Below are 72,089 nucleotides of genomic sequence, written 5' to 3' on the forward strand. Positions count from 1 at the left end.
CTGCAGTCTTGGAGTACTGAATAACTGGTTAAGCTGTGTGCAGAACCTTCATTGCATTGAATTTCACTAGACTCGTCACTTCTTACTTTGCTTGGTGGTGTTCTGCAAAGATCTGAGGACTTTAACCAACTTTTCAGTTACTTCTGGGATAAAGAAAATAAGTTATGTTCTATAGAATTAAAGGGAAAGAGGAATCAAGTTTTCTTTTCAACCTGTTCGGTAGTGCCAGGGTAGTTCAACGCTGATCAAGCCAGAGAGAACATGCAATGAATTCAGCTGAAAGGCTAAGATGCCCTTCAAGGTAAGGAGTTGTAGTCTCCATCCTCTTCTTCAGCACTGTGAATTTTAGTCAATGTTTTTGTAAAATAGAGAAATAAACATGAAAGTACCTGCTCTTCTTTTCAGATGAATGTAAGAATGGGAAAAAAGAAAAGTTAGTTAGTTTTAGCTCTATGGACTGGGATTGTTTTAAGGGAGTTTCTAAAACCTCACCTTTTTCAATGCAAAGAGGAGCTGTGCTTCTGTCTTTGGAAGTTCTTTTTTTTTTTTCTTTTTTATTTTTCTTTTATTTGAGCACTGTAGCAAGTCTTCTGTGATTTCAGTGTCAAAGATGATGATTTTGGAGGCAGGAGTAACATCCGTGAGATCTGCCTGTTGTTTGATGGTGACATTTTATTCAGAGGTTCCCAGAAGCCTTCTAAGGACTGTACTGAATTTGGACCAGTTTTCTGTTTGTGTGCATCTGCCTCATTAGTTTGCCAACGTGTCCTGAAATTCTTGAGAGGAAATTCATCACCAATATAAACTGATTTACAGTAGCAGTTCCAGCAGGAGTAGATTTGGTCTCCTGACAACCACCTGTTTGATTATAACATGTAGAATCTGAAACTCTCACCAAAAGCTTGGTTTGACCCAATTATTTAAGTTTTGCCCAACTAGGATATTTGTTTTGTCTTATTTGTATCTTATTCGTAAGTTATTGCTCAATGTATAGAGAGTCTGTAATGCTGAGATAGCTGCAGATATATTTAGATATAAACTGTGGTACAACTTCCTGTACAGCCAGGGAGGGACTTGTGCCCAAGGCAGGGTGCCACCAGCAGAGCAAGTGACTGGGAACCAGCCCTCAAGGTCACCGACCACAGGGCATTTGTTCAGCAGGTCACAGCAGCCAGAAACTTCAGGAGCTGTAAGTGTCCTTGGACCAAGTGACTCCTTGAAGAAGCTGAACCATCTTCTGTCCTCTAGGTAAAAGGCTCTATATGTCACTATTCAAACTGTAACTCACTTAATGTGACCTCACAGTGACATACAGGTTTTGTTGAGGCCCTACAATATTTTGTTCATACCAGAGTAATGTAAATCTGTTTGGATCTGAACTATGTAAGTCTTTAAAGCAGAATCTTCTCACAGCTCTCACTGAAGCTTTACCTGGTTTTGTCTGGCTGAGTCTTGATCAGATCACTATCCTGCTTTCACACAGTGCCTTTTATCTAAAGACTTTAGAAGAATAAAATAGTTCGTAGAAGTATTTTCATCTTCATTACCCACATGTAAAAACTGTGAAGCAAGCAGAAGAGGGATGTATGATTGACAGCTGACATCCAGCTAATGAGTTGCTGACCTGGGAGTGGAACACAGACCTATGGCTCTTTGCACCGAAAGTCACTTGCGCTTCAGCACACAGAAAGATAAGGGCTGATATCCCCTCCTTCTTCCAAAGGAACAAGGGCTGCATCTAATATATCAGAGAAGGAGGAGACCTCAGTTGTCAGCTGCCTTTTCATGTGCAGAAGGTAAATCAAGATGATTTATTTTTCCCAGGCTTGAGGGATGAGTCTGAGCACAGGGGACCCCATTGCTGCCTCAAACTGCTCAGCCTTCTTCCTTCCTTGAATATGACCACAGCTAGACTGAAGAGCTCCCAAATTGCTGAACTGTGGTTGCAGAGTGCTTTCAGCCATGCAAACATCACAAGTGGGGAGTACAGGACTGTGCTTCAGTTTGGTCTGTGATAGATGTCCTCCCATAACAGTTAATGATTATGTTTCTGACTAATCTGCAAGTTGCTTTTTGTAGGAATTAAGAGCTCCAAACTGTAACTTAAAGTAAATGTTTGATACTGAAACAGTGAAAAAACAAATTTCATGTAGAAAAAGCATAAGCAATTTCTTTTTCCTAATATAGTCTCTTAGCTAAAAACCCAATTATTAGTACAACAGGCTGAATGAATACAGCCAGAGCGCTAACTGTAACCAGCTAACAAGTTTTTCAAATTGTGATTTTAACTTGCTAAAAAATAAGAGATAAGTATCTCATTGTAAATGACTGCATTTTTAACATTACCTAATTTCCTAGCTTGTTTTCCTAGACTGTTCTCTACAGTCTACCCTATGCTCCTGGACTTCTAGTGATTCTGATTACCAGCTGTCAGAAACAAATCAGCTCTTAATTCCTGTAAACCAAAGCAGGACACAGCAGAGACCATGTTGTTCCAGCTCTTGATTTAATAGAATTCTTAGTTGTCTTTACGGTCTCTCAGCATCCCTGACCGAAGAGCTTTCCCTATTCCCATTTCTTGGAGTTCAATATCACATCTTGACCTGAAAGCACTGCTGTTGAAATCCTTTGTAGACTAATGAAAATATACTCCACTAGGAAACCTGCTGGTTAACCCTCTTGTGAGACCTTTTTGTTCAGCGCTTTTACGCTCTCAAGTTGCATAGAAAATGTTCACTAGGTGATTGATAATGTACCTTTGTAGCACTGTGAATTCAGGAAAGCACTTAAGCAAATGGTTATATTGATGGCAGGGTGATTGCAGGCATGTTTAAATGAAACGCATGGCCATATGCTCTGCTGGACTGAGTGCTTTCCTAGAAAGGTTAAATGAAGATATAAACCTTGGAAAACATATACATCAAACAAAACCCCTAGGCTTCCCAAACCACTGATATCTTCATAATCCATGTTGAAACATTATTTCTGAATATGCACTCATAAAGCAACATATTAGCAGTATTGAGAGGGCAATATTTCCAGAGCTTATTCACTCAAGTGCACGGACATGCACCATGTTACAGAGAAATGGAGATGGTGAGATAGCTAAATAACAGGCTGCATTGCTAAAACGGAGTCATTGAGAGTGGTGGCATTGATTTGTGTAAAGATGGATGGTTACAGGAGAGTCCCAGTGCTCTATATGTATGATTGATTTTCTTTCTTTTAAGTGCTGACTAAGGAAAAGAGGTTCATTCCCTTTGTGCTAAGAGAGGACACGTCTCATTCCTGCACTTCACAGTGGGCGGTGAGATGTTCAAGAAATTCAATAAACTTGTGAACAGTTCAAAAATTACAAGTGGCACTTCTCAGCCATTTCTGGGTTACTGCAAAATAACTCATAAATACTTTAGTAGTACAAATTGAAAGCTATCCTTTGGAAAACAAACATTTAGAGTTAAAATTGTATCTGCTGCGAGAAAAAAAACAAAGGCCAGTTACATGTGAAGGTCTCGTATTAAGATTATGATTGAAGTTTCTTCCTTATGAATTCTTTTCAGTGCTAGTCTTTCATCCTTTTCTTCTGCTTTCCACATTTATTGGTACTATCCCATGAAATTTATTTGTATTAAACTAATCCTTGATAGCTTGTTACTATGAAACAGGTTTTAGTGCTCATAAATTCAATTCTCTCCTGCCACTATTTTAAAAGGACTTTGACTGGTTTGGGAATATTTAATGACTTCTTGTGGTGCTTAAAGGAGAAGTCACAGATAAAGAATGGGAAGCTTCCATGAAGGTTTTAATATCTAAGATATAGGAAAAGAAGATAATAAAAACTGTTTAGTCATGTACCGTGGATAAGCCTATTGGCATTTTATTGCAGCTTTTCTCTCCTTTGCAGAAACTGATGAGTCATATCGAAGCAAAATATTATTAATTAACCAGCCATTCCTTGTCCACAATAATCACAGTAACTATGTTTAGTCCAAAAGGTTTCTGCAATCTGCCTGCAATTATGTATGTACCTGCCATTGGCAGGTGGGTGAGCAAACAATGCAGTGAAGTGATAACAGTGAAGCATAAAGCATCGGTTTTGATGTTGAGCTTTACAATCGAGAGCAGCAGATGAAGGAAGCACAGAGGCTTTAAGGTATGTCATTCCTTCTATTGAATCCAAGTTTCTGGAGACCTTTAACTCACTGCTGGCTACAGATTACACAACAGAACAAGTGTAAATTATAAAGCCTTATTTCCAAAGACTCATGTCTTTGGAAAGACCACGAAAATGAAAGAACTTAAATGCAGTGTTATAGTGTGGGGGGTGAAGGGTTTGCTTTTTAGTAAAATTCTAGTTTTCTGAAAAATTAACATTTCTCTTTAGGACAACTTGTCAACACATATTCAGGCAATGTTAAAGGGAACTCAGGAATGGAACTGCATGAGTGTGATTTCCTCATTGTGAAGAACAGGCCTTATATACTTTTCAATACATATTTGCCATATTAATGGCAAAAATATGAATAGCACTAGGATATTTATACAAGCTTAATTATTAATCACCATCCTGCACAGCACTTAGTTAGTGAAATTCTGGCTTTACTCTTCTGGGGACTGTTAATGGGCCAGTATTGGTTTTGCTCATCACTCATTCCTGTGGCTGTGGGATTTCTGGGAACAGGGGTGCAGGTGGGGTGGTACAGTATGTTTGGAAGAAATGGGAGGCAAGAACTTCCAGCAGACTGAAACTGGTCTTTCACACAAACAGAATCTTCTTCTAAAGTATTTTTAGTTCCTTTGGGTCATCACTGAATGCTGTGATGCTGTTTTGATGTGCCAGTGCATTGCACACGTATCCCTGCACGTCCTTGCTTTGCCTGAAAACAGTTTCTCTGTATTTAAGGCTGTTGTATGAGGTTAAATGTTCTTAACTAAATGCTAAATGCAGTAGGTGCTGCCAGTGTCTACTGATGTGGATGCTGGCGATTAGTTTTAATTAGTTTTATTGCTGGTACGCAGTTCAGTGTTAATGACACAGTGGTGTTTGTCACATGGGGCTGAGCAGCCAGCTCTGGGGCCAGCACAGCCCCCTTGGTACAGCACGCCTTGCTCCACTGTGCCACACAAACAAGCAATACTGGGAAAAACACAAGTTTTACAGAGCATTTGAAGGCACTGACTCTGCCTGTGTACTCAGTTGCAGTTTCTTCTGCTTTCCCCGAGCTGCAGCCTTGGGAGATCCCATGGCATTATACACACGCTGTATTCTTCCATTTCACAAATAAGTAACTTACCCTGTGTCTTAGCTTTCCCATGTGTCACAAGCACGCTGTCAGAGCTCATTAGAGGTTTTGTGAAGTGCACTTGTAACAAATCAGCATCCTCTTTCCTAAACCAGGATCTAGTTTGTGTTTGTTCTAAAGAAGGAAAAATATCTAGTAAAAAACAAAAGAAAGGAAATAGGAAGGGGATTTTGTTTGTTTTCTGTGGCAAGAATTAGAGTAACATAAGAAACCCTGTGGATAATATCAGGAGAAAATAGCATTATGTGTGTAAAGTGGTTTGCAGGGATCAACATACATTTCTCAGTGATTGCACAGTAGTGTAATAGTGCAGTAATCTGCAGTGTGTGAATTATCCTGAATTGGACATTTATTGCATGTAGTCTTTAAGGAGTGTTTTATTTACAATCTTGGATTAAGCAACATGGTTTGAAACCTGAATCATTTATAAATTCTGCTAACTTATTAAATTAGCAATATGATTAATAGAGTTTTCAATACTGTTCCTTCTGTTTTGTTTATGCTAACAGTATTTTTCTGGGTCTAGATGGGCAAGAGGAAGTTCAGTGGGCTAGAAACCACCCTGATCGTCCTCTTCTGTCTGATAGTGATCATAGCCTGTGTCCTCATTGGGCTTTTAGCATCAGGAAAATCTGGAAGCAAAATTACATGTAAGTACTTCCCATTGCTGCTGTAGGACTAGAGCAGTGGTGACTGTTGTAAATGCCACAGAGCTTCGGGAACTAATAGTTGGCATAAGTTCTGTCACTGTTTGATTCAGACTTTTCAAGAATGTGGATTTTCATGTGATGAAAAAAAGAAAAAATTACTCTAAAGTACTGACTAGCAGTGTTACTGTTATGTTCTTATCATTACTCAAAGGTGAATCATGGTCAGTCCTTCCTATTAATAATATGAGTAAAGTTACCAGTAGCTAATACAGTAAATAGTGTGATTCAGAATTTATTGTCATGAAAAAAATGTTTATACCTTCTTCCCAAGACTCAATTTTTTTTATAAACATAGAAGTGGTATGATGTCAAAATTCTTGTATATTAAAAAGACAGTGTTGAAAAAAAAAAAACCAAAAGGGATCAGGGAGATCATGTGGAAACAGCCAAATTGTGTGGAATATACTTTATAACCATAAAAGCCTATAGTGTTTCCTGCTAATCTATTGGTATATTAGGAACTGCTTGTCTTACATGGATGTGATATCGAGCACCCTGCTTTACCTGCAGTTCCATTTTGTGTGAGTAATCCCATTTACACATGGGGTTAAAGCAAAAAGCTTGGAGGTGAAAATGGCAGTAAAATAATAATAATTGCTTATAAAAACCCAAACACTTTACTGCTTTAGTAAAACCACCTATACAGACTAATAACTGCATATTTTTCTGCCTGTTTCTGTCACAAGATGAGTACAAGTCTCCCAAGGCAGAAAGTACATGTGTGTATGTTGCAGATAATGGAAACAGGGGAGTTTGTGTATTTGTGTGTATCTCAGCCCGAGACAAGATTTTTAGGCTTTGCAGTTCACGTGCCAAACATACAGACTTTTCCAGAATATGCAAAGGAAAAAAGAAAGCAACAGTCGTGTGACCTTTTGTCAGCTAATTTTACCAAGACACTTTAAGTTCTGTCCAACAAACCTGAAATCTGATGGAGCATCTTAATGTAGATTAAAGGTGCTTTTACTTGATGTTCTAATTCAGGCTTCTGTGGAAGAGTGGTATTTCAGCAGGAGCACCTGTGAGAACAGCACCACTTGAAGAAAAAGAATAGTCCTTTCCAATTTAATTCAGCATATATTTTTACAAGAAGCAATGCATATTGAGCTACAAAACTTAATGAAAACTGGATTAATGTATACCTTAAGAAATAAAATTATCAATGTCACCCATATATTCAAAAACGTGTAAAAAACCCCAAACACCACTTAATCTAAAATAGTCATGTGCAATTTTTTCCAAGGTAAAATATATTCTACTAGCAATAGTTTACACTCAATTGAATTTATAGTAATGTTTAGAGTATACATTTTGGAAATCCTGTTCATAACCCATTCATTTATTTCTGTAGCAGTACTGTTCACACCGCAATGTCCGAACATACCAATAGCAGAGAGAATTGACTGCATCCCGGATCAAGTAGCAACAAAGGTCTGAAAACACTCTAGGAAAAATCAGAAAATAGGCTTTATCCCATAAAGCCTCATGCTTAATTACAAAAAAATAACTTTACTATTTCAGATGTTATCTTAACTTTTCTTAATCTGTGATTTCCTGAGCAGTTGGCAGGGAAGTACAACTCCTGTATAAGCCGTTTCATCCCATTGACAGAACATCTGTAGCATTTTGCTAACAGAATCTGTGTCATTGCATGAGCTCTGCTCCGTTCCCTGTGTTGAGCATAACTGATCTTGCACTTTATTATTTACCTCTTTATGTAGCACGCCCAATTTGCAATGAAAAATACAGAACTCCAGTTTACAAATCCACTAGAATAAAATCCAGGTAGAAGATTATCACTGGACTGCAGTGTAACTGCTGAAAATAGTCAACAAGTATTCATGAGAAGCAGCTGGGGAAAAGAAAAGTGTACTTATGGAGTTAGGTGGATGCTTGAATTGCTGGATTTTAGGAAAGTATGGTGTTGCATGGGATAGTCACTGGTTTAGGAAAGGGTAAAGGGACAGAGGTAGCACCTCTCTCCTCCAACTGTGTTTATGATGTGATGAGTCCGTGACAGAGACAAAAGCATTTATTTTTTTGGTGAACCTGGGTTTTATTTTTGGTGATTTTGCAGAAATTTCTGTGCTCTGTGCAATCACTACTGAACAAAACCACTAAGACTTCCCAAGTCTGTGAGCTCCCACTGTGCTTTCCTTCAGCACTTCAGTGATTTCTGGGCTGGAGCTGGCTAAACTTTGCTATGTTCAGAGTCTGAGAAAAGTATTTGACCTGCACTGATCAGGATGGTCTCTGTAATGCCAAAGCAAGTGCCACCCAACACAGCAGCAATAGAGATTTTGGACCATCTCCACCTATTTAAAGCTGCAGAATATTTTAAATAAGCATGGCACAAACACCAAAAACATTTGACCAGAATCATATGAAGGAACAAACAGTTGGCAGCTGTAAGGAAGAGTCTTAAAGATCTATGTGTAGGATTTGGATACCTGAGATCACTTATGGACACTACCCTTTGCCCTCTGTGAAGCTTGTATTTCTACTGCCCTTTGCCCTAAGTACCAAGTTGGGATTTTAAAGTGAGAAAATGTGCAGAAAATTAGTGATTTATTACCCAAATCTTATCTTCAAACATAAAACTCATGCAAACAGCTCATGAATAAGTTAATTTCTAACAGCAAAGCAAAGGTACTCTAGCTTATTTTACTACTGAAAGGTAGTGTAAAGGTTGGTGCCACTACACTGAGATGTATTCTTTAAGCAATAGGTTTATTGGCTTGGGATTTTGAGTATAAAGGAAAAAAAATCTCAATTTGAGTTTCTGCAGAAGCAATCTGAATATTTCTGATATTGGAAAATTATATTAAAATACTAATATTACATGTAATGATCAGTTATGCATATTTAGATGTTTAACAACCAGATGCTAAGCCAATTATAACTTTTACTCCCTCTCCAATATGTGACTTTTGGTCAGACTATACTGCATATCTCATAGCTCAAATGTTTCAGTAATTCTTTTTAAATGCTCCTTTTGCTTGTGGATCTTGTGGTTTTAGGAAAGAATGAATGGCTAATAAGCACATTTCTACTCTGAATCCTGAAAAAAATCCTTTCTACTTAGTGTATTCTGTGCCATTGAATTTACCTGATGATAGATTGATTGATAGTTGATCTGATTTCAGACATTACTAAGGTTTCTGGTGTTTGGGGTAAAATACACTCCATGGGCATTTTACTGTTTTAGTTTAGAGGTTTTTTTGTGTAAAATCAGCCCATTTGTGCCCTTTTTGTCCTTGAATCAGAGCATCTGTACCCTGCGTGGCTGCTGCTGGAGTCCTCAGAGCGATACCAGTGTGCCCTGGTGTTCTTTCCCTTCAAACTATGGGTACAAAATGAATGGAGTGACCACATCAACTAAAGCAGGTATGCTGTGGGCTGAGCTCCTCAATTTATGAACATGCTGATGTCCGATTCAACACAATAACTTCTCAACATGTGTTTATTCCCAAGGGTTCAATGCTATGTTAACAAGGCTACCATCACCTTCCCTCTTTGGGAATGATATCGATACAGTCCTCCTCACAGGAGAGTATCAGACATCAAATCGCTTCCACTTCAAGGTTAATATTTTTCCTATGTTCTTTTAATGTTCAAGTTCTGTGGAAGATTTTAGCCTGGTTATTACCATGCAGTGAAGCTGGGAGGGCTGGATTGCTCCCTCTGATTCACTCCCATGGGTTTAGCACAGTGGGATTTCTGCATAAAAAATTACTGAGACCTTTGAAAAGCTCATATTTCATAATATCTATCTTTTATTCTTCATTATAGGAAAATCTTGGGGATATGGCCTGGCCATATGTCCCCATAATTTTGACATTAGCTCTTCCAATGAATTCTATTATCTGTAGAAAACTCAACAGTCTGCCATGAATGTGGGGTATCAATGGGTTTGGGGGTTGAGCAGATCTTCTGTGTGAGACTTCCTCTTGTGGTGGGTTCCTGCTGAGCTAGGGAAATGCAGAGTCCAGTACTATGTGGGAAATGACTGAAAATGAGCTATGAAAGTTGGAAGTAAAGAACAGTGAAGGCAGAAGTGAAAAATAGGATAGGGATGGAAATATCCTAAGTCAGAACTACATTTAGTGCTGGAAAAGGTTTGAATTAGAGATTAGTTTTTAAAGGCCCAACATTTTGGTTGTTTAAATATGTGCAGATCACTGATCCTAATACACAAAGGTTTGAAGTCCCTCATGAGCATGTGCAACCTTTCACTGGATCCGCGGCCTCCAATTTAAACTACAAAGTGGAAGTGAAGCAGGACCCCTTTGGCATCGTGGTGACTAGAGTGAGCAATGGCAGAGTGCTGTAAGTAACACTGGTGTTTTTTCTGAATAACATGGATGTCACTGCATTTCTCTGAAAGCCTGTGTTGCCACACAAACAATGTATGTCCAAGAAGTCATGAGTGATGTGTCTTCTTGGACGTGTAATCTATTGCTCTTCTTTTGATTGATGGTTGTCCTACAGGACTCTTACAAGGGCTATGGAAGTAACATCTATGACATGATGAGCTGTCTGAAAGGTTTTCAGTCTGCTGGTCTGACCACTTTCCCCTGATACAAGGGAAATCTTTGCAACTCCTTTGTCCATCAGTTCAAGGAATTTTTATTATCTGAAAGAGTCCTGGCCAGTGCTTCAAATCACATGGAAACACTCTTCATAGCATCTTTTATCTTATTGGTTGCAATCATGCTGAAGCCCCAAATCACCAAAACCAGGATGCCCTTTAGACCTGTGATATCCAAGAATAGCTGGTGCAAGCCACAGATAAACTGGTCACGTAATGCTGTCAGTAAAATATTTGAGGTTCTTGTATAGTGAGTGCTTTCATCCCATTTAAGTTCTAAAAATAAATAAATAAAACCAACCTACAAACCTAACGGCATGGCTTTAAGACCCCTGAGAAAGGGAAGTCCCAGGATGAACATGCTTATTAATCAGTCCAAGAATGATTACCTGTCAGAGTGCTAGGCCAGTTGGATTATCAATGCTTCAAGCTAAATTAATTAGTGATTACTTTTGTGCCCTTATTAGTATTGTTTTCTTGCTTAGAATCCTCTATAATGATTGATTTGCAATTATAGAGAGCACAAAAGAGGGACTTGATATTCAGTAGTGCATGACTGATTAAACAAGTATATGGAGGGAGAATAAGAAGTCTAATCTAATAGAACTATGTTGGAACAGTGCTCTGGAAGATTTTCTTTATTTTCCTTAGGGTTTTCTTTAATTTGATAAAAGTGGTTTTGGTTTTTAAAGAAAAATATTGCAAAGGTACTTGACTCTGAGTTTGCGTAACTCAAAGAAAGCCATTGTTGACATGGGATAAATCCTTGATAAATATTTCTACATGAGATGAGTGCTTTCTCCCTGCTCTTAAACAACTAAACAAAAGGAAGGCCTCTTTGGAAATGGAAGAGTGGAATTGAATGTGTTATTGCAGGTCATTACAAGAAACTTATTTAAGTTTTAAAGCCTATAACCTCCCATCATCATTTGTTACACTTGAGCCCCCCCCCCCCCCCCAAAAGTTAGCATTCTGGTTGACCTATTACCATCATTTGCAAGAAAAACTGAATGATTGTTATAGTTTCATTGGAAAAACAGACTTTCCCCTCAAAGTAAAACCCAACTAGTTGCAGTACAGTTTGTGAGCAGATGGGCAAGATGGTCCTTGGAATCACTGAAAGTGGGCAGAAATATATCAGCTGAAGATTTGACCTGTGAAGCCTCTTAAATGTTAGTGCTTTTAACTTTAAAAAATATGAGAAGATTAGAATTGTACAAAGTCCAAACTGCCTTGTTTTATCACTCATTTCTGCAGTGTTTGTAATTGCTAATGCACTGTGTATCTAATAGTTTAAGGACCTCTTTACGCATCAAAGATTTTGGAGATAATGATATACCCATCATGATAAATGTACTAATAGTGCACTAATACATCTGAACTGCTAAAGTCCCTTAAAATTAACATGGCTATATTTGTGTAAATCAAAAGTTGTGTTATTCTCCCCTCTATGGCTATCATGACTGAGAAATGTAAGAAATAACACACATAAATGTAATTGTAGAAACAGTTTCTAATTAAAACTACATAAAGTGGGTAGATAAAAGGATATCCCTTTAAATCTTTGGGTGATATTAATACATATGGAGGTAATTTGTGGTGTCAAAGTCATTTTCTCTGCTTTTGGGAAAGACTTTTTCTCCAGATCTTGTCTCAATGAAGCTGAATATAACCTTCAAATCTGAGGATCAGTTTCATTGCAATATCTCTCCGCTTTAAATCTGTTTTAACTCTAAGTTTAGCATGCCCAAAATCCCATCAGTCTCGTCATGTGGTGGGAAATGACACGTTTATAAGTGTGGTAGGCATACACCTAGCTGTTGAAAAGATGCTTACTGATGCCCAGTGGAGCCTTTTTGGCACTGTTGTGGACCACTATTACGGTCAAAACATGAAGCATTTCTGGTCAAAGGAACCAAGACTGGTTCAGCATTTCAGCTCTGTTTTCAACACCACCAGCTTCAGGTGCCTTGAAAAGCTTGTCAGCTGCTTTATGCAGAAGTTGCTACAGGAGATGTGATAGCCATCAAACAGGATTTTTGGGGTCACTTTATCACTTCAATCTGCACTCACCTACACTCACTTTGTTCAAGAGCTAGGGTGTATGCATAGCCTGCCCTTCCCTGTGGTCTAGCAGGACTCCAGAGCAGCCATTGTTCATTTTTGGTGGCAAGCACAAGCTGCAATTGATTTGCAAGATCTGATGGAGTGGATTATTTTTGTGTTTCTCTCCACCCATGGGAATTTTCCATCTGCCCTGTTATTGTGAGTGGCCACAGACAGTGGATTTGGGATTCAGCACAGCAGATGCTGGGTGGGAAGCTGTGGTGGAAAAGGGAGAGCACATGTACCCCAAAAACAGACGGGCCACTTGACTGAGAGCTTTCTGTAGGATCAATAGGCACTGCTCATCTCATCGGCTGGGGAAGGGTTGCTCTGCTTGAGCTCCACAGCAACCTGCCTCCTCCTCTCCAGCTCTAACTCGAAGGAGAAGAAACAAGTATTGCAACAACTCTTGGTAAAATACTTCTGTGTTTGCTTTTTAAATTGTTTCATCAGGTTTGACACTACCATAGGACCACTGCTGTATGATGACCAGTTTTTGCAGCTGTCAATCAAACTACCCAGCAGCAACATTTACGGTGTGGGAGAGCATGTGCATAAGCAGTACCGTCACGATGTTAACTGGAAAACCTGGCCCATGTTCAGCAGGGATATTGGCCCCTCTGGAGTAAGGACTGGTTTCATTATGCTTCATTCTTTGCAGATGACTCCTGGAATCCAAACCCATTATGCAGGAGACACATTCATAATATCCACTGAGGTCTTCCCCAGAGACTTCTCAGGCACTGCGTGTTATTACTAAAAGCTAGATGGTACTGATGAAAGTTCCCTGAGGAACAGCTTTTTATAAATATTTTGATTTTTGTGTTGAGGTGGAGTTGAGAACCAGATGATAAACAGGAATTTATGAGAGGCTTCAGTTTCTGCTGATAAACAAAATAAATAACAATATGTCCTAATGCGTTGCTGCGTGCAGCATTCAGCACGGATGACGCATGCTTCTTCAGTTAAAATCCTTGTAGTTGGGCAATTGACGGAAAAGTTCTCTTTAGCAGCTGTCTCTTTACAAGATAAAGTACATCTGTCAGCAGTTATTTGTTTCTGTAGTCTGTATGACAGTCTCTTTCCAAAACAATTTCCAGGGCACCCATTTTTCCATAATTGTAAGACTTGTCACTATTACCTCAGTTTCATAAAGCAACAACTCACGGTTTACTTTTAGAGAGAACTTCAGAGTTCTGCTGAATTAGGAGTTATATTAATACACACTAGTGGGTGAAATTACGATATGTAATTAATTAATAATTTGGAATTTGTACCGCTTACCTTGACATACCTTCTGACTACATATCTGGTTGAAGATACTCCTTACCTGAATGGCTATATTGAGTGTAGACTCATTAAATTAAACTAACAGCAAACAGAATCAAGTTAGGCTAATTTCAAATTGCTCAAGTTCTGCTGCTTGGTAATGTGTTCAGAGTTTTCTTTTGCAGGGGAAGAAGCACACCCATTAAAACAATTGTTAAAATTTCTAAGCTTTCCATCACTAATAATAACAGAAGAAACATTAGCAAGGAAATAAAGGAGCAAGGCACTCTCTTATTTCCATAGATGAGACATAAAAATTATTGCCTTGCAGAGTTAATAGAAATATAGATGAGATGTAAAATCTAATCTATGGTGAAAGGTGATGAAAACACCCTGTGAGGTCTCTTGTTCACTTGATGTGCACAGACATTACCCAGACGTAGGACTGCAGTCTCTGCAGCCCCACCTGCAGACCCATCACGTTGGCTTCCTTATGGTGTCTCTATATTTGAGGAGAATTTTGTTTTAATTGACAACATTCTTATAAAGGAGAGGAATGCCAGGAAAGGGAAAACGGAGCTGTAGGAAGGTGTCAGGATTTTTATTCTTCTTGTTTATTATGTTTTGAGAAATTTTGAGTTCTAGCTGGGATAGCTTTTGAAATATTCCCAAACAGATCCTGTAATTAGATTTTAATCACTACTTCTTTGTATTCTTTAAGGAAATGCATAACTTGTATGGAGTTCAAACTTTCTTCCTGTGTTTGGAAGACAGCACTGGAGCCTCCTTTGGTGTTTTCCTAATGAATAGCAACGCCATGGGTAAGAAAGCCTTCTCTGTAGCTCTGAGCATTGCAGTTAATTAACTTTTTAAATGATCTGTGGGACTGTGATCAAATCTGTAGTGTTTAGCATATGCAATGTAAGTAGTGAGTAGCTCACAGTTAACGTGAAGATTGCACTGGAAAACTGAGTATCAGAAACCTATCTGAAGCCTGTGCAGCTCTTTGCAGGACTCTGGGATCAGGTACAAAATTTGGAGTTAGCAGTATTTGAAAGGCTATTATAGAGCTCTTCACATCTCTTGATGGTGGAAAGTTGTACTGATAATTTAAAGCTAAAAGGTTGAGCCATTAGACTTCGGATTTTTCTTTAGGATGTAAACAACTGGAAATACAGACATTTAAAAGAGTCAACTGAATACATTTTCCCTTCATTACCAGTTCAATTAATGGTTTTGAATTTCTTAGGTATTTTTGTTTTGTGTTTTGGGGTGTTTTTTTTCTGAAGTACATTTTCTTGTCATCAGCTAGAAAATTACAGCATTGTTTTAGAATTCGTTGGTATTCAGAACTTTTGTGCACTTCTGTCCTTCAGAGTTTGTGGTGCAGCCTGCTCCAGCAGTGACCTACAGAACCATTGGTGGCATCCTTGATTTCTACGTCTTGTTGGGGAACACTCCAGAGCAAGTAGTCCAGGAGTACCTGCAGGTACCTCTAGCTAAAGAGATTATACATTAAACAGATTTTTAAAGATGCATGGGATATTTTGGTAGTTGAGGGGTTTTTGCCACTTTATATAACAGTATGTCCTTGCTAAGTTATATATTATCTCAAAATAGGACTCAGTGTATATTTAGCTAAGAATAGCTGTTAGTATGTCCCTAATGTGACTTCTGTCATTAGAAATAGCCAGATGGGGTTAAACTGGGGTGTAAATGCTTGTAACTGTTCTGTTATGTGCAGCTGAAGTTTAAACACTACTTTTCCTTGAGATGCTGGAGCAGAGACCATGCAGCAGCTCAGGGTTCAAGGAGTTTGTAGCTGCTAAGTTTATCAGTCTGTATTGCCTGATTTATACAGTGGTTATTGGAGCTGAAGATGAAATAACTAATGCTGCTTTGCCTGGGCTTACTCCTCTTATAAGGATAAATTACTGTTCATTTGGGAACATATGGTAGATAATGTGCTAACAGGTATGTTATGGTCATAAGGTATCACTGAAATCTTTTGTACTTCTTGAGATCTTCTTAAGTTTCAGCGACACCTTAAAGAGTGGGCATTGTCCCAAAATATTTGTATTTCTTAAAATAATAATAATAAAACCTTTTTTCTTATTTCTCAAAATAATAATAAAAATATACAAAAATATTTCTGCTTTTTCATCCACTCAAGCTTAGTGTGTGTTATTCAAATAGCTTTTAGATGTATGAATCCAGAGAAACAGGTTCCAAGGTGAAACACACGGTATCCACTGATGTTGCATGGGCTTTTTTTGCTCTCAACTTGCAGCTTGTGGGACTGCCAGCATTGCCTTCCTACTGGAGCCTGGGCTTTCAGCTCAGCCGCTGGAATTACGGGTCTCTGGATGAAGTCAAGAGAGTTGTGGAGAGGAACAGGGCAATTGAACTCCCTTACGTAAGTACAGAGCTTGAAGGTAGAGCTCTTCAGGAGAAATGACCCAAAGATCCTGACCATGGTGCTCTACAACTGATTCCTTTCACATCAGTTTAAATAATTTTCTAATATTTAAGCTTGTGGTGTCAAAGGTTTTTCTGCAGTTTAATGGTAGACCCATTGTCAGAATGTAGGACATGGTGGGGCTTAATTACAGTAAGTTATATTTGAGCTCTTTGTTGTAATACTCTTTTAGTTACACTTTCTAACTATATCCACTTATCACCTCGTGTTACCTAATCCATGAAACTTTTTTATTTGTCCAGTGGACAATTATGGAACCATATATTATTCTTAATTGAGAACCAAAGGTAAAGTACAATTAACTTTTCAAATTAGATTTCAGGACACATTAGTCCGATGGTTTATATAGAACAAAAACACCTTAATGTCAAGTTTAGAGTTGAGGAAGAAATGTTTGGCTTTAAGGGGATAGCTCTTGAAGTCCAGCAACTGTAATGAAATACCCACATGTCCAGTGACTATTAAAAAGGATGCCAAAATAAGCTTACATTCAAATTCAGTTAATGTTAAATGGAGGTCTTTTAAGACACAAAAGTGTCAGTACCGTTAATTAGGGCTGTAATGAGATGTACATTGTTTGCAAGTGGTTCTGACAACATGCTTTCTACCAGAATCACAGAATGACAAGGTTGGAAAAGACCTTTAAAGATCAAGTCCCACCATTCCCATCCTAAGCTAAACCATATCCCTAAGTGCCTCATCTACCCTTTTTTTGAACACATCCAGGGAAGGTGACTCAACCACCTCCCACTCTTTCAGTAATTTTTTTTTTTTTTCTAATATCTAATCTAAACCTGCCCTGGCACAGCCTGAGAGCAATTTCCCCTTGTCCTATCACTTGTCACCTGGATGGCTGCCAGGCTGCAGTAAAGCCCCAACAGTACTTTTTCCATAGGACAAATAGGAATTGTCAGGAAAAAAAAAAGTGTTTGACTAATACACAAAATCTTTACGTATCACTTCTCATGTTAAACCAAAACTCCCTTTCTCTTTCAGGATGCTCAGATCACTGATATTGACTATATGGAGGAAAAGAAAGATTTCACCTACGACAAAGTGAAGTTTCAAGATCTCCCTAATTTTGCAGCTTATATGCATAATTATGGACAAAAATATATCATCATATTAGTAAGCCATTAACTATTTCCTTTTCCCTTGAAAATACTATCTTTATAACTATTATTATTCTTTGCTTATTGTATGTAATTATTAAGTTTATTGCTTAACATTCTAGTCTATAGTAATTGTTGGAGTGCATCTTGCTTTTGCCTTATTTTTTGTTTACTAATATTTTATTTATGTTTTAGGATCCTGCTATTAGCACACAAAATCTAGTTGATGGTAGTCCATATGGAAGCTACAGCAGAGGACAGGAAAAAAAAGTCTGGGTTAATGAATCAGATGGAGTAACACCATTGCTTGGGGAGGTAATCACACTTTTATGAATTTGAACTTTGTTGTCACTGTTCAATTTAGATCAGGGGACTCCTTCTGAATTCTCATTTCCTAAGTTGCTACATTCATTAAAATTACCTGCCAGTGAGAACTAAGTTTATACAGCCTCATTTAAGTTATGATACTTCTCAACATTCCTGGATTTTTTTTTCCCAGTTTTTAAAATTAAACAAAAAGGAAAGTGAAAGTAACTTGAAGACTCCGGGACAATTCCTCAGCTAGACCCTATTTATTTTCAGTAGTAACTGAAGAGCCAGTCCCCATATTACCCTTTTAATTTATAATTGTAACTTCTACTGAGAATTTTTCTGTTATGTATTGTTCCTTGTATGGCTTAAAAGAAAAGCAATTTAAAGCTCCAATGTTAAGAAACACGTACACTTTCTGCCTTCTTTCTGCATGCAGCGATTGTCACTCTAGAAGTTTGTCATCCAAAAGTATTCAGCAGATGACTCTATGAACACTACCTTCAGTGGCCAATTATGGGGGTCTGGGTGGACAACAGGCTGAACAGAAGTCTGCAGTTTGCTATGGCAGCAATGAAGGCAAATTGCATCCTGGGCTTCATCTGTCAGGGCATTACTAGCAGAGATAGAGATGTGGTAATGCCATTCAACTTAGGACTTGTCAGGCTGGACAAGTCCTAAGTTCTGGACCTTACAATTCAAAAAAGACCCAGATAGGCTGGAGAGGATCCAAAGGAGGGCCCCAAAGATGGTCAAAGGACTGGAGAACCTGCCCTGTTAGCAAAGACTGAAGGAGTTAGGTATCTTCTCACAAAAGAAGAGAAGGCTCAGGGGGGACTTCACAGTGTTCTTCCACTTGTAGGGCAGCTACAAAGACAAGAGAGGCTCTCTCTTTACAACAAGTCACAATGACAATACAAGGGGCAGTGGGTACAAGTTGCACTGGGAGTGTTGTACAGTGAGAACAATCAATCACTGGAACACCTCAGCAACATGGTAGAGTTCCCATCACTGGAGGTTTTCAAGATGAAGTTGTGCAGGTTGCTGAATGAGCTCATCTGGGTTCCCTTTCCTATGGTGATCTTTCAAGGTTTTTTGCAGCTCAGTCTATTCTATAAACTCTTCCTCATATAATTAAAAGTATAATTCATTAATTAATTTCCTTTTAATATTGCAGGTGTGGCCAGGGGAAACTCTGTTCCCAGATTTCACCAACCCAGAGTGCACTAACTGGTGGGTGGATGAATGCAAACGATTTTTTGACATTGTGCCATATGATGGGATCTGGATTGTAAGTAATTTGAAACTTTATTTTTAGTTATATTCTTTAAAACATACACGTACAGATGTTGATCAAATTAATTTTGCATCAAATTTGAAAGGGATGTTTATTATTACTAACCTGAAATCAGTGCAGGCTGTGTATGTCTTCTGGTGTTCAATTTGCAATTCAAATTTGAAATTTAAATTTTAATTTGAATCATTAATCATGGTATTTAAATTATCAGTGTGCTGGCTTTTGTTTGTCCAGTGACACTTTAAATGCTTCAGTTGATGAACCATTGCTAAAGCCAAATGCTAGCACACACTCCTGTACTCAGAATGGCAATATTTAGAGACCTGCGTACACACCCAGTGAATGTGTTCTGAAACACTGCCTGAATACAAGGTGTAATACATATAATCCATGCATCTGTGCTCCAAATGGCTCACGGAATTTCTGGATAGTGAATATGCAATTGTTATTCCAGAGAAGGATTTGGAAAAATCCATCTCCCTACACATGTCCCACAAAAAGACTGAAATGCAGTCTGGCACAGTGGATTTTAGGTACAGTTCATGGAAATCAGATGAGATTAAGAAACACTTTGACAGACCAGATTTATTTTTTTAAGAAATAGCCCGTGATACAGCTTCTCAAAGTAGGTGCCTGAAGAAATCTGTACTTAAACTTCTCAACGCCTGTCTCAGCATCTTCTACTCTTTATTCTTTATGTTTTTTCTATTTCCTTTTACATAAAAATAAATATATAAAAAGAAAACAATAATCTACTGACTATTTTGTCATGCATTTTGAAAGCTGTAACAATTTTGAATTAACCTGCATGGCAAAATAGAGTCCTTCAGCTGCTGTCTGATAACTATGAGTTTTCCTCACTTATTTTTGCCAACTCTGTGCTTCCATCAAGTCAAGCTATGAAGTGCACAGCTCTTTTACAGAGAGCAAATAATTTGAGTGAAGGAAATTGGTCACTAGACTATAGAGCCTCCATGATGAATTTATTCCTTTCTTCTATGCATGCTGTTCTGGGATGCACACAAAAATGCACCTTACAGCAATGACAAGTAAAATATTCATGGGAAGAGACAGCAAAGTTTGAAAGTATAATGGCTTGGAAAGTAATATAAAGGAGATGTTTCAGAATATCTGGTCACCTTGTGTATTTTGACAGAAAGTCACAATGAATGTTTGCTGGTTCTGCATTTCTCTGAAAACACGTGCTCTTCATCAAAGACAATGTGTGGAGCTGGTCATAGGTAGGGGCAATGTGTACAGGAGCATATCTTGCAGTTTCTTTCTGGGGTGGGACAAAGTGCAGCTCTTGTGATGCTCACCTACATATAGAAGTCTATTCAGCACTGAGACCTTCATTAATACAGGGATAGACCAGGTGTCAGAGTTATATTGTTCTTACTTAATTGCATGGTAGTAGTTGTAAGTAATTATTCCTCAAAGGATAAGAGAATAGAACGTAAGTCTTTGTTAGGAAAACATATTTGAGGAAACTATTACATTTTTCATCTTATCTTTTCAGGATATGAATGAAATCTCCAACTTTGTTCAAGGCTCAAAAAAAGGTTGTGCACCAAATGACATAAACTATCCTCCTTACGCTCCCAGTAAGTCCATCTACTTTGACTAGAAAGCAAATTACCAACAAATTTACCAATTACTGTGCAATTCTCTGCAAGGACACAATGTCTTCTTATCTTTTTTTAGGGTAGTTCTTGTAGGAAGCTCAACATTTCTATTGACAGAAAATACCAGTATACTTTGACCTGTCTTGAAGGCATAGTTTATATAACTGGGGTTTTTTTCCGTTTTCAAATTGTTACTGAATATTATTATTGCCTTAACTATGTGTGATAATGTAATGATTTGATTTCACTATCAGTAGTTTTTGAGATATATGCAAAAGTAAAATGGAGTTCATAGTTTGTATTAGGTAGTAGGTTTAAGAAACCATGGCCAGCATGTTGTCAGATAGTGATTCAGAAATTTAGAGCATAGTTCTTGGTTATTCTTTGCATGGTGCAAAGCTCAAGAGTAGAAAAGGTCACAGACTGAAGATGAATCAAACCAGCAGCCAAGAGTAATATTTTGCTATTGTTGTAGTAAAACTGACCTTAGAGCAAGCATTAAAGCTTGAATTTCATAAATGTGCATTAAAGAAAAGATTGGAAAGATTAATAAAAATGTACTTTAAATTGATATTTGTATTCCTTTATTTAAAGGTATCCTTGATAAGCTCTTGTTTTCCAAGACAATTTGTATGGATGCAGTGCAGAACTGGGGGAAACATTACGATGTCCACAGTCTTTATGGATACTCCATGGCCATATCAACACAGAAGTAAGAAATTTAAGCTGAAATCTTTACAAAGGGGGTTCAGAAAAGTGCATGACCTGCATTTTTAAAATAAGCAAGAGATTTCACTTCTAAAGGAAAACCAATTCTTGTAAAATACTGTATTCTAATAAAGCCAATGCAGCTAAGGCAAAATCTACTGACTAAAATTGGTAACAAAAGCTACACATTGCTTGTCAAATCTGTATAGAAAGATTATTTAAAATTCATGTCTTGAACTTTTCTAAAAGACACCTGATTAACTGAAACAGAGTACACACCCCATGGATGAATACTTATTGTAAATCTTAGTGTAATTCTGCCTTACACATAACTATTGATGTCCAAGTTTTCCTTTTACTTTTGCATAATTCCAGTCTCATTTCTTTTTAAGAGTCATTGAAACAGTGTTTCCTGGAAAACGAAGCTTCCTTATTTCGAGGTCTACTTACATTGGATCAGGAAAGCACACAGGACACTGGCTGGGAGATAACGCAGCCACGTGGGATCACTTAAAATGGGCAATACCTGGAATGCTGGACTTTAACCTCTTTGGGATTCCTTATGTATGACATTAATTGGTAACATCCTTTCAAAACATATGGATAATCAGTAGTTCTACCTCTATGTTAGCAGATGTTCTAAACAAATACCAGATTACCATCTTACATTTTCAGCTCCAAATGAATCACCTTTAGAAATCTCCTTTTAACAGAGGAGGACCAGTAAGATGGTCTGAGGGCTGGAGCACCTCTTCTGAGAAAACAGGCTGAGAGAGTTGGGCTTGTTCAGCTTGGAGAAGAGAGAAGGCTCCAGGGAGACCTTGCAGCAGCCTTACGGGGCCTACTGGAAAGCAGAAGAGGGACTCTTTACGAGGACATGGAGTGATAACATAAGGGAGAATGTCTTTAACCTAAAGAAGGGGAGGTTTAGATGAGATATTAGGGAGAAATCCTTCCTTGGAGTGTGGGAAGGCCCTGGCACAGGTTGCCCAGAGAATCTGTTGCTGCCCCTGGATCCCTGGTGGCATTCAACACCAGGCTGGAATGAGCTTTGGGCACCCTGAGCTCTAGTGGAGGGTGTCCCTGCCCATGGCAGGGGTGGCACTAGGGGGGGTTGAGGTCCCTGCCCACCCAAACCATTCTATGATTCCATTTTTTTTTTTTAAATTATTGATTTTTGGTTAGGGGCTTATTTTGATTACCATGGCTCTGTGTGTCTGGTGGTAACAAATACTATTTCTGCATAAAGCAAGCTACCTTTTCTAGTAATATTTAAACACTATCAATGGTTATGAAATAGTTCACTTTTTTATACTTTCAAATTAAAGACAGACATCCGTTTATAAGAGCAAAAGCCAAATTCCTTTCCATTATTGAAATCTGTATAACTTTTCATCTTTTTTAACCTTGTGTATGCGTATTAGTACCAAATAGGAAGGTAAAGGTTTGGAAGAAATAGAACAATAGGCAGTTCTAACTAATAATCAGTTTAATTTTTGTTCAACATAGTTGAACTTGAAAGAAGAAAAATGCAAATGTATTAAACACCTCAGTCACTCCTGCTATCTATTAAAAATGAATTACTCCATCTCTGAAAATTCTTAGAGTTGAAGCACAGCATACAGCACATCCAACCCAATCTGTTTTTATTTAAAGATTGGAGCAGATATTTGTGGTTTCTTTGATGACACCACAGAAGAACTTTGCAGAAGATGGATGCAGGTCGGAGCATTTTACCCATTTTCCAGGAATCACAACTGTGAGGGATTCACAGTAAGTTGAGCTTTTTCTGACAAAATGCTTTGTGTTACACTGTCACTTTCCCTGAAATAGTACTACCAGTAATGATTACTATCACTGATAATTACATAGCTGACCAGTTTGCAAATGACAGAACCGAAGTTCTCTTAATGAAATATTAGATCCAAGATGCTCAGCTTCAGAAGGGTTAATTGCATAAATTGAAAATACATTTATTTAGCAACAGTGTTGTCACCTACCACCAAGGGCAAGCACCTACTGCAGTGTGACCCATCAGACAATCTTGGGAGACCTTTTGCATGCACCTGACTGCCGGTCAGGGTGAAACCTTGGTTAACCTAATGCATCCTCAATACAGATAGGCAAGGAGGGTCATGAATACAAAACCCAATGAGACAGTTAGAGTAAGACCCCAGGTCACACCATTAGGGAGGAAAACACTGTAGAGATATGCAGCAGTGAATTTCTGCTTCTCTGCCACAGCAGTCACTTCTCACACGTTTGGATGAGGGTTTTCTGCATGGTGAAAATCATAATCATCTGATATTTGTTTCCAGTCTCAGGATCCAGCTGTGTTTGGATCTGGATCAGTCTTGGTGAATACTTCCAAGCATTACTTGAACATTCGCTACACTTTGCTGCCCTACCTGTATACACTCTTCTATAAAGCTCACACTCAAGGAGACACGGTTGTACGGCCACTTTTGCACGAGTAAGTTTACTCATCAGCCTGATTTAGGAAGAATAAAATGATCAGAGATATTAAATGTCATTAGGGACTATCTACACACTGATGTAGTCTGTGCAAATGCACATTGGAATATATATAGACAACTTCTCAATTCATGAAACATCGTTTTGGAGTAATCAGAGGAGTAATCAGAAGCCATCTGTAGATTCTGCATATACGCATATATTATTGTCAGTCACTCTTACGAATCACTATGAGATGTTATTGACAGCTAATCAAATTATTCTCCTCCATCTTATTTATATGTGTGTATATATATATAAAATGGAATCTGTTTTCTTGCCTTGAAACTCTTGAACAAGCAATGCCAAGAGCACAGGCACACCTACACTCTGACACATGTGTAGAGAATACTAACTGAACTAGTAAGATCTTACCTTCTCAGCTTCAGAGTGCCTGAGATGTGTTAAAAAAATAGAGGGGGAGGAGGGTGTGCAAATTTTTAGCGGACGTGCTTCACTCATGACTGTCGAGTCATTTCAGTACCCTGAAATGTTGGGGTTGTGGATGATGGTATTGCTTACAAAAAAAGGAGTTGCTTCTCTCTGCTTCCCACTCTCACAGGTTCTACTCTGATGAAGTGACATGGAGTATCGATAAGCAGTTCCTGTGGGGTCCTGGGCTGCTGATTTCCCCTGTGCTTGACCCGGTAGGTTTGGCTGCTTTCATGTCTACCTCATAACCACTTTGTGGGGCATCAGGAGATGTTGAGTCACCAGACTCCAGCTCTTTCCTCTGGCAGTGACCTGCAGTGTGAAATCCCCAAGTTACACTATTGCTGTCACTCTTTATTGCTGTGATTAGAATCCACCTTCCGTTTCTGAGCATTTGTTGATCTTTTGCTGTGACAATTCTGTTGTTCAGCTCAAAGGTTACAACTCCTCTACTATGTATGTATTTCCTGCTGAAATCTCACTCTACCTACCTGTTGTGCTGAACAAGCTGAACTCCAAAAACAGGCTTGGTCATTTCCCTAAGAGCCCCAGGGAACTTGCTTTGGTCTTTTTATAGCCTCAACTCTTCTGTCTTATCTAGACATGATTGTTAATTTTGGTATACACATGTGACACAGAGAAACACAAAACATTTAAATACATAAAATGAAAGCAAGAATCTGAAAGATGCTAGCCCAGAAAAATGTGAAAATCAAGAAGAGCTGGAGATACTCACGGATTTGATCTGAGCCACTGGATTTGAAACACTATGACTTTGGGTTGTGTATGATGAGTTGCCACACTGTAGGGCAGTGTTTCAGTTGTCTGCCAGGAGCTTTGCAGAAATTGGTCTTGGATTGCTGCCTGCCTTTCTGGACACCACCAGGAAAACCATGAAAGAAAACAGTGAAGAGAAGTATCAATGTGAAATTTAGTATTATTAGGCAATGTAATTTAGTCAATTAGGTTGCTTTCAAATATGAAAGTTGTTTAGTTGTTTTTCTGTTTGTCTTTTAGGGTGTGGATCAAATTCAAGCATATATTCCTGATGCAGTGTGGTATGAGTATGAGAAGGTAAGGAAATTCAGAGGATACCAAGGGAGCTTTTCTAAATGGTGAAGTGACAAAATAAGGTTGTCAGTCCTGCTTTAGTGACAGTGATCTAACGTAAGACCCACAGGAAGGAAATGGTGAGACAAGGGATGAAGGTATGGTGGGAAATGTGCATAAATCAACACCTCAAGAAAGGGCATAGAGGTGTTGACTAAAGCACAAGAGACAGACTGAGTGGACACTTTAGCAAAGACCATGTCTGAAATAAAATTAAACAGAATAATTCTAATTATAATACACAAAAATCTGCAATTATTGTTTGCTAATCTCATTTTTGCAAATAGCTTTCCTGTTGCTGCATTGATCATTTTGATGGGTGAGAAAAGACATTGTTCATGTCAGATTCCCACATTCTCATCAGAGTCCCAACAGGACTTGCTCCTCTACATTGACTTAGCCAAAATTAGAGTGAGAGCTGTTGATTTATGAGTTGTTTTATGACATACTGATAGGCAGTTTGTTTCACTTTTATGTGCCCATTGGCATATATATTTACATAATAAGCTTTTTCTAAGAGGAAGCATTAAGATGAAATTCATAACTTCAGATAATGTTCACAGCAGCAAGTAATGCAATGTACCCATTCTCATTTACATCCTTGTCGATAAGGGGACAAAAATGTCAGCAAGAAAACAGTGGATCGACATGTACCTGCCAGCAGACAAACTGGGACTTCATTTGAGAGGAGGCTACATTTACCCAATTCAACAACCAGCTACCACAACTGTTGCAAGGTATGCTTCGAAACTGAATACTTTTATATGTTTTTCAGGACTAGGCTGAGGACTTCCAGGTTACAAATCAGTAGCAGCTGATTGCATTTAGCATTTTCACCTTGAAATATGGGAGTAACTGTGAGCCATACCTCACTTCCACAACTCCTTAAATTACAGGTTCAGTGATTACTTACAGGGTTTTTTGCATAGCATCTCATAAACTTGACATATATATTAATCTGTTTACATGAACATGAAAGGCAACCAAGGACTAATCTAAGGCAGTTCTCCAAATATTGCAGACTTGTTAGGAGTCGCATTCTTAATGTGAACATTAAGGATGTGTTAAGGTTGATCAGGTAATTGATATACATGTAAGATGGAAATTCTCTCTTTCCACAGCCGTAGGAATCCAATGGGACTTATAATTGCCCTGGATGACAACAATGAAGCTTCTGGGCAGTTGTTCTGGGATGATGGAGAATCCACAGGTGAGTAGTATTCAATAGTGAAATAAGTATTAACAAGGCAATAATACTTCACAGTGTCAACCTTCCTACTGATTTCATGGACCAAGAATAAGACATTAATACATACTCATATGTCAGTAGTTTTTCACCACTTTTAAGTGAATGACTGTGATTAGTATTAATTTATTTTTTCTTCTTCAGATTTCACTGTAGCCCTAAGTATACAAAGGTTTGGTACATTAGCATGCTCACTGTTCAACCACACTGTGAAGAGTGATATATATTCTGGTATATATCCAAATTAGTTTCAACTGGTGTAAGAATGTGCTTAATTAGTCTTTGACACTAAGAATCAGTAGAAAACAAAAAGCCAGCACCATTATTAGGTCTCTGGAATTCTTTAAATTACTTGTGAAAACAGTGGAAATTGTGTTACCTCAGAAGTTTGGCATTGGAGCCAACTGGGTTTTTGTCATCTGGTTTCCGCAGCATCCCGGTGCATAAGCACGTGAGTAAGTGTGTCTGGGCTGTGTTTGTCATGTTGCCAACCTTAGTAAAGCTGTTGGAGAACTTGTTTCCCCCTGGGATAGTCACTATGATTATGCCAAGGCCGGTCAACCTCATCTCTTGTGATGCACTGGCATCAGTACTACTTACCTCACCAATTATTTTTTTTCTCTGCCAGGCTATTCACAGCACACATACCTTTTGTGCTTAGGGTACAACACTGCATTAAGAGTACAAGACAGGTTTTTTTAAAAAAAATAAGGACACAAACCTCTAATTTAAAGTTAAACCTCCTTTTGGGACACATGCTGTCCAAGGAAAGAAGTTTATTCTAGAGCAATGAAAGAACTTTGCAAAAATTAAGATATTTTCTTCATCTTAATCTTAAGATGAAAGAAATGTTGATAAATGAAGTTTCTTTAACCGTGGGATTTTCTATGGGATTTCTGAGGATTTAGTTAGGCATCTTATGTCCACTAAACTGAATATGTCTGGGGTACTTAAATCCTTCTAACTGCTCTTGCAGCCTTTTTCCTTGATGATATACTTTTTAGAAAAGTCAGTAAGCAGATTGAGTAGTTATTCTGCATTGATTTTTTGAAGAACTGTTACAAAGTACCCAAGCTGGTATTAAAATGATTTAAGGATGTATATTTGGCAGATTTTATTGTTTTTATTTGCAGTGAACCATGTCATTTAGATTTCAGGACTTTGGATTATGGCATATGCCAATTAATGCTGGTGCATTCTAAGTAGACCTGATCTTCTCTAATTAATGTCCTGTTGTGCATGTGCACTACTGTCAGTGGTATAAATGTCAGAGTTTCTTTATCTATGTCATGTAGCTCTTTAGATCTTTAACCTCCAGCTACTAAAAGCTACCTTTATCCTTAGTCTCAACCTATTTGTTTCACTTGTGCAGGGCCCAGGGCTTTGACCTTCCATGACAGCAGGCAGTTCTTTGGCTTCAAAATTGCATTCCCACTTTTGCTACTTGCATATTTATCTTGTCCTCTACATAATGCATTCAATGAGTATAAGTCTCTTTCCTTATTCTAACTGTACAAATCTCAGAAAAAAAACTCAGGTCTCTACTATTGTTAAATTTTGAGGAACTTTGGGATGCTTTTAAGAAATAAAGCTGTGATTGGGCTGATTATTGCTGCCATAAATATTGAAGGCCTTGGGTGGTTGTTGATATGACAGCTATATGTTCTCCTTTGTCAAGGTCTAAAATAACGAAGCTATTATTGTACTCGCTTCTGTTGAGAAACAAAACAATAAAACATCTTATGATGTTATTTCCTGCCCAAAACGTACAGATTGCAATCTTTTCAGGGAAACTTTTTACCATTTACTTGCAATGATGGTATTTTTCTTCTTCTATGTTGAAAAAAATTGCCAGATAGCTTGGCTTTATTATTTCTTTCTCCAATGGCTTGTTATTTCTTCTTTTGCAGTTCCATGGCATAGATCATTAATATAATTGTCATTTTTGCATGAAAAAAAGCTTCTTTTGACTACTTTAAATTATTATCTTTGAGCTATATGTCTACATTTGAGAAAATCCAAGAAGGTATAGCAGTAGAATAAAAAAGTAGAACAGCTTAGGAAAGCTGATTTCGGGGAATTATTTGAAAAAAAATGGAAAATTAGCATCTCCTGGCATAGGAAAAAGAAAAAGACAAATTTCAGTTCCTCAAAGAAAAATTAGTAAATATTTGAGATATTTGGTACATCATCTGAATGCAGTAATGATGCTAATTACCAATTCCTTGGTCTCTAGCACTGGCACCATCTGGTTTTAATGCCATTCCTTTCAGTGCTGTAAGTGTCACTTCTTTCCTTCCCTTTCAGGTACAATTGGGACAAAAACCTACATTTACTATGAGTTTTCAGTTTCCAATGTAAGTGTTTTATTTTAAATGATCTTGTTTTCATGTTCAGTTTTTGTCAACAGTATCTTCAAAGGGCATTCTTTCCTCCCTCCTTATTCTCTGATAAGATTTACTGAGAAGCAAGATATTTGATAAACCCATAGTGGACTCATGTTCAAATTACTGTAATTTTACTGTGATGAAAATCTGCTATTTGCTTTTTCTTTTCCCAGTTAATAAAAGTATGTAAAGAACTCCAGTTTCCTTCCACATAACAAACTCAGCAGCAGTTTTTGTTAGGCAAGAGTACTATAGAAGCGCAGCCATGGTTAAAACTGAGTCAGAAAGGAGGTGAATGCAGTGTTTGCGATCCTCAAAGTATTGGCAGTTGGAAAAGCATTTTGTATGCTATGGAAATAGAAATGAATATTTCCAAAGAGTGAGAGGAAGGCCTGTACCTTGCCTGAGCCCATAGAACCTACTCCAGGACTAAGTTTTTTAGGGTTTTTAATATTTCTTTTAAACTGAAACTATCTTAGCAGATTTAATTTATAGCAGAGTGAAGTCCAGATACTATTTCTACTCGATATTAAGCAGAGATATCATGCGATAAGGATCGAAAGTAGTATGATAGCATAGTTTTTGTTTAACAGTAATATCTGCTAAAGGTATTCTTTTCCTTGTCCTGACCAATAGCAGGGCAACAAGTGAGAGAGGAAGCACACAAACCTGGGAGTGGATTAGAAGGTGGAAGCATGTGCATTAATTATTTTTAATCACACATAATCATATCATCACTTGTAGATAAGAAACCTTTAGTTACAATTGGAGTTTGAAACTTTTAGCCAAATCATCAGTTGGCTGTAATGACGTTGAATTAAAAATTAACATAAACTTTCACATGGAGAGTCATAAGTGATACACTGGTATGTGTGAGTGCCATGGTACAGTTCTGCTCTTTGGACTCTTAATCTAAGAATAGCTAATGCAGTTTGGTAGGAACTGGTACTTTTATCAGGAAAAGTGACTATAAACCTTTGCTTGTCAGATCCTAGTGAGATAACAGCTGAGTAGAGTTTAGCTGCCCTATCACAGATGCATGTCAGCTTTTTCTTATTTCCAAAGTGAGCAAAAAGAGGAACCTGAAATAGGGTTATGAAGCACATCATGTATATCTTAGAAAAGCATTATTGTAAGGACAACAAGCAGGGCAACAATTAATATGTTAGAAAAAAAAAAGGTATTGGCTTATTTTATGCTATAGCATGAAAGTGCAATTAGAAAAAAAAGTTGAATCAAGAGGATTTGGGAATAATTTTGTTGATAAGAATCTGATCACTGTATTTTTCCCCCCAGAATATTCTACAAATGAATGTTGTAAACAGCGCTTATACTGATCCAAACAACTTGAGAATTGAAGAAATCAAGATACTTGGAGCACTCCAGGAAATAGTATCAGTTTCTGTAACTCAGAACAATGTTGTGCAAAATCGTGCAATTACTATTGCCTATGATGCTGTGGAAAAGGTAAAAAGATAACAGGGAAATGGGAAGGAAACATCTTTGAAACAGCAATATATAAAATCAAGGTGATGCAAAGGACAGTACTCAGTACTAAGGCTGCTTCAACAGAACGCATCATGTGTTTTATTAGAGAACAAGGGTACACTTGTATTCAACTCAGCTGCATACTAAGTACGTCTAAGTTTTGCTTGCTGACCCTCAGTGACACAGAAAGTTTAGCTATACACTTAGACACGTAGCAAAATTTAATTTCTAAGAAGAGGAATAGCTTTGTGATTTTGTTTGATGTTAGAGGAGGATACAAAATATTTATTGTTTAGATGAGTATTTCTACATTAATTTTTTAAAACTAATTCAAGCACACTGTTTAAACTTCCTTCATCACTTTATAGAGAGATTTTTACAGGCTGAATACAGGAAAGTGGCAACACCACAAATTTCTGTGCAAAGCAAGTAAACATGCTGCTGCTAGTGGAAGCTTAGGACAGTGCTTACATACTTTGCACTTGCAATGTGCACTCTCTTTTATTATCACAAGCAGCTGAGTTACCTGATATGTTATCAGTTACTCAATCAAAATAAAAATATTTTAGCTTTTTCTTACCTCCTGCATTCATATTTCAAAAGATGAAGGACCTGAACCTTTATCTTTATTCCTCCTTGCTTCCAAGGAGCTGTGGGATTGACATAATTTTTTTTAGATTCTTAACTGTTCAGATTTTAACTGCAAGAATATCGGTTGTGTGGATTTGTAGAAGTGAAACTGTATCAAATACTCCAGGATAAGGGTTTTTGTGAGTTGTGATGTAGCAAAATGCATTGTTTCTGAGGACGAACATCTCTGCTAACTGAAGGAAACATGGATGTGATTTGGGATTTAACAACTCCTCCTTGCTTTATATTTATAGGTTGCTCATATATCAGGACTTCAGCTTGAACTGGGAAAATCCTACACAATAACATGGGTTCAAGAAATGAGTGTCAATGAGAGGTTTAATTGTTATCCCGGACTTGACCCAACACAACCAAAATGTGAACAACTTGGCTGTGTCTGGAAAGTAAGCAAGATTTGTTTCTCTAAATGAATGTGACAGAAATTCTGGTTTCTAGAACCATAACTTTCTCTCTGTAATAGTTCCAGTGGAAAAAGTAGTCTGGAAGTTTCTCAGATTTAAATCAAAAGGGGCCCAGACATGAGCTGGATGGCACTCACAGATTTATTTACCTCACTAAAATCAAGGTAGTTGGCAACTGTTCTTCCAAACTGTATCAAAATTTGAGGATAGATGTGGTACTTTATGAAAGATGAAAAAAAAGAATATAGAATTATGGCAAAATAGAATAGACTTCAGATCAGTACCTTCAGCCACCTCTTCTGCTTCACTGGCATGGTGACCTGCAAGGATTCTTCCCTTTGTGTTGCCTTAGTAATCACTGAAGCACGTTTTGAATCAGATTGCTTCCTCTGGACCTCACTTTGGTAAAAAATCCTTCACTCCCCAGAAATTTTGATTCACATGTGAACCTAATTGTGTATAACCACATCAAGGAGATATTTCCAAATCATACCCCAGCTGAGACAGTTGAGGTTTGCTCATGATTTGGTGGCACTACTGGGAATACATTTTTTTTTTCCCTCAATTTTGGACATTTGGAAATGGTTTTTCCCATACTATGGGGCTGTTATGGGCTGGGTATGTTTTGAGCCCTTGCTCATACTGAAAGGTGCTTTGAAGTAGGTGAGGACAGCTGAATAAATATTCATTAGCAATTCAATGTGTGGAGCAGGCATAGCTTCATTTGAACAACTAGGCAGGATTGATGGTGAGTATCCAGAGGTGGAAGGCCAGTGCATTAGCCTAATCATCTCCTCTAACCTCAGGATACCTAGTTAGAGCATTTATGTTCAGCTATAGCAGGAAACAGAAAGTAATTTTGATCTTGCTGTCAGGAGATCTTGGATAAATAGGATGTAATTCTCAGTGGGTATTTTAACGATAATTCCTGTGAATAACGCCAATGGAAAGGTCTCATCTGGTGTTGCCTGAATATCTAATGGGATTTGGGTACATTACCTTGTGTAAGCCAGAGACCAGGGAGCAATGGGATTAAAAGGGAAAAAGCTTTACAAATTTCACCAGGGCAAGGTGAAACTGTGTCCTGGGTTTGAGCTGAGGATCTCAGATGTAGGGAAACTGAATCCATCTCCAGTGTGTGGATTCGGTTTTCTGGCTGAACTATCTGTACAGACTTGACTATATTGTTTGGCTATACCTGATTTAACATAGAGTTCAATGGGTTCTGTACTACTGCTTTTTTATTCGCTTGTTACAAAAAGGTTTTTACCAAAACTCTACATTTGCCAGGTGTCAGATAAAAATGGGAGCTTTGGATTGCAGTAACAAAAAATACAGCAGGCCAGCATAGGTCACTAACCTGAAACACATTTTTGTTTGCAGCCAAAAACATCAGACTCAGATATTCCATCCTGCTATTTCAACTCTGACAATGCCTACACTGTAGACAATGTAGAATACACCTCATCAGGTTTGTCAGCCAACCTCATCTTAAACAGTGCCAAGGCCAGAGCTAATGAGGAATTCACTACACCAATTAGTACGCTACGCTTGGAGGTGAAATACCATCTCAACAACATGCTGCAATTTAAGGTAATATTGTTCTGAAATTTCTATGAGTGTGTAATATCCCATTGTTAAAAATAGTCTTATTTATGAAATTTATAAGGACTTTTTATAGTTAATTTTGTTACCCAGCCTTTAGCACCCTTTCCTAAATATGTTTCTCATTCTAACCAAGTAGTTGTCATTGCTCTTAGCTCACATCTGTTATAGAATGAAGTTACACAAATCAATGGTGTAAAGTCAGTGTATATATGTAATGTCAACCAGAAACTCTGGACTTAAAGACATATTTTTAACGTTAAGGTAAATTTATAAGCATTATCATGACTGTACTAATTATTTTTGTGTTAATCATTCTACATCTATTTTAAGATCTTTAATACAGTATTGTTCAGTGTTTTCAACAACTACTAATTTTAAGTAATTCATATTTCTATTGGTATAGATAAGATTTATTTTTTTAAAAAAGAGCAACCTTCATTCCTTGATACAAATCAATTCTTACTTCCCAGATTTATGATTATCAAAATGCACGATACGAGGTTCCTGTACCATTAAATCTCCCAAGCACCCCAACAAGCACGGATGCAGATCGACTCTATAACGTAATAGTTCAGAAAAACCCATTTGGGATACAGATTCAGCGCAAAAACACAGGAACAGTCATGTAAGCCATAGTAATTTTGGGTTATTTCACTTGGTTTTATTAGCTCTTTTCAAGCCAAATGCTTTTTTTTGTGTGTGTACTATGTTTTAAATACATCAAGACTGACTTTTGCTTCTTTCCCATGAAATGGCTCTGTCTGCCAGATGCTAATCCAGCAGAGATGGCTTCAGAGAGTGCTGACCAAGGGGAGGATGGACATGATGCTTTGAGTGTTATCCTATTTTTTTCTCATAATTATCTAAAGTTTTTTTCCCCTGTCACTTCATAATGTTTCACTTGCTAGAAGTCCACTGCAAGATACTGAAATGTGGAATGCAGACAACCCTGAAGTCCATTCTCATGTAGTTCCCTACTCTATGGGAGTTACAATGGTTTTCTACAATTTCTGAAATTTTCCTTAGGTGACCACAGCACTGATCACTAAGGACTGATTGTTGGGTTAGGTTTTTGGGAATTGCTAGGATTAAAAAAAAGTAGAAGAAAGTACTGCCTCAACTGACTTGCAGATGGATTTTGGTAACATGATACCTAATAAGTCTGAAAGAAGCTTCATTTTCTTCCTTGAATAAGCTTAAGTTAAAGCTAAAAACAGTGATGTTAACTGTTGCGTGTGTTGTATTTTTTATTTAAAAGAAGCATTCTCGTGTCATTTTTTTAAGCCCTCAAGATTAATTGCAAGCAGAGTTCCTTTTTGCCAACTAGAGTAATCGGACAAATTGCAATCCAGCCTCCTGGAACGATGTCATTCTTTGGCAGAGCACCATCAGATTGCAGTTTGGTTTCCGACTATAAAGATGCTGATTTACAACAAATGAAACATATGAATACAGTTTCAGTTTAATCTGCACAAAAATTCCCCTGAACTGTACAAAACACCTTATTTCACTTGGTGCCAAGGATCAGTATCGGAGGAAAATATAATCATACTCTACTAAAACAAATTTTCTCCCTAAATACGATGTAACTTGCCTTGCATTATACTTGTGCATAGTATACATCTGAGGGACATAGACAACCTTGTGTCTCTAAACTGCGTATCAAATTCTTAGACATCCCAATTCAAGTGTTCTCAATAACTGTAAGAGTTTGATTCCACCTTAGTGAAGAGTGAGATTTTCAAAGAAAGAGAGTAGCCTAAAAAAAATTGTCTGCCAGCTAAACACAGCACTGAGGATACATATTCTTGGTTTTATTTCCTCTCTTTCCATTTTAGCTGGGATTCTCAGCTGCCCACCTTCACGTTCAGTGACATGTTCATTCAGATCTCTACCCGCCTAGCATCCCAGTACATATATGGATTTGGAGAAACTGAGCATACCATGTTTCGACGTGACATGAACTGGAACACGTGGGGAATGTTCACAAGGGATCAGGCTCCTACTGTAAGTAGAAGTAAATATAGCTTTTGGACCAATGAGCCAAAGAGCAGAGGTATTCAGAACAACTTGAAAGTCCAGTGAATGTCCACTGGTACTGTGGACACATATTGATTTTGGTCTTATTTATCATGGCATTGGGATGGTCTCTCAGTGGCAATGGTCTTCTCAAATCTGTTCTTTGTGACCAGAGACCTCCATGTGTGCAGCTCAGGCCCCGAGTCAGATGTTGGAAGACTTAAAAATAACAACATATTCCTCCTTTTTTTTTTTTTTACTATTCTCAGCTAAATACTCTGAAAGCTAGATGTGTACCAGGATAATTCCCACTACTTTGAAATTAAATATATGGGTACAGATGTAAATCAGAAATCTTATTTCTATGTGTATCCTCATGTTATTTCCTACAAGACAGCACAACATTTGCAGTTTGCATGGAATGGCCAAGGAAATAATAGTGGTTAATTATAGCTCTAACTTCCAGTTCAGGTTTCAGTATAATTTTTACTAAATTAAAGAAAACAGAATGTCACCAACATCTCCTGATGATATAGACACTGACTGTTTGAAAAGAATCGACAGTTTTGTCCCTGGGAAGCACTTGCTGATTAGCAAGTTGAAAAGGCAGAAATACCTTTGCTTTTCTTTCGTGCCTGGTCAGTCTGAGCAGGACTGACACAAATTGTGAAGTTTCTGTAGCTATGTAGGGTATAAGTATATAATTTTTGGAGTTATTTTTTGTATGTTTGGCAGCTGTGTCTCTCATCTTTTACTAAATTTATTTATAAATGTGAATAGGTGAATGCTTTAAATGTTCCCCTAGTAGAATATATTCTAATTTGTTTGCAGTACAAGCTGAATTCCTACGGTTATCAACCATTTTACATGGCTCTTGAACCAGACAGCAATGCCCATGGCGTTCTCCTGCTTAACAGTAATGCAATGGGTAAGAAAACCTTCACTTTATCTTCTCAATGTGTTTTATTTTTGTGGCCAGTGTTTTGCAGTAGTGGTGAGTCCAGTGGTGAATCCACCCTTTTCTCATTTCACTTCCTCCTTTTCCAGATGTGACGTTCCAGCCAACCCCTGCCCTGACGTACCGCACCACTGGAGGAATTCTTGACTTCTACATGGTTTTGGGCCCAACACCAGAACTTGTTGTTCAGGAGTACACTGCTGTAGGATTGTTACTCTATTACAAATTAATGATGAGCTTTGGTTTGGTTTGTTTTATTTTCACCTGCTCACCACAAATATACATTCATTTTCAGCTGATTGGACGACCGGTCATGCCACCCTACTGGTCCTTGGGATTCCAGTTGTGCCGCTATGGATACAGGAACGACACGGAAATCGCTGACCTGGTGGAGGCCATGAAGAAAGCAAACATTCCCTATGTATGCTGGTAGCAGTTAATATTTGAGCTTATGCCTGAACTTTCAGAGTATTGACTAAGACCATGTAAATGCAAAATCAAAAAAACCAACCAAAAAACCACCATAGCAGAGCAGATTATGGTTTATGCCAGAGCTGAACTTCTCTGCACACTCTGGGCCATAGTAAATCTAGTTTCCTTTTCATTCATACCACAGAATCACCCTGATGCCTTAGGCAGTCATGGGCTCTTGCTATGCTATGAAGGAGCAATGATTAAAAACAAAAATTAGGATAAAAAGCAGGAAAGGAAATGAAACAGCATCATTTCAATGGTACATTGTTCTAGGTTAAGTCAGCTATGATTTGGCACAGACTCTTGTTGGGAAAGTTGAAATAGCACATAGATCTAACAAAATTATAGTGTAAATTTAATGTGACTCTTCATTTTGTATATAATTAACATCTCTATTTCAATAGAGAATAAACATTTCCACTGTTTCCTTATAGATATAGTAACATACACACAGTTTTTGTGTGCGTATGCACATGTACAAATCCAGGACATTTATGTCTATCGTGTATTAATTTCTACCTTCAGACTAGATGCAGTTGTGAAAGGTTTATATTATATTGGACTTGCTGACAGGTTGTGCAATACTCATTCAGTAGCTTTAGCTTTGAATTAGAGCTGTTTCAAATTTTGCAGTTCAAAAGTTCAGTAGTTTACTTATTTTTTGCACATAAATATGCAACGTTTTTTAAAATAAATACGGGTTTTGGGGGGAAAATAATTATAATTATAGCTATATAAAATACAATTATATATTTATTTAATGTAAATACTTTTATATAAATAATTTTGTATTTATATCAGAATATAAATATAGTTAAATCTCTCTTCTTTTGTGGACTGCAGGATGTCCAGTATGCAGATATTGACTATATGGAAAGGCAACTGGACTTCACCATTGGCCCACGCTTTGCTGGATTACCGGATCTGGTTAACAAAATAAAAAGTGAAGGAATGAGATTTATCGTTATTCTGGTCAGTTTGGAATACTGCTTTTAAATTTCAATATATCATTCCAGAATTATTCAACAGCATTTCTAAACTTGGTTTTTTTGAGCATAAGGGTAAATGTGTTTTTAATTGTAGGATCCAACCATCTCTGGAAATGAAACCAATTATCCTACCTTCACTAGAGGCGTAGAGGATGATGTCTTCATAAAATGGCCTGGTACCAATGACATTATATATTCCAAGGTACTGTTCTTAAAAAGCTGATGACAGTAGAGGTGTGCTGTATCCAAGTGAGCAACACTTACAGAGAGAGTGGTGAGGTGCTGGAGCAGGCTGCCCAGAGAGGGGGTGGGTGCCCCATCCCTGGAGGTGTTCAAGGCCAGGTTGGATGGGGTCCTGGGCAACCTTGTGTAGATCCAGGCCTGGAGGTTGGTGGCCCTGCCTGTGTCAGGGGGGTTGGAACTCTATGATCCTTGGGGTCCCTTCCAACCCAGACCATCCTATGATTCTATGAACACATCAGTCTTATCTTCAGTGCCAGCCACACGGGGAAACTCTGTGTTTGTTTATTTTTGTTTGCAGTCTCATTCACAAAAGTGTCATAGTAAACCACTTTTATCTGTCTCTGGATGATGCTCAGTTCACATTCAATGTGGTTTGATTATTTTTAAATTGTCCTTTCTCCTATTAGGTCTGGCCATTTCTTCCCAATGTAGAAGTCAATGAGTCCCTGCCTGAGCAAACCCAAATACAGGTAAATGTTGATTTGGTTATGGATTCAAATATAGACAGAGCAGCACGTTAATTAAGGAAAATAGGAATAAACTGATAAATCTTGTGGGCGGAGTAAAGTGCAGAAAGTGGCTAGCCTTCCTAACAGAGCCAAAAAAGTTAATGAACAAGTAATTTTACTTTTTAATATTATTAAAAAAAAAAATCCTCCAACATTTCAACAGCAGGATGCTTTAAATCATGTATCTGTTTTGTTTGCCACTATTTTTACAGCTGTACGGAGCACATGCTGCTTTCCCAGACTTCTTACGCAACTCCACAGCAGCATGGTGGAAGAGAGAAATTCTGGAGTTCTACAACAATCCCACCAACCCCTCGAGAAGCATCAAGTTTGATGGCCTCTGGATTGTAAGTGTAGAAATGCATTTGATTTGTGAATTTTTTTTCCTCTGCTACACACTAGCTGAGGGCCACGTTACACGATATATGTGCTGCTGTCAAAGCTCAGATGGTATTTGGAATTAAATTGCTATTAAGTAAAATAAAACCCTATCTGGAGGAAAGCAAGCAGAGCACCTGGCAGGACCTCAGTTCCCAGCCAAAGGCATCATTTTGGCTCTAGGTTGTACACTTGCAATGCATCAGTACATAGTGACTTTCCTCCTCCACCGCAACACACAGAGTTCGGACACTCTGTTCTTCCCTGTCCTTCACCATCTCCCATGTGAATTTATCAAGAAAAACATAGAAAAGCAGACTGAGACTGCAGCTGCAAGGGCTCCTGAGGTGGTCTTACAATACTGCTTGTCTGCAATTTACAACTGAGTGTGTTTTGAAGGTTTGAAGCAAATGCAATCAGGTTTTGCTCAATGTTTTTAGGACATGAATGAACCGGCAGCTTTTATGAATGGCGCCATTGGCGGCTGTAGAGATGATCTCCTAAATATGCCACCGTATATACCTTGTAAGTCTGATCACTCCTTAAAACAGTTTTAGATCGTCCTGACTACTACATAGTTTCTTATATAGTGTATGTGGGGTAAATACCTAAAGTTAAGTATATAGAACCACAACTCCCAAGTGAAAGTGGCTATTTTTCCTGAGGTGATGGGCACACTTCAACCCCATCTGTTTCACTGGGAGCAGTACCTGGGTTGGCAGTTTTTAAGAGTAAAGTTATTTTCAGCTACTTGTCTGCATATGGGGTTTGATACCTATTTTATATCTAGGTGCTTTGCTTTAGGTATGGTAGCGAATGTAGTTCTCTGTCTTGCAGTTTTCTCAGATGAATAAAGCAATTAATTTAGAATTTAGAAAACATCCTTCTGTCTCCTCTCATTACCATTTATCTATATAGTGAAATATTTAGCTTTCTTAGCTTGGCTTTACTTAAGTACTGGAGTAAAGCAGTAGTAATTAGTAATTATTTAATAAAGTTTTATTACCATAGTCCTGTTGCCTACTGTTAACGTCTTTATTTTGACTAGTTTCTCAGAAACTGACAGGAGGTTAACACACAGGCACAGACCTTCTACCAAGCCCACCCATTTTTCTGTTTATATTGATGATATGACAGTGTTTACAAAGATATCTTTGAGTTTGGATATACTCTGTTTATTATATGAGTCTTTCCAGTAAGGGCACCTGTAACTGAGCTATCAACATGTATATAGACCCAGATGCCTTCATTAGAAATATGCCATTTTGGAAATACTATTCCTATAATTATTTTTATAATTGTATATTATATAACCATATATAATTTATAACAAATTTTAAAATTAAAAATAAATAAAACCAGTATAAAGACCTTAAAGAAATTAAATATCTAAAAGGTTATGAAAAAAAGTAACTTAAATAATGCTCAATTTAATATGAAATATTTTTGTTACCTTTCCAATAGACTTGGGATACCGGACAGATGGATTAACTGTCAAAACTCCATGCATGGAAGGTCAACAATATCTTCCAGACGGTAGACCAGTGAGACACTACGATGTCCACAGCCTTTATGGATGGTCACAAACGAAACCCACCCTTGAGTAAGTGAAATTTGCATGTTGCATTTCTGTTTCCAAAATATGCAGCAGATGAATATTCTGTGCCTATACTCTCAAGGCCAAAACTTTCATCAGTTCCTTTAACACTGCTGAGATGTCTTTCTTTTCATTCCAATGATTTTTGATTCTTCAGTTGATTCTTCAGTTCAGCTGGAAGTGATGGTGTTCAGAAGTTTGAGCAACAGTGCTGTAGCTCTTGGAGCTGGTGGTATTTCAGCCACATTGTGGTGCAGTTAGCACAGTGATCTTCTCAGTTGTGCAAGCAGGGTGGTATGAACCTGAGCTGGTGCAGGATAGGATGTGCGGGTGAAGATGAGATGGGTCTGCACAGGTCTGAGCTGAAGCAGTTCTTCTGTGCTTTGACTGGGATAAATAGCTTCTGCAACTGGAGCTAGCTAGAAGGAAAACTCACCATGTGCTCAAGCATATATCTATACCTGCAGCTGCATCACTGACTGTCCCAGAACAAGCAAGCAAAGTCCTCACTTTGAGTTTAGCAGCTTTAAAACCACTGACCCTGAGCAGACACTTTTCAAGGTATGTCTTAAAGACAGTTTACCCAAGTAAAGAAACTTACTGCTCACCTAACTGGGGAGCTACTCTTGGTTGTATCAGTTCTGAGGAGGATTGATTTGATCCATGACAATGTCATACTGTGCCAGCCTTACTGTTGACCCACATTATAAAATAAGATGGCCATGGTGCTATTTCCCAGTACATTAATTTGGGTGTAACTACTTGCCATGGAGCATTTCCTTGTCCCAATGCACTCAAACACAACTTGCTGCTTGTTCAGCAGAGGTTTCTATATGAGACAGCCAGCAAGGCCGTCCCAGGGTGATGCTCTGCCTTGTAAACCAGAGTACTCAGTCTAAAGGCATCACTTGAATATTCACTCACCAGGTAGAATGGAGAACAGATCTGAACCTGCTTTACTCTTAGGGTGGATATTGGGTTTGCCTCACACTGTACATCTAGGGAGGCGAAACGAATATAGGGTTTTAACCGTGTTTATTGGAGAAGGGCTCAGTTACATCCTCAATTGAAAACAAATTTAGTAGCAGTGAAAAGGGGAAGCAGTGACTTTTAAAATGCAAACCATGTGCATAAGGCTTTACTTTTAAGGATTAATTTTCTCAGTTCCAAGGCAAGTGTCATTATCTGTTCTCTCCTGAATAGTCCCCCAGCCTATTTCAGATAGCATCTGATCTCATGATAATAGATCTGTGCTGTTTATTTCCGATTCAACGAGTAAGCAAGGAAACGGGGCTTCTGTATAGATCTCAGTCACCTTAAACCCTCGGTACCTTTGATATTACCATCAACGAAGAGACTATCAAGGCTGTTGGAATGTTTGATGGAGTGGATGCTGTATTTGGCAGTGTGCCATCACAGCTCTGCCAGTCAGGACAGGAGCAGAACTGCTGACAGGACAGGAAGGGCTGTCTGATGCTTCTGCTGTCAGCCAAATAACACACTCCTGGGCACTGTGAGTAGACACTAATTTAACACTAAGAGGAATATTACCACCTTTTCTATGTATTAAGTACAAACTGACATGTAGTGAAAGATTTCCTTCTGGTTTGAGAGGTACAGTAATAGAGATGACTTGAAAGCCAGAACCCCTACCAGTGAGAGTCGTAAGCACTTGGAGGTAAATTTGGTCTTCGTGACATGAGTAATTGCTTTTCATGAATAGAGCTACAGCTCAGTCCTGGAGCAGAGAGCTGGCACCTCGAATAAACACTTGGCCATGCTCATCCTTGAGCAGCTCTACACACTACGTAACACTCTTTGCATTTCAAGTTTTAGCTGTAATGAAGTGGCAAATCCTGTAGAAAAATAAATAAATAGTGCCTTATTGAAGCAGCTGTTTAGGCAATTATTGTGAGCAAGCATTGGAGAGCAGTGTGAGTTAATCAGTGCAGCTTTCTAACTAGTATCGTGGGTTAGTGCTTTGCTGTAATGACTGTTAGTACGTGTGCATGGGGTGCAGAGCTGTGCTAAGGAAGTGGAGCTGTACTGCCTCTGTGCTTGTCACATAGCAAAGACCAGCAGCATGTGCTGCAGAGAAAGGTGCCCATATCCTTGGTGGTGCAAGTGGGAAGCATAAATTCCCTTCAACCCATTTTTGTTGGTTGGTTTTTTTTTTTCCTGAAGTTTACTTGCTTAACTTTGCAGGTACCTTGTGGCAATGGCCAAGGCTTAATTGAATTTATGGGCGTTTTTTTTTATTATTTGAGGTAATGAGGTTAATAGGTGAAGCAGTTCTCTACCTTGCTCATTCATAGCCCTACCTCAGGAGCTCTTCTGAACCATGGGCAAGCCACAATCTCCACTTATAACAGCAATGATCCTGAGCAAGGCCATTTGATTTTAGTTCCAGAGCATCTTGAAAACTTCATGGCAGTAATTTTCTAGTATTAGCTGTTTCTTTCTACCCCCCAACCCCGAGCTCCTCTATGTTTCCTGCCCTGTAGTGTTTTGTCTGTAATTTGGCAAAGACAAATAGGTCCCACCATCCTCAAAAGGTTTCTAACATCTGATAGAAATCTCTTCTGTTTATGAGGAAGCCAAATGTGCTCAGACTAAGAGGTCAGCAAATGCCAAGGCAACCACACACATTAGTTGTGAGGCCTGTTACCTGCCCTGAGCAGAAACCTGCAGATTTAACTCGTTTGCTTTCTAAAAAAATGACCGTGTTGGTCATTTCATATTGATATCATGTCTCTTGGGTGTTTCTGAAGTGACTACAAATCCACAACTTAGTGTTTTGTTCCAATACCTTTTTGACAACTAGAGCAGGATATTCCCAGCAACTCTATTTTCCCCTTATGATCTCTGTGGTATGTGTTTTGTTAAATTGTTTTCAGCTCTTGCTGCAAGTTCTAAGGTGCATTCAAGACAGGAATGATGTGCCTGGACCTCATCAAAAGCCATTAGAAACTGTGCAAGTTGGGTTACATTCTGATTTTCCCCACACTGCAATTAGCCTGAGCTGGAAATTTACTTTTGCACCTCCTTGTTTTGCTCATTCTCTTTCCAGCTGCAGGGTGGCTGACACTGCTGCTGAGCAGTGAAACACTGTCACAAGCACATCTGGATTGGATGTGTGCATGTTCATACAACAATGCTGCCCTTCACTATGAAAATATAAGCTCTGTTCCAACATGTAATGTAGAGTTTCTTATTGTTTGTTTGGTGTTTTTCTTTCTGTTTTTCACTGGCAGAGCTTTGCAGAGTGCCACAAAGGAGCGTGGGATTGTTATCACTCGTTCCACGTATCCCAGCAGTGGAAGATGGGCAGGACACTGGCTTGGTGATAACACTGCAGCTTGGGATCAGCTAGCTAAATCTATTATTGGTATGTAGAACGAAAAGTATCTGCATAAACTGTGTGAAGTTATTTCTTTTCTGTCATTTACTTGCTTTTAGTATTAATGGGGGTTTTAGCTGAAAGAGTTCAGTAACCAAATTGTGGTTAATGCCTTTTTTACTACTTTTTACTACTTTCTCTTTGCTTTTGCACCAGATGCTGAGGGCAATTTTGTTCCCTTGGGACTAGCCACCTTCATGACTTCTGTCCTGCTACTCCTTTCTTTCTTTGCTTCCCAACAACCAGCTCCCATCTCTTTCTGTAGCAGAAAAACATGACAGATTAGAGGAATTCTGGGGCTTTCTTTGGGGATTTTTTCTTTTCAGCATTACAATATGTATCATCTATATAACCATCAGCATACCAAAGGGGGAAAAAACCCCAAAGCAGCTAGTAATGTTGAATTATTTTTCCTTTCAGGTATGATGGAGTTCAGTCTCTTTGGGATATCTTATGTAAGCCTATTAATTTATTAACTTGCCTGTAATTATCTTGATGCTCTAAAAGAATTTATAACATTCCAATTGGATTGTTTTTAAACTTTCAGACAGGAGCTGATATCTGTGGCTTCTTCAAAGACTCTGAGTATGAGCTGTGTGCTCGCTGGATGCAGCTGGGCGCGTTTTACCCGTATTCAAGGAATCACAACGAGAAAGGGACAAAGGTGAGTTGCAATTTATAACTGCTGTTAATGAGCCTTTGCCACACAGATGTAGAGACCAGCCAGAAGATCACACAAGTTTGCCTGGCTCACAGTAAACAAAGTGTGTTCCAGGCAAAATGGACATGAAAGGAACACGTTTGGCTTTGCATCAGAAAAGCCTCTTCTTTCTTTATAGGCTAGTTCTGCTGTAAGCCTCCCCCTCACCTGGGGAAGGAGGGTTATACCCCCCAGAGAGGCTGCTCTGGGGTTTGGGCACTTGAAGGAAATGTATTGTGTGTTTGCCTACACCAAATCCAGCTCCTGCTTCTTTTTCCCCATATGCCACTTGCATGGAAATGCACTAGAGTGGCAAGACTGAACTCAAGTGCTTTTATGGCAAACGCACTTAAAGGAGCAAACCTGACCTTGGTGCTCTCCAGCCTAATTGTCCATAATTATACAACAAATGAGAAAATGGAGCAGTGTAATAAGATTCTGGAGCAAGACTCTGCAATTTCTCAGCTTTGCACATTTGCCACCATCAGATACTGTATTTCTTTTAAGAGTAAAGGAAAATAATTGCCTAAATGGAGGGCTGTTCTATATGGTAGAAAGCTGTAAAACAAGATAACTGGAAAAATAGAAAAAAGAAACAGCACTTCAATTCCAGTTAGAACTTGAGGTCCAGCAGAGTAGAGCTATTTATATGGCATATATCTAATGGATTAAAGTCTCCTTTTCAAAAAGCGTGAGCTTTATCTTGCAGAGGCACACCTTTCGATGGGACTTTTAAAGCTTTTCAAAATACAGATTCAGGGTTATCATGTTGCTCCCAGTCTTGCCCAATGTATTGTTCAATACATTCAATAAAGATTGGAAGTGCTCCCTGACATCAGACATTAGTGCTTCAGTCTCTACTTGCAAGTCCTGAGTGTTGCCTTGCAGAAAAGGAGAATAAATTCTATACACCAGGATGGGTCACACCTTTGGGACACTTTTCATTAGACATTTTTTACACGATTCCCTACCACACACACATTTTTTCCCACCTTCCCCCTTTCTCATTCCCTTCTTAGGGCTGACAGAGATGCTTAGATACCTACTGCTTTTAGTGTCGCTTACTCCTTAATTAAGATTAAAAAAATGAAGTTGCTGTAGTTCAAAGGAGAAATTTCCTTTTATTTTTTTTCTTACTGTATTGATTTTAATGGACATTTGGTAGTTACTAACACTAATAGGTTATATGAAGCCTGGAAGGAAATGTAGAATGAAAGAAAAAAGATGCTAAATGGGAACTCCTTTGTAAACATAAAAAAATTCTTTAACATGTTCTTTGGCTTTTTAATTTTGGCTGTTTGGGGTTTTTTATTTAGCTTTTCTGAACAAAATAATCCAGCTCGACTGATAATGGTCCCTTCCCTTTCAGAGGCAAGATCCTGTTTCCTGGAACTCAACATTTGAGGACATTTCCAGGAATGTGCTGAATATAAGATACACCCTGTTACCCTACTTCTACACATTAATGCATCACGCCCATGCCCATGGCAGCACCGTGATCCGCCCCATGCTCCACGAGTAAGTGCAACTCCTTTGCTCTCCTTACCAGGAATTTCCACTAAAGCTTCTGTAGTTACAGTCCTAAGAATAATTTTTATTATTTTTTTAGTTACAGCAATTTTTATTTAAATGAGAAAAAAAGCACAAGATTAAGAAGATGAGCTTTCAATATCAAAATGTTTTGCACTGTGCAAAATTGAACATTTGCCTCTCTAGGAGTAATATTTAAATATAAAACTCTTGCTTTTTTTCAAGCAAGAAAAAAATGACATCTGATACTGGAAATAGGTAGAACTAAAAAAAAACCTTAAATGCTGCAAACAGAGACGGGCAAAAACTTTAAGCAAAAAAGAGAGATTGCTGCCTCAAATTGGCAGTTTTACAGGGAAAAATATCTTTTTTTTTCTGTGCCCAATCTGATATAGCAGCTATATCTAACAGTATTAAAAAAGATATACAAAGCCTTCTTTGTTCCTGGCCAGGAGGGGCAGTACCTGCAAAAGTTTTAATTCTATTAAAAGATTTGGTCTTGTTGTCTTACACACATTTCTTGCCTGAGAAACGCCAAGTTGTTTGCATGCACTGACTTGCCTTTTTTCAAAGCAACTCTAAGAAAAAAAGTGGCACAAATAAGAAAGTAGTTCCCAGTTTGTCCACTACCTGTTATTATTTCTAATACTGGCTAAGCACAACAGACCACCTGAGTTTTGTGATCTGAATATACTGAAAAGCAAGTGCAAAGAAATGGCAAATAAAAGAAAGCTAATAGCTTGCACTTCTCTAATGAGTTTCACATTAGGATCTTTATGCATTCTTGACAAGCATTAATTGATCTATGAATTACTAAGACCAGATTAAAGACGAGGAAATAGTAGATACTAGGAATGGTAGATTCAATTACTGACAGAAGTATTTTAAAGAACACTTTGGAGAAGTCCAGTACCCAATGTCTAATCGTTATGCTGTTCACCTCCAGGTTTGTAAAAGACAGAACAACCTGGGAAATATATGAGCAGTTCCTTTGGGGACCTGCACTGCTCATCAGCCCTGTGATGCAACAGGTACATTTTTAAGCCCTTATGATAATATTAAAATCACTTTAGCTATGTATTACTTTTTGATTCAAGGTACCTAAAGGTTGTATGTTTAATTCCAGAGTGCTGTAACAGTGAATGCTTACCTACCCAATGCCCGCTGGTATGATTACTACACGGTGAGTAATTTTAAAAATTCTATTTTCTAAGTCTTCTTCATGGTGCTGTTCAGACAACAGCAGGGTGTGCTGAGTGGTGCTGAGGTGGGAACCCTCTTTCTACCTTTTACAAACTTTCATTCAGTATCAGTTCTCAGCAACGTAATATTTTAGCTGATTTAAAAAAATATAACCCCCTTGATTCCTGTATAATAATACACAGGGTAAATTATAAGGTGAAATAATACCTTTAAATTGAAATCTTATATCTTATAAATATGTAAAGGGTGTGTGTCTACAGGAAGGGGTCAGACTCTTCTCTTCTCACTCTTGTCCAGTGACAGGACAAGTGGCAATGGGCTTGGAAATCAGGAAGTTCCACCCCAACATGGGGAAAAACTTGTCCACTTTGAGGGTTCCCTAGCGCTGGGACAGGCTGCCCAGAGAGTTTGGGGAGTCTCCTTCTCTGGATGTGATCTTGTGCAGCCTGCTTGAAGTGATTCTGCAGGGTTGGACTAAGTGATCTCCAGAGGTCCCTTCCAGCCCCTGCTTTCTGTCATTGTGTAAAATCATTCTATTGCTTTTTTCAACCCCCAAATGACATACATGATATCTTTGTAAGGGAAGCTGCAATGGAGAAAGAGCAGGTTTACCAGCATCATCTTGCACAGAAAATCAGAAAAGCTTTGGTGATAGAAAGAGCAGGCATCAAAAATCACTTCTTTAATCACAAACTCATATTTCATTGGTCTGACACCTTTGGTTCAGCTGCTGTCACCTAGAGCAAAACCAGTCTTTTATAGATATATAATTTCAGAGTTTCTATTAAAAGCATTATGGAGTTCCTCCTGCAGTAACTTCTAATTAATCTGTCTGGCAAAAAATTATTTCATTCTAAAAAAACCCTGTAAAACAAGGGCAATTCAGTAGATGACTTTTTTTTTTTTTCATAAATAGGATGAAGATATTGGCTTTAGGGGACAGTTCAGAGTTTTAGATGCTCCTTTGGAACATATCAACCTGCATATCCGAGGCGGGTACATCCTTCCTTGGCAAAAACCTGCAAATACAACTTTTTACAGGTAAGACTAACCTAATAAATTAAAAACTTAGGTTTTTTGCAATTACATCTAAATTCTGCCAGGCCTCAGAGAAGCTACATTTATGATATACTGGAACTTTATGGCTGGTTTTCCTTTTTACTTTCTTCCTAATGGTTGTCTTTAACACTATGGAAGTAGGAAGATGCGTATGGGAGATCAATTGAATGGCATACAATATTTCTGTAAAAAAATTCTGAATTTTGATACATACGAGCTGTGATTAGCTGTGGAAATTGAGGAAACATCATTTTGTTTTCCACAGCCGCAAAAACCCAATGGGACTCAGTGTTGCTTTGGATGACAACCTGCTTGCAGAAGGAGATCTGTATTGGGATGATGGGGTTCTCATTGGTATGTATGATACTTCTTGCCCTCATAAAATTCTGTTTTTGCTGTGACCATGGTCAGACACTCAATAGGTTGCCTACAGAGGCTGTGAAGCTGCCACCCTTGGAGGAAACTCAAAGCCCAAACTAAAACAGACAAAACAAAACCCAAGGATATGAACTGTGAACAGATGAAACAACTTAGAGCAGCTCTCAAAAACTAAATAATGCTCCATAGCTGACTTACAAGGTGTTCTGTCTGCAGTTTTTAACCTTAACACAGTGGTCAAAGTGGAAACTCCAAACTGTAAGAAACTGCATCACTTAGCCATCACCTTGGAAAAGAAGTGCTGGTGGTCGCTTTTGCCTTAGAAGCCCTCAGTGTAGTGTGGGTTGTTTGAGGAAGAGCAATAGGAGCAGATGGAAAAGATGGACTCTGGCCAAAACAGTCACATTTCTGGAGGACATATCTGAACATGCCTTCAGAGACAAAACTGAATTAAACCTTCAGATTAGCATTATAGTAAAGTGATTTTTCCTGATTTAAACTCCATAATGCTATGATTTATAGAATTAATATCTTGTAGAAATGAAATTGTGCCCTGGACCTAAGGCAACACTGATAACAAAGATTTGTTCTCAAACCTATGGGAACCATAACCATAGATCATGTGGGAAGCTTTAACCAATTTCCTCAACATTAATGTATTTAAATTGTCTTCAGATAAGAGATACTTAAATGCCATTTATCCTTTCCACCCAGAGTATATTACCTTTGTAATAACAATAAGTTGTCATCCAAGATTACTGAAAGTAATGGAGAAAATGGTGTTAGTTTGCATAATGATGTATAGGGAAGTTAGTAGGATGCTCTTAGTGTATTTTGAGGTGCTTCAAGTACACCACAGCCTCTTAGCATTGGAATTTGGAAGTGATGGCTATGTATGTGGAAGTCAGACGATAAAAGAAATTAGCATAAATTACAAAGTGTATCGCACCAGGATGCCTGTGATCTGTTTTTGGTGGTGCAGAAAGGCAAGAACCTGTGGTGCTTGTGATTATCAGAACTAATTCATTTAGTGCTGAATTATAGGATTCATAAAATAAACTACAGTGATTTCAAAGAAGCATCAAGGTCCATCATGGTCAGCTGTAATTGGACAGTGACCAGAAGTGGATGTAGGAAATTACTCTTATGTATTCTTCAGCGAGAAACATGTTTTTTTTTCTTGCTGGTCTTAAAACCCTTGATCTTCTGATGCTGTTTGTTTTCCTTGTGTTGTATCTTACCTCTAAAATGTTCTTATTTGGTCCTCATTTAAAAGCACGCAGTCCTGTCAGGAAGTGGTTTATGTCTAAAAGCATACATCTGGAAACACAGAACTTTATGTACAGCTAGACGTACCATATATTTGCAAATAGAAAATGGACAGAGTTCTTGAACTGAAGCTTTGCTAATGTATTCCATAAGGTGAAGAGTGAATAAATTTTATTTTATTCTTTCTTTTCTAACAGATGCATATGAAAATGGTGTGTACCTACTGACATCATTTACTGCTAATCAGGTATGCAACGCTACCTCACCATTTCTAAATAATCAATTTAGGTGGCTGTTATTTTAACTATAGTGATTTTAATTTGGAGCTTCTAGATATCCTGCCCTAACACTAATTTATGCTTGTGATTGAATAGATTACAAATAATATAATTTAACTGTGATAAGAACAAATTCAAGAATGATTTTGAGGATACTAATTTCAGCATATTGTTAAAGAGGGTATATAATTGAGGCACTGTAATTTCTGATATAATTATGAAAGTGAAAGTTTACTTCATAAGTGATTTCTATAAAGTGAGATCACATCAGTGCAGAACATCTGGAGCTTGTAGGTGGGTCAGAACAACTGTGCCAGGAAAACCAGTCCTGGCTGGTGAGAAGGAATCTAGAGATTGCAGACAGGAAACTCGAAGGACAAAAGGCTTTGACCCTGGCCTACAGCTACAGAGAAGTATCTCTTTCCAGCAAAGAGTTTAGCTTTCTTCTCAAGAATGCCCACTTGACAGAGTTTTTTACCCCATTTTGCAAGTTCAGGGTCCTCCTTTCTGTTCTCTGCTGTGCAATCTAGGACCTGCCCCGTTCATGAGTCCAACTCATGCCCTCTCATCAATGACAAACCAGAGATGCGTTTGTGTTTATGAGTCATAAACTTGAGTCCCAGTCCTATGATGTCGAATTCTGTAGAAACAGGTCAGCATCCCATAGGAGATGGTGGGTTTTGCCACTGTGGCCATGTCACATTGCAAAGCCCACGAGGGACAGCCTGATGGGACAGCAGAGGGAAGCACCTTAGTTCTAGCCACAGCTTTGCATGGAGGGTGGAGTGAAGGCAATGCCTCCATTCAGAATTGCTTTTTCTCTTGATTCTTCAGCACAGTAAATGTGGTGCACATTCCTGAGTAACTAAGTCAATGAACAGGAATGTTTGTCTGAAGTACTGGCATTTCTGGGATATCAGGTTTCAATTTTTATCATAACCAGTTGAATACCTGGAATTGAATTAAATTAAACTGTAATTATATGGACTTTTGGTTTAAAAGAAATGCTTTTTCTATTGTAATCGAAAGCACGCTTTGTTATTTCATTAGTTTTCTAGGGTGCCAGAATGTCTTCTAATTTTATCCACACTGTTCTTTCTTCTCATTTAATTCTGTCTTTGTCAAATAATTGGATGTTAATTGCTAAGGAAGAAAAATTTGTTTTGCTAATATTCATTATTTGCAGTTATAAGGAGATTATAAAATAAATGCACCTTTTCCTGCTCTCACAGAATGTTGGTAAGACCATAATTAAAGAGGTCTTGAATCAACCAGCAAAGAAAAAATATGCTAAAAAATATTACCTTCTAAGAACTAAATATGCAGAATTATATCAAAACACAATTGCAAGGGATCATGCTTGTGCCAGCAAGCATCATCCCTGGGCTGCTATACGTGACGTTTGCCCTCTGGAGTCCTGCAGGACCTGGGTTGCACCCTGTAGAAACCCCATGCCTATAACCTACCTAAAATCACAGCAACTGGAAATGTAAAGGGACCTGTGAGTGCTGAGGGAGCTGATGGAGGTGGAAGAGCTGTTCTGGGAGGGCATAAAGCAGGGGAAGCAGAGACTGGATCAGGCCTTAGGAAGCCAGGAGATAAGGCGTTGCTGCTGTCCCTGTGACAGCGGTGGAGAGGTTTGTCCATGTAGCACTTGCTGCCCATGTCAGGGATTAAGAGCATCTAGTTGCTTTGCTCCTGGCACCTATTAGCTGAGTGGCAATTAAAGACACAGCAGAGCCCAGGATCCATCCAGATTAACCATGTGAAGAAAACTGAAGCCTTCAACATTTGGAAAATAAAAAAAAAAACATTCAGGTATTAAAAAAGTACTAATTAAAACATAGGAAGAGAGGGAAGCAGTGGAAAAGCTCAAGTGGACTTGTACCAACCTAATGACAATCTCTGAGGTTTTTTTGTTGTTTATTTTTTCCTTTTTCTTTCAGAATGTTTTAGATATCAGTGTTTCGCACTCCGGTTACACTGATCCAAACAACTTAATGTTTACTGAAATTAAAGTCCTGGGGGTGCCCACCATTGTTAAGCAGGTGAGCGTATCACAGAACAGCAAGCCCATCACCTCAGCTCACACCGTGGAGTACAACAACGTCAAGAAGGTAAGATGCCATTTGCAGGGTAATGCCACCTTCACAGTGCATATATGCTCTGAAATCTTTGGAGACTCAGCTCTCAGCTGTAATACCATGTTTAAAATGCATTTCAGCACGATGCCTAAGCTACCACCAGGTAATGATTATATAATACACTGTTTAATCTATAGTGAACATCGTGCAGGAAGCTTGGTAGGGCTTTTAAGCATAGAAATTCCAGTCGAGGAACCTAAACTGCTTCTGACAGTGGGGAAGTGTTGGATTGGTTTGTGCTTGGTTTCCTAATAGCTTACTTGCACCCTGTGAGATTCAAAGGAAGGAAAAGCACCTACAAGTATTTTCATAGTCTCTACATGACCCTGGTGTTGTCAGTCTTGTCTGACAACATTTTCATTTCCCAGCTCTGTTTGCCTACCGCCATCTCTTATTCTGTCATGTCCCATTTTGGCTGTAGGCGTTGCAGCACAGAGTTCCTACACATGCAACTCAAATCCTGCTTCTTCTAAAGTCATGGCCATCCCTTCCACCAACTTCAGAGACATGGGGTTTCCACCTGCATGGGTCATGCTGCCCAGGGTGTTTCGCTATTCCCGCCTCTCTGGACAAGCACTCCTAAATGCAGCTGAAATAAATACATTTAACTGTATTGCTGTTTGGGGCAGCACTCCTGTGGAGCATCTTCCAAATACAAACAGAACTGTAGAGATGCTTAGTCTTGCTAGTTTTCTGGTAGAGGGAAACTGCCTCACCTCTTCTCCTACTTGGATCTCACTACCCTTCCTTTGAAATTCAGTAGTCTCTTAAGCCTTAGTTCTTTCTTTCATGGAAAGCCAGATCTAGATAAGTTTTCTACATAACCAAACAGAGGAGTTAAAAATGTAAAAGAGAATGAAAGTATTTCATTCTGCTGTTGACTATTGGATGGAAAATAAAAAGGAATCCTTATGCTCAGCTGAATTACAGTATGTTCAAGTTTTTCCACGTTTTTAATTTTTAATATTTTTTCAAATAAGAAGAAACTTGGGTCTAAAAGAGCCTCTGAATGAAGGGGAGGGATCAGAGCTTCATGACCAGACATCCCAAATCTCTGCTGGTTAAACTACGTTTCTAGTGATACAAGCACAAAAGCAAAGGAAGAGCAATTAATGCTCATAACCTAAAATGAGAAGACACTCTATACCCTCTATAGAACACAGACAAAACAGTGGATCTCCAGGGCAGACTTACTAATTGTTTGTTTTGTTTATTTTTTTCCACAGCTCCTGACAATCACCGGGCTTCAACTTGAATTAGGCAAAAACTACACACTGGAATGGTTCTAAAATGCCTGCCAAACTGTGTTGGCCTCAGCATGGGATTTTCATGTTCTAAAGCTTTCAATCGATTAATTTTTACTATGAAAACATGTTAGTTATAGTCAGTTCCTGTTAAAGTATTATGTGTATGAAGCAATCACCTTTCAGTACTGGTGAAGGTTACAAGACCTTCACGTGAAGCAAGAAAACTGTATTTTACACAGTATGGCACATCAGTGTGGCTTCATCTTTCAAAACTGAGGGCTCTCTGTAAAACTCTGTGTTTTCTCAGAGTAGAATTTCTGGCAGACTTCATGTGCCACGTTTATTTTTTTTTAAAAAAAAAATATATAGTTGGTGTTACCTGAGTGGATTTGCAGCCATAATTTTGCCTATGTTTAAATCTCATCTCAATTTTAATTATGCCAGTCACTACTACAGAGAAGGATTTAAGCCCAGACAAAATAAATGTTTTCAGATTACTGATTTAGCGTGAAACAATATTACAAATTGTTGATCTATAAAATCAACTTGCAAAGATAATTTGATGGGGGCTTGTTGTATGACTTCAGCCAGACTTGTCTGTTCCCTGGTGATTTGATCCAACGTTGTAAAATTAAACCTGAAGTTTCAAGGTTAACTAATGAATGTTGGTGTCTCTGTTTATTTCATTGAAGGAAATGTTGTTGTATGTTTACTATAATAATAATTCACATTAAAGACTCTTTGTATCCCAGGAGTGCAGCATATGATCTAAACAGATTGGTAAAACATGTTTACAATTAAATTTGATGGGAATAAAATGCTGTCAGAGGTGGTAGCAGTAATCTCTAGTGACTGTGGCTGAGATTCATTTGAAGGATTCCTCTCAGCTTTAAAATTTTGTAGTGAGACAGCTAAATAACCAGCACCTCATAGGTCCATCACTGTAATTATAAGGCTGAATTTATTGAAACCTCCCTGTAAAGTGGTAGTGAAATTGGCAATCCAGAGAAAAGGAGCATTTAGTGCCAAAAGTTGCCATTTTGACAAATATTATTGTCTGAAGGAATGGACTAGAGTGTTTCTCCAGAGCCAGCGATGACCAGCTGTGTAAGTCAGCCGATGCCAGAATACATCCCATCACTGCAGAGGGGAGGTGCTGGTTACTGACCCCATAACCCATTCCCCATCACGTTCTGTCCCACCACTCCGCACCCACCCAACTGAGGTGTGAAACACTAGGTACGGCCAAAATCTTCCAAGAGCTTAGCTTCCTCCTTTTTCTTAGTTTTATATGGGGAACCTCATGGTTCTGTTTTTGCAGCTTTGAGAGCTGAGGCCCATCAGCTGAACAACCCGCGTTCCAGCCACAGGGGAAGGTGTATTTTACTGAGTCCCCAAGAGGATCTCACACAGACTGGGAAATCACAGCTCCAAAGACGTCGGCCACCTTAGCAAGGTGCTCCCTTCCAAAGGCTGGAATGTGAGCATCCTCTCTGGCAGCACCTACAAGCACATGCAGCCCAGCTGAGCCTGACTCTCAGCTCATGTCCAATATATCTCTGAGCATCACTGTTCTTAGCCAGAGACCAAAGAAGCTACATGCTGAGCGGGGTGGTATTTTTCTCAGGTTGATAATAGCTCTTTATGTGATGTTTCTCTTTGTACGTGTCTTGTAAAGCATCTCCTGCAGTAGGAAGTCCCATTAAGGTCCGTGAGCCATTCTGAGTAGTTTGTGGAGCAGTTTTCAACAGAATTAATTGAGCAGCAGCAAACATACTACTTGTGTTGAGGATTTCTGACTATCATTCTGTTTGTAATTGACTTTCTAGCACTAAAAAAGTTACTCATGAAAAAAACCCTGGAGGTTTGACATAATCCTGCTGCCCACTGCATCAGAAAATTCTAACTGAAGGGGACAGCATCTTCCCTGAAAGCTATAAAGTTCTGTTTTCACTGTCCTTTTCCTGAATTTTATTGGCTGCTGTCCTGGGCATTCTTAAAAAAATAAATCTGAAGAAAACAGTACTTGCAAATATTCATTAATTTGGTAGGTATATTAAAATTTCCAGCAAGCTTTTTCCTAGTATTAAAATACCAGAGTTAGATTATGAACAGCTGCCCTGGGAGGCAGCTAAATACTGTCAAGACCTGCTGAAGACGAAGAAGATGCATCAAAATACCTCCTGCACAGGTCCTGGTCTGGAATGGAGCATGGTCAGGGGCAAGATCCATTCTGTACCCATGTTGAGGCTTGGATGGTTGAGCAAAAGGAAAGTTCACTTCTTAATGTCACACATTTGCATTTTTATTTCATTAATGAATGGGTTTCAGCAGAGTTCTCCATGTCATATGAACAACTGGTAGGTACATGTGAAGATTGTATAGAAATACATACATGTCATGATACATATATATGCACATATGCATGTATGTGTACAGCAACATGTATAGACAGCGATTTTACCATGATATATAGATGCATGCACATAATATATGAATATATACATATATGCACTCACATATTTTATTTCATCATTAATAAGTGGGATTCCTCTTTACTGAGACTTTAAGAAAACCAAAATTATGTTCAGGCTTGAGGGGACCCACACCGGAGAACAGCCGGGTGCAAACAGTCTGCACTTTTATCCTTTGAAAATGCTCAAGGTTTAAGTGGCTCATCCTGGAGCAAATCCAGACCTCCTGGGAATTGGTGAGATTTTATTTGGTGGGCTTTGGGTTAGCTCCTGAAAGATTAGGTCTGTTTTTTAAAACCTATGTCTCCTGTTCCCAGCACAGCTCCTGGCATGGGTACAGCTTCATTCTTACGTCTGGAAGAGCACAGTGGACACAGAGGCACCACCCAGTGCCTGCCCCTCCAGGTGACCACTGTTCAGGGTCTGCTGGATTGTCCCCACTGTTTTAAAGATGATCAATTCTTGCTTTGTGCACACCCCCAATGGTTGATGTCACGGCTATCACCGCTGCTCTGGTGAAGGTGCCACACAAGCCTGAACTGGAAGCCACCGGCCAACCAGTGACAGTGCTGCTGGAGGCCAGGTCCGTAACTCCACCACCAGAGGAAATTAGATTTCCAATGATAGGTGCCATGACCTTTGATACCTCATAGAACAGAACCATTTTATATCCAATTACTACTAATTCATCAGCCGGCCAGGCAACTGCCATGTTTGCCCTTGTGCACCGAGCTCACACAACCGACATGAAGGAGAACATGCTCTGACAAAACATGACATGTTTGGGTTGCAATGGGCAAGGTGGGTTTTTTTTGATGGAATCTCAGCTGGCCTCTGTGTTCCTGTGCTAGGAAAGCTCTGGATTTGGTCTTAAAAAGAGAGAAAGCAGAGATTCTCCAAAATCAGGGTTTCTTTACACCCTGTTTCCTTCCTATTTCCCGGTGGTCTGTCACACCATTTCATAGTTTAATCTTTGTTTTTTAAATAGGATGAAACGGCTGCAACCATATGTCGAGGTCAGATCTAAGTACCTTTCTCATGGCTTGGAAATGGAAGAACCCAAGAAGCGTTCAGCAGCACAGTGCATGAAGCCCAAGCCTGGAAATAGCTGTAAGCTTGCTTTCTGTCAGCCACAACATGCTGAGCACTAGCGTGATGACAGCTCTGTGAATTACATCCTTGCCAGGTGAGTAGCTGGCGCATCATGTAATACCTGGAGTGTCACTTACCTTAAGCAGGTTCTGACTCAAAAAACAATGGAAACAATAATGAAATACTGGTGTTTCTGGGATGCTTTTGGATCAGGACACAGGTCTCCAAGCTCAGGGTTAATTCCTGCAGCATCAGGCCATTTTCACCTGGGAAGGTGAAAGAGGCAACAGAATTCAGCAAGACCTTTTTTCTAGCATATGTTACATAAATAGAGATTTCTATAAATATTTCTGAGTCTCACAGACTAAAACATTATCACTATGCTGGCAGGTTTGGCTTTTTGGAAGATGCTGCTGTGTGATTGTCCAGCCTAAGTAACAAGCTGTTGGATACAACATCTTCTCCCTTAGCATAGATCTTCCTCCATGACAGTATCGTGTTTTGAAAGCAGTTTTTTCACTGCTCAAAAGAAGTGCCCACTTATGCCACCTTACAGGAAACCCCCCCACTAACTGGTGTGGGAAGGGAATGATAAAGAATCAACTCACATTTGCTTTCCTTGTGGCCCCAAAGGGTTTGCAGACGATGCTTTTACCCATTCTGAATGACTTGTCTTGGGCTCAGCACACAGGAGGGAGTTGGTGGGCTGTCTGGGGCGGAGGGTGGCTGTTGAACAGGCATTGGTATCACTGCTCTAAAGAGACATTGATGGCCCTGAAATTGCTATTCCACTAATGTAAAAGACAAAACCATGTCACATTTGGCTGTGCTTGTTCTAATGAAACTGCCACACGTGTAGTTAATTGGATTTTTTTTTCCTTGGAGCCTGGAAGTAACAGCTGGATGGTAACATCTGGCAACCCGGCGGGAGCGTGGTCTGGCCTTACAAGTATTTCCCGGTTTGGGATTGCATGGGGGGGGGAGGAGGTTTCCACAGTTCTGGCACAGGAAGCTCACCTCTGTCTCCAATTCAGGATGAGGAGATCGGTCTTCCTTATGTTTTATTTATCTGAAGGTGGTGACCCAGCTAGCTTGAGTGTATGGTTTAAAGCTCCTCCCAACCCCAGTGGCAGACATGGAGAGGAACTGTTCCATCCCATTTTACAGAAGCATGGGCGGGGGGGTGGGGGGGTGGGGTGTTATACTATCAGGTGATGAACCTTCTGGGGTTTCTTTACCTAATCTGGGTACTTTTGTGTTCAATACTTTTGTGTTCACTACTGTTAGTAACACTGATATATCATGATATGAATTGTTACGAATATGTGACTGATGCTGAATTGGAATTGAGGAAAATGAATCCAAAAATCCAATGGGACCTGACCCTTTGAGTTACCCTATGGGGAAAGGTTACCTGTTTAAAGATAACCTTGTATTTAATATTTAACATTGGAGGGGTTTGGACTCAGTGATCTCTGGAGGTCCTTTCCAAATCCCTAAAATTCTATGAATCTGTATTTGGTGTATGTTACAAATATGTAAGTTGTGAGTGTGTGAGCAGATTCATTAATATTTTAATTTCTATTATGTAAAATTGGGGGGGGCTAATTTATTATATGGTTATTCTCAAAATCGGAGTCTTTTTTCAGTTGGCTTTTTAATGCATACAAGGCATTATGCACATGGTAATAATTATGTAATAAGCAATTTAGAAATGCTCTCTGACCAGTGGTTCCCTTTTAATAATCTCCGGAGACCTTTCAGGCAGATGTAGTGCACCGTTTACTCCTGCCAGATAAACCCTGTACCCAGGGTCAGGCCATAAAGCAGCCGATACTAACATATTCCACCCATTCCTAAAAACAGGAGCAATTTGCCTTGAGCACTCAGTGCAGGAAAGGAAAATAAAAGGCTCGTTCTTGAGTGATGCCAAAAAGTATTTCTTAGAAATGTTATTTCCTGTAAAGTGCCATTTAAAAGTACCATGGGGATGGAGGAGATAAAAAGGAGCTGGTCTAGAGGAGTCCCTCCAGGTGTGTGGCTGTTTTTTGCTGGGCTGGGGAAGAACAATCCTGACCAGCACGACAGGCTTGGGAGACTGGCTGGAGAGCTGTCAGGAGGACCTGGGGGTGTTGGGTGACTGCCAACTGAATATGAGGCAGCAGTGTGCCCAGGTGGCCAGGAAAGCCAATGGCATCTGGGCTGGTATCAAAAATAGTGTGGCCAGCAGGACCAGGGAAGGGCTTGTGTCCCTGTACTTGGCGTTGGTGAGACCACACCTCGAGTACTGGGTCCAGTTCTGGGCCCCTCACCACAAGAAGGACATTGAGGTCCTCGAGCATGTCCAGAGAAGGCAGCTAGGCTGGGGAAGGGGCTGGGGGGCAACGCCAATGAGGCGTGGCTGAGAGAGCTGGGGGTGTTCAGCCTGGGGAAGAGGATGCTGAGAGGAGACCTTATCACTGCCTACACTGACCTGACAGGAGGGTGTAGGTCTATGGTCTCTTCAGCCAAGTGACAGGAGATGGGACAAGGGAAAATGGCATGAAGATGCACCAGGGCAGGTTAGGACAAAATTCTTCACTGAAAGAATCAGTGGGCTGTGGAACAGGCTGCCCAGGGAGGGTGTTGAGTCACCATCCCCGGATGTGGTGTAGGGCTGATGGTTGGACTTGATGATCTTGAAGGTCTTAATGATTCAAACCTGACGATTCAACGAGGCAACGGGTGGCCTTTTCCTCTCCTCCTGCACCATCTCAGCTTCACCCCAACAACTCAGCTCTCTGGTTCCCGGTGGCCCCCAGCAGCCCTGTCCCCACCCCTCTGCCCCAGTGCCACGAGGTTGTGTCTGTCCCTCACAGAGAGCCAAAACCCCCAAACACTGGTTCAAATGGCGCCTCGTGCTCGGTTTGTTTCAAAATCATGTTCCCCTTGTATTAACTAATGAATGAAAAGCAAATCGCATTTCCCACACCACTTATATAAACTCTCGGCTTAACTTGTTATTCCACATTCCCAGATTCATTGCCCATTGCAGCAGGCAGGGATGCTCAGGAAGCATGGTTTGTTATTTTTCATACTGGGCAGCTCTTGCTTCCTCTACAAGTTTCCATCTGATGCCATTAATGAAATGCCTCTCACAATTGAGCTAATCTCTCCTGCAGCTCCTCCTTTTCTCATTTGCACTGCCAGCCTCTGCCTTCTGTTCACTCTGTGCCGCTATCAGTCTTCAGGAAATGCTTTTATAGGTTCTACCTATTCCATCTCTAACTTTAGGAAACGAAATATTTTCGAGCCACCTCTACATGCTGCGATTTTAAATGGATCTAATCAGTTCTGCCCTCTACCTTTTATAATGAGAAACATTTTGAAATGAAAATTGAGACATCCCATCCCTCAGTGACAGCCTCATCTTGCACTCTCTTCCCAAGGAAGAGTTCAAGCAGTAAAAAAAGTTTGCCTGACTTTGAGAAATTACCCACAAAAAGACTTTTGCAAGCATTTTAGTTGAAGCTAAACATCTATTTAGGTTATGATGTCCTATCTTTAACTTGAATAGAACAATTCCTTTCTTGTATTTAACCTTTGATCATTTACCTACCTTTGAACTCTCGGATAACTAAACCCCCTCCTTGTTATCCTTGTCCCATTTCTCCTGTCACTCTCGTGTAACTGCACCCTATAAATCCAATTAGAATTCTCTTTGGTGAAATTACTTTTCCTTTTTTTTTTTCCCCCCAGAGTGATATTTTCAGTGGCTTTGTTTATCCATTTGATTTGGATTCAAACTACTCTGGAGAGCTAGGCTGTAAAAGTGGACTTTGCCCATCCCAGTCTCTGCACTGCAGTCACTACTGGAGCTCCCTGCCATCATCCTGGGGGGCAGGAAGGCTGGTTGGATCCTGGGAAAGAGAAAGGACAGAGTATCCTGACACCTCCTATCCCTCTGGGTTACTCCTGCCAGGTGATGGACACCTATCAGGATGCTCCGTGTTCCTTCCAGGAGTTAGAAACCTCCAGATAAAATAAATCAATGGTAAGAGCTATTAAAAAACCCCCTGATGACACACAGTTTAATTTAATTGGCACTTTATTTTTCAGAATCACACCTGCTTATGTCTCCCCTTTCCGCCTCCCTCTGATCATGCAAACGATCCCTGGTGATGCAGGAGGGGAAGAAGTGACAAGCGGGTTGTTTTGGGTTTCAGCAGCCTTTATGTACAAAGCTGAAGCAAGCTTCTCCTACACAAATGACTGGATGACTGCTGTGGTGGGGCGGGGAGGGGAAATCAGCTCTTCAATTGCTCAGACTGTTGTCAGGCAACACGCGCCTTGTCACTCAGGCACTGAGCTTCTGATACTGGTACCAGCCCTAAGCTACTCACGTCCAGCAACTTAGAGAGAGCTTGAGCTAACAAGTCACATCACAGAATTGTAGGGGTTGGAAGGGACCTCAAGAGCTCATCCTGTTTATTCTGAAATGGGATCATCGAGTCCAAATCTAACAGGATGCAGTTTCAGAGCATCACGTGTGGATCACCCAGTAAAGAAGCAGATGATTTTTGGAGTAGATCCTCTGACCATGGATAGCTAGCCCCAAAATAGATTACAGCACAGATATATTTATTTCATGTACTAGAATAATTTATGCTGCTGGGTATTATGACCGTGCAAGAAAACAAACATTTGCATAGTAAATAAATTGTCTCATAAGCTGATGAGACAGTCCGAGTGCATTTTATTTTGCTTTGATGGTTCCATTAAAAAAACTAATTTGCAAATAATTTAAATATATATTTAATTTAAATATATATACATAAACACACACATGTATACCCTGCACTGATATATAGATACACCAGCATTATTACTCCACAAAGCACTACACTAGTGTGCTGACGTGACATCATAAACCTGTTCCCATGGTACAGGACTGAATGCTGTGGACACAGTTTCCCTTTCCTTCCTTGCACGGGCAGAGGCTGAGGCAGGTTTCACCTGCTGGTGTTAACATGAGAGTGAGTAAATGTGTGTCATTTGCTGGTCAATATGAATTCAGCAATGCGAACATTTTCTCAGGGTTGGGTTTTTTTGGGCTGGGACTTTCTCTTAGGGTGTAAGTCAGGTAGGACTGAACCACTGGAATTACACTCAAAAAGCCTACCAGAAGATGCCCATCTCTTTTCTAGCAGTGGGCCCTTCTGGCTGTCTCTCAGCGCTGGGTGCTTCCCATCTCTCTGCTGGCAACGTTTTCCAGCTCAGCATCCCCTTCCCATGAGCACCTGGTGCCTGGTTATCCTGACTTCCAATAAGCTGAAGTTTTTGATATTCCTTCAGACATTTTTATGCTTATATGACTTTCAAAAAAAAAAAAGCCCATTGCCATCAGCCAGTACAGGCTTTTGCTGGCAGCACCACATGCATGACCAGCGTGATTATTTAAATACTCCCTCAGCACCTAGAAAATATAACCATTCATTAATATCTTATGAGAAGGATTTTTGGGTCAGGCTTTTTGCCTCTCATAATGCATTTTAATGCATTTCTTATTGAGTCTTCCATTACAGTTCTGGAGAGGTAATTCATACTTTTCTTCTATTCAATATTTTCTTGCAAGAGAAGAACAAAGGCTGGATTTCTCCTACCTGCTGCTAGATAAATCCTCCGAGATGTTAGATAGGGAACACACTTCCCACCATACCATACAGTGTATTTTTGAGAATACTAATACATATACAGGTCAAAAAGGGAATTATAATATTTTTTCCTTAAATAAAGGGGGAGCAAAACCAAAGGGTGCATTTTGTCAATGACTACGCATTAAGAATGTCACACTTTGAGGGTATATTTCCAACACAGATTGAGTCAAAGTTCCTTTCCATATAGGGTAATGAATCGTATTATTTTTGCAGTGGTGTTGTATACAAACAACATCCCGGAGAGGAAATATTTTCACCTGCCTGAAATGCAGCTTCCATGTTCGTGCATGGTATATACACCTTCATAGGCTGTCTTATGATAAATATTTACTCATGCAGACCTGTGCCTACACATTATGCAGAACTGATTAAGTCAACAGCAAAAAATTTAGTTACTTGACAGCAGATCCCATTTTTTCCTCTTTTTTTTTCTTTTTTTTAATGCATAATGCATATAATAAAAATATAACATATCGTGGAGAAAACCGTTTTCATACCGTGATAATGATGCAAGAAGTTAACACATTTAGAATCTGCATACTTGGTTTTATGGAGATTTATGCTTGGAAAACCTGCAGCTAGCTCTACATCCTGTGTTCACATGCAGATCTTGCTGGCTATCTGTTGAGCTGTGTAGCTGTATGGACACAGCGCTGTGCTTCCTGTGGGGTTTTTTTGAGATAATTTCACATGGTCATGAAGCTTAATAAATTAACACATCTCTAGCAGCAAGCCTTAAAACAGTAAATGTTTAAATATTTTGGTGCTTATCTTCCAGAATGATGACAAAACAAGTAATTTCTTATAGTTTGATATTTTATGGGGTTTTGGGGGCAGTTGTTTGGTTTTTTTCTTGGATGACAATAGAAAAAAAAATCCTTCTGTTTGTTTCATTTCTCATTTAAAAGTAAAAGGTAGCATCACAAAATGTGCAATGAGAGCACCGTCATTGTGCTTAGGTGCTCATTGGAGGTGGTGTTGGGTATCAATGGGAAATGAATGTGGGGTTGCATTGCAGAGACCCTCAAACGCTTTGAAAGACACAGCAGCCAAACTGTTATACCCACCACCAAGAAACTATAATCCCTTTCCTGCAAGTATCATGTTTTTCTTCTTATTTACTTTGTAGATACCTTGTGAATATTTATTTTTAGCAGGATTCGTGGAATCTCGTAGCACAAGGTGATGGAGCGGTTATTTGGTTTAAGTTGACAGTACAATTAAAGTTTTAATTGCTGGCTTGCTAAAGAGCACAGAGCAAAAAAATGTGTGAGATGAGGAGATTCAGCCCAGGTGGGAAAAAAAAAAATAATCCTGAGGACACCCAACATGCATCCCTACATGTTCGTGGCATCCCTGAAGCCATGAGAAAGGGAGCAGCACTGCCCTGCACCCTAGTACAGCAAACGGAGGGAGAAAAGTTTGCATATGGGAAAGCAGGAAAAAGGGGAAAACTTTGAATATTTTTTTTCATTCCAAGTCACACATTTTAACAATAGAGGGGAAAAAAGCACTGTTATTGTTGAAACCAAAGATTTCAACTTCCCAGTCGTCTTTTTTTGTTGTCAACTTCAGAAGTTTCCGAAGCCTAACAACATCACTTCAAAAGCATTGGGTTTAAACGTACACTAGATAATGAAAGAACATCTTTTAAGAATATTTTCAGTCACATACCAAAAAAAAAAAAAAAGAAACCCAGCAAGCTTCCATGGCTGACATTTTGACAAATGATGTTCTAAAAAGGATCTGGTCACAGAAATAAAGATGGTGGGGAAGAGTGACACATTCCCTCCAGCTAATTGACAACTTGGGAAACAAACACATCAAAAGAAATACATTATGATATTACTCTGGTGAATACAGTCTGTCAGAAAATGCAGCCTGTTTATTAGTTTGAAATCAGCATTCATTTTGATCTCAGGCAGGGTACAAAGATGAGGTTTGGAGGCAGAAGGAATCTATCTGTGAGGACTCGCAGCACCGTGTGCCTGGAGAAACAATGAAGGCACGTTTGAGGGACCATTAGACAGCAGTGAGAGAATCTGAAAAGGCAGCAATTTAAATATTTTTAGTGCTTGGCAGCTTCTTTCTTATTTAACAGCTTAGCAGGGCTGCATCTATTATAGACCAGTGGGAAATAACTTCAGGTTGTGAAGCTGGGAGAGTAGTATGTTAAAGGACTCACTCAGCCACCTGAATGACACTGGATTCGATGACAATTTGGAACAGAAACCGCCTCTGAGGGTTGGGTCTGGAGGAAAAAACAGAAATCCGGTGTTTGATGCTGAGTATTTCAGACCCAAAGAAGTTACATAAAACCTTTTTCTCATTTGTGCAGATGGGATGTGTGGGACATTTTCAGAATGAACACAGAGAGATGTTCCTGCTAATTGGAGGAGGCAATGTCCTCCCAGTGTGGCTGTTGATAGGTGGAGCTGGGAATATTAATCATCCTTGAAAACTCCAGCAGTGGGAGGAAGTGGAATAGCCCGTTAGATGCCAGCCTACCCCACCCAACTAAAAACCTGTGTCCTAGCCCCTGCCAACGCGTTCATTGTTAGCAGTTTTACCATAAGATCTACCAGCCCTGAAGGTCATCCCACTGTTGAAGATAAAATTAAGGACTTAGGGAAAAAGGAGAATAATGTCATAAATGTCACACCCCAGAATTTACTAATGAAACAGATGAAGTGTTACTACAAGAAAAAGATGGGAAGTAAGGAAGCAAAAATTGTAAGAAAGACCCCTTTAAAAAGCACAAAGAAAATATGATAATTTAACTTCAATCATGGCCCCAAACAGCCTTAGGACCATCTTCCCACTCTAAAGTCAAAACCGCAGGTTTTTAGAGTGTTCAGCATCAGATCAAATTCACTCTTAAATTCAGTTTGATTAAGCACCTGGTTAATTGCCAGACACCTACTTAGGTGGCCAGTGTTGCAAATACAGGGAAAGAAGTGGGGATGGGGATAAGATTTTCTGTGAAAATAGTTCCCTGCCCCATATTTGTCTCTTAGAATTCCAGAAACCTAAATACATGTAAAATAAAATATTAAAATGCTATAAAAAGTTGCATACGTTATCTCTTTCTCATATAGTTGATACTGTGTCTTCACAAAGATGTGCAGAAAGAATAAACAGCATTTTGATGCAATTGTCCTTTTCCACTTCCACAGTACCACCACAAACAGGGACAGTGTGACCTCTGCACTGTTGATGTCAGGTAACCTTCCAAGGGACTGGGCCTAGAACCTTTACTCCAGCTAAATGTCCCTGTTTCCACAAGACATTTATATTTTCAGGAAGATAAAAGCACTATCAGACAACAATAATTCTATCAAGATAAGGAGTATGATATTAAGAGACCATATATGAATATGTAGTCGTATTTAAAATGGAACTGTAATGATGCTGGTTTGAGAGCTCAGTTATACTGTCAAGGTTTTTGCCACGAATACTTGAAGCAGTAAATAGCAAAATTCCTTTTTATTAAATAGAAAAATTGTTTTTTATTTTTATTTGTCTATGACTGAGTTTGAACAAACGAAAGCTCCTGGTTTTCAACCATTTCTTGTATTGCACATGATGTCCTCAGTGGACAGTCCTGTTGTTGAACTGCCAGTTTATAGCACCTGTTATTTTTAGAGATACTTGTCTGATTTTGACAAATGAATGAGTTGACTATGGTTCATTTCTATACTATGACATTACAGCTATAATGTTAACAAATATCTTAAATATATTGGTTTTTATTTTTTCCTGTTTAGAAAAATGTAGTGAAAGGCAGGAGCACCTGGTTTATTTATGAACTGGTGAACACCTTTCATTTCCTTCAGCTATAACCTTCAACATGATCCTGCAGCATCTGATACATCTTAAAAAGAAAAATCTTCTCTTGACTTTTATGTGTGCTTACACAAGTTAAGGGCAGTATACTCACCAAACACAGCATTTAAGTCCAAAAGGCTCCTTAAAATTGGGTTATGCCTTTGATCAGAGAGAAGTCCATGTAGGAGAACAATTTCCTATCTACTCTCCAGCAGCCACAGCTTTTCGGCAATGATGATTTTCCCAGCACAGGTAAGGGGTTGGACAGGGAAATAACACAAGCCCACTCAAATGGCGGTGGTCAGTAATAAGTTAACTGATGAGCAGAGACTAAAGTGAGGTCTGGCTGAGCTTGGCTTGGCAGAAATCAGTGTCACGGGTCTCCGGGGGATGAAGGGACCATTGGGAACCCGTGACCACAGCCAGAAACGGTAGGTAGATGTATAAGAGTCTTCCATAGCAGAAGGGGAGCACAGACCAAATAATGGATTTCGCTCTGAATGGATCTAAAAATCCATCTATGTCAAGTCAGAGATTGCCTTCTCTTCCAAATTTATACTTATTAGAAAATGACTGGAAAGATCTAAGCGCGTCAAGCAATCAGAGCAGATAACAGCAAACACCATCTCACTTGGCTCATTTGACAGCCTAACGGGCAAACCATCCGTAGCAAAATCATTGCCTAATTTAGGAGCAGAGACAAAGCTTTCCACAGAAATGAATGGAAACCAGGCGCTTTTGATGGTGACAAGTTGGTTTAGCTTCTCTAAATGGATGTAACACATCCCTCTGGCTCCATCAGCCTTTTCCAAACAACTCCCTTTTCTCTCCTGTGGGAATTTTCCACTTTTAGAGTAACAGTATTTTCCACTGGCAAAGGAGGAAGAAAAAATCATTCCACTGTTGTCCCTTAATAACTCCCAAGCACTGGCTAAGCAGCAGCTGCCTTGAGATGCTCTAGCCCTTTCTCACTTTCCCAAATAACTTCCACAGAGTCAATAAATGACCACAAACATCAGCAACCACTAAAAATAAAGGGGAAAAAAGAAGAAGCAAAAAGCCACACATAAGCCCACCAAACAACAACAAACCTCAACAGTTGTCACACAGTATTGCAGAACGGCTTCAAATCCTTTGCATACACAAGTGAGGACCTGCACTTAGCCCCTACAGCAAAACCCATACCACAACCTGGCTGCCCTAAGACATTTTGTAGTATGTGCAGGTAAATATTGATAAAACATCCTTTGGAGGGCTGGAGAACCTCCATCTGTTGCCTTTAACTCTCACATATAAGCTTCCTGGGACGCTGCTGGTATGAAGAGTTGACCAGGTCTCCTTGCCTCTTGGTGAGGGGCAAGCTAGCTGCCACCCATGGGCTAGAAACTTGGTGAACAAATTAGTATATTATAAAATCAGTGGTACAAATCTAAATTCCATTATTACAGCTGCCAGAAAGTTTTATTTTCTGTAAATGACATAAATGAGCCATCTCCCAATGCATTCCCTGTGCAAACACGAAGCAGCCTTAGTTTTTACATGCTGTGCTAGAAATGTTGGTTAAAATGGCTACAAACCAAATTAAAAGACATTTAAAATTAAAGGCAGTCTCTTACTAGGTATTCTTAAATAACAAAGAGAAAAGACAAAGAAGAGGTGACTCTCTGGGGAAACTAAATCTGGGAGCAAATAGTCATTTTTCTGCAAGTCAATTTGAATTTCTATCCGGGCTACAGACCTCCTGTGCACAAAGCCTGTCACCAGGCTGCTTCACAAGGATGCATCTGCATTCCTGCTTGGCTGCCTGACTTCCTTCTGCCCTGAGATCATCCTCCCACTTGGCAAATTGAGAGTCGTTGCTGACAGCTGAAATAATTCTCCTGGAGAAAGATCTGATGTTTATTAGTCTGAGTGGAGAAAAGCAGAGTGAGCCAAGCAAGGGAAGCGACGCAAGGTGTGATGTTATTCCATCCATGGGAACAGGGACTCTTCCTCCCAACCCCTCGCCACCTGGGGATGCTTGCACAGACGTTCATATACAGACCTTCCTGAATTGGGTTGTATTTTCTGCTCTAACTTCTTGCATTTTCACTCTTCAAACTTTTTAATGAGGTAGATTTGTACAACTTTATCTTACAAGTAAGTGTCCTTGTGCTCTTCTAGCTGTTTTCCTTGAACTTAGCAGCAATACCTTGTCTATCTGTTTGAGAGAGCTCTTAAAAATTGCACCTTTTACATGAAAAAACATCAGTCCAGTGGCTTTTTTCTCACACTTTTACTTCTCTCTACCATAAAAACAATCCCTCCATGAACTGATCACCATTGAAGGCAATAATAAAAAAACCAACATGCACTGATGGAGACTTCATCACCAAGTTTCAAGTTACAACCAAAGCTTATGGCTATGTTATAAAACGCTGTAAAATAGAGCTTGTTTATAGGAAAGCTAACAGGTTCTTTTTGTGCCTGTAATCTCTGTAGACCACAGCTGCCCAGAGCAGTTCTGATGATTTTGCCATGAGAGTTATAAGTAACTTTAAGCAAAAGTCCACCAGGTCATATATTTTGTGCCCAGAAACGACATATAGAGCAGTTGGTTTTGCCACATGTATTTTTTGCTGTAGCAATCACACAACACGTTATTAAAAATAAGACAATTGAAGATGGAGCTCAGGGCACTTCTTCTGCGGGCTCAGCCACTGTGCATCTTATTTCACTTTGCAGAGAATTTTGTTTGGTCTACTGCAGAAATATTATCGTCGAGTATTAATAGCTTTTCCCTATTCATAGTCATAATATGCTAAGTGTTTGACTGTTTTCCATCTCTATAATAAACTGTTCTAAAAGGAAAGAATTATGAATTGTCTTAGATGATGAAGCAATATTACACTCCCAGTCGAAAACTAAGTTCCATTTCTGAAAAGCACAATAGAGAGCAAGCCTACGTGATTGATGAAGAAATGTTAGGGCTCTTGATGTTCAAATGCAATTTGTCAATCAATTGATTTTCTCTTTTTTTTTTTTTTTTTTTTTCTAAATACCAGAACACTTCAGATATTCTCATACCTTTTCCACACGATTCAAAACCCACTTGAACTTCTGTGGGAGGCAATTAACAATGAAACCTTACTTCGGTTTTGAGTACATTGTTTTTAAATGCCACCCCCAGAAGTTCAGGTAGATCTTGAACACTTCAGGTGAATAAAAACTTCTCTTTCAAAAAAGGAGATGGACAGGGTCTGTAACACACTGAGAACTTTTGTTTTCCTTCATTGCAAATTCAAAAACTTCCTCTCATAGCAGAAATCATAGTGTATTTTGGACAAGGTCAACTTCACTTTAAAAATCTAACTATGACATGGGTAGAAAGGAACTCCAGATTCACCTCAAATTCTGGGGATATCTATTAGGATCACATCTAGATTTTGTGACCTTTTCTTTTTTAGGTGGACACACCTTAAGGCAACCAGCAGAAGACAGCTTTCATTTGTAAAGCGAAGTTTAAACAGCTCTGATTTCCCACAAGTGTGTAAGTATTTCCTTTCTGAAATGCTTTTAAACAAAAGCTGACTACAGAAAAGAAGACAAAGACTTCGTTAAAATGAAGACATCCTCTCCATAATATTTTAGATCAAACTCATGATTTACTAAGTGTGACTGTTGCTGCTATTATGCTTTCACAGCAATTCAAAGTAGATGGCTAGAAACCAGAGTTATTGCTAACAAAGTCGTGGTGTTACACATTTAAAGCTCTTGCCAACTACAAAAGTAATAAAGTTTGAAGAAGATAATACAACAGATGTAATGGTTTGCTTTGCATCTTAAATAGATAATGAAGCAACCAGAGGCAATATATCTAGCAGTTAAGGCACTCAGTACTATATAAATAACATGTTACTGTGGTATTATTTAGTATGCTAATAAAACTGAAAGATGACCAAATCATCTCTCTCTCTCTCACACACCATTGGTTCCACTGGGTGATATTCTCCCACTGAAGTTAGTGGGTGTGCTCCCACTAATAAGACAACAACAAGCTTTGGACCATCAAAGAGGGTCTTTAGGAACGGTGCACCAACCGTTCCCAAATCAGGACAGCATGCCAAGATCCCACAGGAGTCTCCCTCCCCAGCCACGGCAGCTCTGAAGGTTCTGGCCACTGCTCCCTGCCCCAACCCCTCATCATCCTCAATTCAAAAAGAGCTATCATCACACACTGAACAATGAGGCGAAGATAAACACTCATCTAGAGCCAGCAGTCTAGGCTTCGGCTGCAATTAAACAATCTATTACCTAAACGCTCTGTTTCTATTCACACTAAGAAAATCCTCTTGACATAATTTATTTACACCTGAGAGGACATTATACCACAGCATAAGCAAGAAATGTTGAGCACACTCTGTCGTAGCTGATGATATTATCTGAGACACTTTTGATGGGATTAATATTGTTTAAGTAAGCTGAAGAGACTTTCACTGCACGAGATGGAATAGCAGCAGAACAACAGGTCCAGAGGGTGAACAATGCTTTTATAGGCAAAGGCAGATAATTATGAAACATAATTATACTTTGAGTTTCTCAGGGAAAAGAGCAAGACTCGATAAACATTTTAGTCCATTCTTCCTGTTTAGGAAAAAAAGGACATTTCAAGGAAATTAAAATAACATAAGCCAGTAGTTTTTACAACAAGAGTTTGAAATACTGACTCCTGGGATTATTTAAATCTCTGAAAAGATTTTTTATTTTATGTAACCTATGACTGCAAAAATAAAAGGAAATAAGAGGGAGGATGAATATGATGCACATGTGAGCATATACATGTATAATAAGAATTTTAAAATCTAGAATTAGTCATTGGTTAAACCCAACGTGAAGCTCCCTCCCTTTGGTGGTGGCCTCTTTTCTCCACACTGCTCAGGGGCAGTTCCACCTCTTCTCCAGCAGCAGCAGGTATGGAGTCCCTGCAGGTAGTTTGTTACACTTTACATAATATTCCGAGCAAGATAAAATGATAAAACTCAAAAAAGAAAGGCATAGATGTAAGTAAGGAAAACAATTCATTCTATTTTCCTATATCTTTGTACTGAAATGTGTGGCATTGAATAGTCACCTTAAGACTGCACAAAATAGGCTGAAATGGATTCAACATTCCTTTTCTACCATAAATTATGAAAAAAAAAGAGCATAAAAGGCCAGTGGCTGTGATTACCAAAATAACCAAAGCCATATTTCCAGATAAAACAGTACAATTCTTGTGTTTCCTCCTTATAATTTGCTG

General features: G+C 39.0%; 1 protein-coding gene across 1 annotated transcript; it reads left to right on the plus strand.

Annotated features, from left to right (window-relative positions):
• Nucleotides 1-5,829: 5,829 nt before the first annotated feature.
• SI (sucrase-isomaltase) lies at nt 5,830-53,763 on the plus strand (the record flags this gene model as incomplete). The annotated part of the gene is made up of 47 exons (XM_084267575.1): nt 5,830-5,953; nt 7,368-7,444; nt 9,280-9,400; nt 9,488-9,597; nt 10,191-10,342; nt 13,164-13,335; nt 14,701-14,800; nt 15,356-15,468; nt 16,270-16,395; nt 17,455-17,586; nt 17,766-17,885; nt 19,057-19,170; nt 20,696-20,780; nt 21,396-21,513; nt 21,902-22,073; nt 23,166-23,282; nt 23,828-23,982; nt 24,586-24,670; nt 25,473-25,529; nt 26,178-26,302; nt 26,687-26,775; nt 29,119-29,168; nt 30,495-30,665; nt 31,571-31,720; nt 33,122-33,331; nt 33,817-33,971; nt 35,185-35,353; nt 36,197-36,293; nt 36,413-36,525; nt 36,619-36,744; nt 37,641-37,769; nt 37,881-37,988; nt 38,437-38,499; nt 38,751-38,885; nt 39,357-39,441; nt 40,381-40,519; nt 43,768-43,901; nt 44,334-44,368; nt 44,461-44,577; nt 45,983-46,131; nt 47,090-47,174; nt 47,270-47,326; nt 48,263-48,387; nt 48,671-48,759; nt 50,250-50,299; nt 52,277-52,447; nt 53,701-53,763. The coding sequence occupies 47 exons, from the start codon at nt 5,830-5,832 to the stop codon at nt 53,761-53,763; spliced, it is 5,439 nt and encodes a 1,812-aa protein (XP_084123701.1).
• Nucleotides 53,764-72,089: the final 18,326 nt, after the last annotated feature.

Source organism: Gallinula chloropus (assembly GCF_964237585.1).
Source record: "Gallinula chloropus genome assembly, chromosome: 8".
NCBI classification, from domain to species: Eukaryota; Metazoa; Chordata; class Aves; order Gruiformes; family Rallidae; genus Gallinula; species Gallinula chloropus.